The sequence below is a fragment of the Triturus cristatus genome, chromosome 5_2, assembly GCF_964204655.1.
Source record: "Triturus cristatus chromosome 5_2, aTriCri1.1, whole genome shotgun sequence".
In the NCBI taxonomy this organism is placed as follows: domain Eukaryota; kingdom Metazoa; phylum Chordata; class Amphibia; order Caudata; family Salamandridae; genus Triturus; species Triturus cristatus.
The window spans coordinates 5,193,376-5,265,464 of record NC_140588.1 but is presented as its reverse complement, the minus strand read 5'-3'; positions in this window follow the sequence as shown (position 1 = coordinate 5,265,464).

The following is a 72,089-nucleotide window of genomic DNA, read 5'->3' as shown; positions in this document are numbered from 1 at the left end:
CTGACTGACTGACTCACTCTCACTGACTCACTGCCTGACTCACTGTCACTGACTGACTGACTCACTCTCACTGACTGACTGACTCTCACTGACTCACTGACTGACTCACTCTCACTGACTGACTCACTCTCACTGACTGACTCATTCTCACTGACTGACTCACTCTCACTGACTGACTCACTCTCACTGAATGACTGACTCACTCACTCTCACTGACTGACTCACTCTCACTGACTGACTCACTCACTCCCTGACTGACTCACTGACTGACTGACTCACTGACTGACTCACTCTCACTGACTGACTCACCCACTCTCACTGACTGACTGACTGACTCACTGACTGACTGACTCAGTCTCACTGACTGACTCACTCTCACTGACTGACTCCTTCTCACTGACTGACTGACTCACTCTCACTGACTCATTCACTCTCACTGACTCACTCACTCTCACTGACTCACTCACTCACTAACTCTCACTGACTGACTCACTCTGACTGACTCACTCTCTGACTGACTCACTGACTGACTCCCTCACTCACTCATTCTCACTGATTGACTCAATGACTGACTGACTGACTCACACTCACTGACTGACTGACTCACTCTCACTGACTGACTCACTGACTGACTCACTCTCACTGACTGACTGACTCAGTCACTCTCACTGACTGACTGATTCTGACTGACTCAATCAGCTCTCACTGACTGACTCACTCACTCTCACTGACTGACTCACTCACTCTCACTGACTGACTCACTCCCTCTCTGACTGACTCACTGACTCAATCACTCTCACTGAATGACTGACTGACTCACTGACTGACTGACTCACTGACTGACTCTCACTGACTGATTGACAGACTCTCACTGACTGACTGACTCACTCTCACTGACTCACTGCCTGACTCACTGTCACTGACTGACTGACTCACTCTCACTGACTGACTCTCAGTCACTCTCACTGACTGACTGATTCTGACTAACTCAATCAGCTCTCACTGACTGACTCACTCACTCTCACTGACTGACTCACTCACTCTCACTGACTGACTCACTCCCTCTCTGACTTACTCACTCACTCGCACTGACCGACTGACTCACTCACTGACTGACTCACTCACTGACTGACTCTCACTGACTGATTGACAGACTCTCACTGACTGACTGACTCACTCTCACTGACTGACTGCCTGACTCACTCTCACTGACTGACTGACTCACTCTCACTGACTGACTCATTCTCACTGATTGACTCACTCTCACTGACTGACTCACTTTCACTGACTCACTCACTCTCACTGACTGCCTCACTCTTACTGACTGACTGACTCACTCTCTGGCTGACTCACTGACTTTCTCACTTTCACTGACTGACTCACTGACTGACTCACTCTCACTGATTGACTCACTCTCTATCTCTGACTGACTCACTCACTATCTCTGACTCACTCACTCTCTTACTGACTCATTGACTCACTCACTCTCACTGACTGACTCACTTACTGACTGACTGACTCAGTGTCACTGACTGACTCACTCTCACTGACTGACTCCTTCTCACTGACTGACTGACTCATTCTCACTGACTCACTCACTCTCACTGACTTACTCACTCTCACTCTCACTGACTCACTCACTCTCACTGACTCACTCACTTTCACTGACTGACTCACTCACTCATACTGACTGACACTCACTCTGACTGACTCACTCTCTGACTGACTCACTGACTCACTCACTGACTGACTCCCTCACTCACTCTCACTGACTGCCTAACTGACTGACTGACAGACTAACTCACTCACTCTCACTGACTGATTCACTGACTCACTCACTCTCACTGAATGACTTACTCTCTCTGACTGACTCACTCAATCACACTGACTGACTCACTCACTCTCTCTGACTGACTGACTCACTCACACTGACTGACTCACTCACTCACACTTACTGACTCACTCACTCACACGGACTGACTCACTCACTCTCTGACTGACTCACTGACTCACTCACTCTCACTGACTGACTCACTGACTGACTGCCTCACTCACTCTCAGTGACTGAGTGACTCACTGACTGACTCACTCACACTGACTGAGTCCCTCTCACTGACTGACTTATTCACTCTCACTGACTGACTGACTCATTCTCACTGACTGGCTCACTCTCACTGACTGACTGACTCACTCACTCTCACTGACTGACTGACTCACTCTCACTGACTGACTCACTCTCACTGACTGACTCATTCTCACTGACTGACTCACTCTCACTGACTGACTCACTCTCACTGAATGACTGACTCACTCACTCTCACTGACTGACTCACTCTCACTGACTGACTCACTCACTCCCTGACTGACTCACTGACTCACTCACTTTCACTGACTGACTCACTGACTGACTGACACACTGACTGACTCACTCTCACTGACTGACTCACTCACTCTCACTGACTGACTGACTGACTCACTGACTGACTGACTCAGTCTCACTGACTGACTCCTTCTCACTGACTGACTGACTCACTCTCACTGACTCATTCACTCTCACTGACTCACTCACTCTCACTGACTCACTCACTCTCACTGACTCACTCACTCACTAACTCTCACTGACTGACTCACTCTGGCTGACTCACTCTCTGACTGACTCACTGACTGACTCCCTCACTCACTCATTCTCACTGATTGACTCAATGACTGACTGACTCACTCACACTCACTGACTGACTGACTCACTCTCACTGACTGACTCACTGACTGACTCACTCTCACTGACTGACTGACTCAGTCAGTCTCACTGACTGACTGATTCTGACTAACTCAATCAGCTCTCACTGACTGACTGACTCACTCTCACTGACTGACTCACTCACTCTCACTGACTGACTCACTGCCTCTCTGACTGACTCACTGACTCACTCACTCTCACTATTTGACTGACTGACTCACTGACTGACTCACTCACTGACTGACTCTCACTGACTGACTGACAGACTCTCACTGATTGATTGACTCACTCTCACTGACTCACTGACTGACTCACTCTCACTGACTGACTGACTCACTCTCACTGACTGACTCATTCTCACTGATTGACTCACTCTCACTGACTGACTCACTCTCACTGACTCACTCACTCTCACTGACTGCCTCACTCTTACTGACTGACTGACTCACTCTCTGGCTGACTCACTGACTTTCTCACTTTCACTGACTGACTCACTGACTGACTGACTCTCACTGACTGACTGACAGACTCTCACTGACTGACTGACTCACTCTCACTGACTCACTGACTGACTCACTCTCACTGACTGACTGACTCACTCTCACTGACTGACTCATTCTCACTGACTGACTCACTCTCACTGACTGACTCACTCTCACTGAATGACTGACTCACTCACTCTCACTGACTGACTCACTCTCACTGACTGACTCACTCACTCCCTGACTAACTCACTGACTCACTCACTTTCACTGACTGACTCACTGACTGACTGACTGACTGACTCACTCTCACTGACTGACTGACTCACTATCTCTGACTGACTCACTCACTATCTCTGACTCACTCACTCTCTGACTGACTCATTGACTCAGTCACTCTCACTGACCGACTGACTCACTCACTGACTGACTGATTCAGTCTCACTGTCTGACTCACTCTCACTGACTGACTCCTTCTCACTGACTGACTGACTCACTCTCACTGACTCACTCACTCTCACTAACTCACTCGCTCTCACTGACTGACTCACTCACTAACTCTCACTGACTGAGTGACTCTGACTCACTCACTGTCACTGACTGACTCACTTTCACTGACTGACTCACTCACTCATACTGACTGACACTCACTCTGACTGACTCACTCTCTGACTGACTCACTGACTCACTCACTGACTGACTCCCTCACTCACTCTCACTGACTGACTCACTGACTGACTCACTCACTCACACTCACTGACTCACTCACTCTCACTGACTGACTCACTGACTGACTCACTCTCACTGACTGACTGACTCAGTCACTCTCACTGACTGACTGATTCTGACTGACTCAATCAGCTCTCACTGACTGACTCACTCACTCTCACTGACTGACTCACTCACTCTCACTGACTGACTCACTCCCTCTCTGACTGACTCACTGACTCAATCACTCTCACTGAATGACTGACTGACTCACTGACTGACTGACTCACTGACTGACTCTCACTGACTGATTGACAGACTCTCACTGACTGACTGACTCACTCTCACTGACTCACTGCCTGACTCACTGTCACTGACTGACTGACTCACTCTCACTGACTGACTCTCAGTCACTCTCACTGACTGACTGATTCTGACTAACTCAATCAGCTCTCACTGACTGACTCACTCACTCACTCTCACTGACTGACTCACTCACTCTCACTGACTGACTCACTCCCTCTCTGACTTACTCACTCACTCGCACTGACCGACTGACTCACTCACTGACTGACTCACTCACTGACTGACTCTCACTGACTGATTGACAGACTCTCACTGACTGACTGACTCACTCTCACTGACTGACTGCCTGACTCACTCTCACTGACTGACTGACTCACTCTCACTGACTGACTCATTCTCACTGATTGACTCACTCTCACTGACTGACTCACTCTCACTGACTCACTCACTCTCACTGACTGCCTCACTCTTACTGACTGACTGACTCACTCTCTGGCTGACTCACTGACTTTCTCACTTTCACTGACTGACTCACTGACTGACTGACTGACTCACTCTCACTGATTGACTCACTCTCTATCTCTGACTGACTCACTCACTATCTCTGACTCACTCACTCTCTTACTGACTCATTGACTCACTCACTCTCACTGACTGACTCACTTACTGACTGACTGACTCAGTGTCACTGACTGACTCACTCTCACTGACTGACTCCTTCTCACTGACTGACTGACTCATTCTCACTGACTCACTCACTCTCACTGACTTACTCACTCTCACTCTCACTGACTCACTCACTCTCACTGACTCACTCACTTTCACTGACTGACTCACTCACTCATACTGACTGACACTCACTCTGACTGACTCACTCTCTGACTGACTCACTGACTCACTCACTGACTGACTCCCTCACTCACTCTCACTGACTGCCTAACTGACTGACTGACAGACTAACTCACTCACTCTCACTGACTGATTCACTGACTCACTCACTCTCACTGAATGACTTACTCTCTCTGACTGACTCACTCAATCACACTGACTGACTCACTCACTCTCTCTGACTGACTGACTCACTCACACTGACTGACTCACTCACTCACACTTACTGACTCACTCACTCACACGGACTGACTCACTCACTCTCTGACTGACTCACTGACTCACTCACTCTCACTGACTGACTCACTGACTGACTGCCTCACTCACTCTCAGTGACTGAGTGACTCACTGACTGACTCACTCACACTGACTGAGTCCCTCTCACTGACTGACTTATTCACTCTCACTGACTGACTGACTCATTCTCACTGACTGGCTCACTCTCACTGACTGACTGACTCACTCACTCTCACTGACTGACTGACTCACTCTCACTGACTGACTCACTCTCACTGACTGACTCATTCTCACTGACTGACTCACTCTCACTGACTGACTCACTCTCACTGAATGACTGACTCACTCACTCTCACTGACTGACTCACTCTCACTGACTGACTCACTCACTCCCTGACTGACTCACTGACTCACTCACTTTCACTGACTGACTCACTGACTGACTGACACACTGACTGACTCACTCTCACTGACTGACTCACTCACTCTCACTGACTGACTGACTGACTCACTGACTGACTGACTCAGTCTCACTGACTGACTCCTTCTCACTGACTGACTGACTCACTCTCACTGACTCATTCACTCTCACTGACTCACTCACTCTCACTGACTCACTCACTCTCACTGACTCACTCACTCACTAACTCTCACTGACTGACTCACTCTGGCTGACTCACTCTCTGACTGACTCACTGACTGACTCCCTCACTCACTCATTCTCACTGATTGACTCAATGACTGACTGACTCACTCACACTCACTGACTGACTGACTCACTCTCACTGACTGACTCACTGACTGACTCACTCTCACTGACTGACTGACTCAGTCAGTCTCACTGACTGACTGATTCTGACTAACTCAATCAGCTCTCACTGACTGACTCACTCACTCTCACTGACTGACTCACTCACTCTCACTGACTGACTCACTGCCTCTCTGACTGACTCACTGACTCACTCACTCTCACTATTTGACTGACTGACTCACTGACTGACTCACTCACTGACTGACTCTCACTGACTGACTGACAGACTCTCACTGATTGATTGACTCACTCTCACTGACTCACTGACTGACTCACTCTCACTGACTGACTGACTCACTCTCACTGACTGACTCATTCTCACTGATTGACTCACTCTCACTGACTGACTCACTCTCACTGACTCACTCACTCTCACTGACTGCCTCACTCTTACTGACTGACTGACTCACTCTCTGGCTGACTCACTGACTTTCTCACTTTCACTGACTGACTCACTGACTGACTGACTCTCACTGACTGACTGACAGACTCTCACTGACTGACTGACTCACTCTCACTGACTCACTGACTGACTCACTCTCACTGACTGACTGACTCACTCTCACTGACTGACTCATTCTCACTGACTGACTCACTCTCACTGACTGACTCACTCTCACTGAATGACTGACTCACTCACTCTCACTGACTGACTCACTCTCACTGACTGACTCACTCACTCCCTGACTAACTCACTGACTCACTCACTTTCACTGACTGACTCACTGACTGACTGACTGACTGACTCACTCTCACTGACTGACTGACTCACTATCTCTGACTGACTCACTCACTATCTCTGACTCACTCACTCTCTGACTGACTCATTGACTCAGTCACTCTCACTGACCGACTGACTCACTCACTGACTGACTGATTCAGTCTCACTGTCTGACTCACTCTCACTGACTGACTCCTTCTCACTGACTGACTGACTCACTCTCACTGACTCACTCACTCTCACTAACTCACTCGCTCTCACTGACTGACTCACTCACTAACTCTCACTGACTGAGTGACTCTGACTCACTCACTGTCACTGACTGACTCACTTTCACTGACTGACTCACTCACTCATACTGACTGACACTCACTCTGACTGACTCACTCTCTGACTGACTCACTGACTCACTCACTGACTGACTCCCTCACTCACTCTCACTGACTGACTCACTGACTGACTCACTCACTCACACTCACTGACTCACTCACTCTCACTGACTGACTCACTGACTGACTCACTCTCACTGACTGACTGACTCAGTCACTCTCACTGACTGACTGATTCTGACTGACTCAATCAGCTCTCACTGACTGACTCACTCACTCTCACTGACTGACTCACTCACTCTCACTGACTGACTCACTCCCTCTCTGACTGACTCACTGACTCAATCACTCTCACTGAATGACTGACTGACTCACTGACTGACTGACTCACTGACTGACTCTCACTGACTGATTGACAGACTCTCACTGACTGACTGACTCACTCTCACTGACTCACTGCCTGACTCACTGTCACTGACTGACTGACTCACTCTCACTGACTGACTCTCAGTCACTCTCACTGACTGACTGATTCTGACTAACTCAATCAGCTCTCACTGACTGACTCACTCACTCACTCTCACTGACTGACTCACTCACTCTCACTGACTGACTCACTCCCTCTCTGACTTACTCACTCACTCGCACTGACCGACTGACTCACTCACTGACTGACTCACTCACTGACTGACTCTCACTGACTGATTGACAGACTCTCACTGACTGACTGACTCACTCTCACTGACTCACTGCCTGACTCACTCTCACTGACTGACTGACTCACTCTCACTGACTGACTCATTCTCACTGATTGACTCACTCTCACTGACTGACTCACTCTCACTGACTCACTCACTCTCACTGACTGCCTCACTCTTACTGACTGACTGACTCACTCTCTGGCTGACTCACTGACTTTCTCACTTTCACTGACTGACTCACTGACTGACTGACTGACTCACTCTCACTGATTGACTCACTCTCTATCTCTGACTGACTCACTCACTATCTCTGACTCACTCACTCTCTGACTGACTCATTGACTCACTCACTCTCACTGACTGACTCACTTACTGACTGACTGACTCAGTGTCACTGACTGACTCACTCTCACTGACTGACTCCTTCTCACTGACTGACTGACTCATTCTCACTGACTCACCCACTCTCACTGACTTACTCACTCTCACTCTCACTGACTCACTCACTCTCACTGACTCACTCACTAACTCTCACTGACTGACTGACTGACTCACTCACTGTCACTGACTGACTCACTTTCACTGACTGACTCACTCACTCATACTGACTGACACTCACTCTGACTGACTCACTCTCTGACTGACTCACTGACTCACTCACTGACTGACTCCCTCACTCACTCTCACTGACTGCCTAACTGACTGACTGACAGACTGACTCACTCACTCTCACTGACTGATTCACTGACTCACTCACTCTCACTGAATGACTTACTCTCTCTGACTGACTCACTCAATCACACTGACTGACTCACTCACTCTCTCTGACTGACTGACTCACTCACACTGACTGACTCACTCACTCACACTTACTGACTCACTCACTCACACGGACTGACTCACTCACTCTCTGACTGACTCACTGACTCACTCACTCTCACTGACTGACTCACTGACTGACTGCCTCACTCACTCTCAGTGACTGAGTGACTCACTGACTGACTCACTCACACTGACTGAGTCCCTCTCACTGACTTACTTATTCACTCTCACTGACTGACTGACTCATTCTCACTGACTGGCTCACTCTCACTGACTGACTGACTCACTCACTCTCACTGACTGACTGACTCACTCTCACTGACTGACTCACTCTCACTGACTGACTCATTCTCACTGACTGACTCACTCTCACTGACTGACTCACTCTCACTGAATGACTGACTCACTCACTCTCACTGACTGACTCACTCTCACTGACTGACTCACTCACTCCCTGACTGACTCACTGACTCACTCACTTTCACTGACTGACTCACTGACTGACTGACTCACTGACTGACTCACTCTCACTGACTGACTCACTCACTCTCACTGACTGACTGACTGACTCACTGACTGACTGACTCAGTCTCACTGACTGACTCCTTCTCACTGACTGACTGACTCACTCTCACTGACTCATTCACTCTCACTGACTCACTCACTCTCACTGACTCACTCACTCTCACTGACTCACTCACTCACTAACTCTCACTGACTGACTCACTCTGACTGACTCACTCTCTGACTGACTCACTGACTGACTCCCTCACTCACTCATTCTCACTGATTGACTCAATGACTGACTGATTCACTCACACTCACTGACTGACTGACTCACTCTCACTGACTGACTCACTGACTGACTCACTCTCACTGACTGACTGACTCACTCTCACTGACTCACTGACTGACTCACTCTCACTGACTGACTCACTCTCACTGACTGACTCATTCTCACTGACTGACTCACTCTCACTGACTGACTCACTCTCACTGAATGACTGACTCACTCACTCTCACTGACTGACTCACTCCCTCTCTGACTGACTCACTGACTCAATCACTCTCACTGAATGACTGACTGACTCACTGACTGACTGACTCACTGACTGACTCTCACTGACTGATTGACAGACTCTCACTGACTGACTGACTCACTCTCACTGACTCACTGCCTGACTCACTGTCACTGACTGACTGACTCACTCTCACTGACTGACTCTCAGTCACTCTCACTGACTGACTGATTCTGACTAACTCAATCAGCTCTCACTGACTGACTCACTCACTCTCACTGACTGACTCACTCACTCTCACTGACTGACTCACTCCCTCTCTGACTTACTCACTCACTCGCACTGACCGACTGACTCACTCACTGACTGACTCACTCACTGACTGACTCTCACTGACTGATTGACAGACTCTCACTGACTGACTGACTCACTCTCACTGACTCACTGCCTGACTCACTCTCACTGACTGACTGACTCACTCTCACTGACTGACTCATTCTCACTGATTGACTCACTCTCACTGACTGACTCACTCTCACTGACTCACTCACTCTCACTGACTGCCTCACTCTTACTGACTGACTGACTCACTCTCTGGCTGACTCACTGACTTTCTCACTTTCACTGACTGACTCACTGACTGACTGACTGACTCACTCTCACTGATTGACTCACTCTCTATCTCTGACTGACTCACTCACTATCTCTGACTCACTCACTCTCTGACTGACTCATTGACTCACTCACTCTCACTGACTGATTCACTTTCACTGACTGACTCACTCCCACTGTCTGACTCACTTTCACTGACTGACTCACTCACACTGACTGACTCATTGACTGACTGACTCACTCACTCACTCACTCACTCTCACTGTCTGACCGACTCACTCACTGACTGACTGACTCACTGACTGACTCACACTGACTGACTTACAGACTCTCACTGACTGACTGACTCACTCTCACTGACTCACTGACTGACTCACTCTCACTGACTGACTCACTCTCACTGACTGACTCATTCTCACTGACTGACTCACTCTCACTGACTGACTCATTCTCACTGACTGACTCACTCTCACTGACTGACTCACTCTCACTGAATGACTGACTCACTCACTCTCACTGACTGACTCACTCTCACTGACTGACTCACTCACTCCCTGACCGACTCACTGACTGACTGACTCACTGACTGACTCACTCTCACTGATTGACTCACTCTCTATCTCTGACTGACTCACTCACTATCTCTGACTCACTCACTCTCTGACTGACTCATTGACTCACTCACTCTCACTGACTGACTCACTTACTGACTGACTGACTCAGTGTCACTGACTGACTCACTCTCACTGACTGACTCCTTCTCACTGACTGACTGACTCATTCTCACTGACTCACCCACTCTCACTGACTTACTCACTCTCACTCTCACTGACTCACTCACTCTCACTGACTCACTCACTAACTCTCACTGACTGACTGACTTTGACTCACTCACTGTCACTGACTGACTCACTTTCACTGACTGACTCACTCACTCATACTGACTGACACTCACTCTGACTGACTCACTCTCTGACTGACTCACTGACTCACTCACTGACTGACTCCCTCACTCACTCTCACTGACTGCCTAACTGACTGACTGACAGACTGACTCACTCACTCTCACTGACTGATTCACTGACTCACTCACTCTCACTGAATGACTTACTCTCTCTGACTGACTCACTCAATCACACTGACTGACTCACTCACTCTCTCTGACTGACTGACTCACTCACACTGACTGACTCACTCACTCACACTTACTGACTCACTCACTCACATGGACTGACTCACTCACTCTCTGACTGACTCACTGACTAACTCACTCTCACTGACTGACTCACTGACTGACTGCCTCACTCACTCTCAGTGACTGAGTGACTCACTGACTGACTCACTCACACTGACTGAGTCCCTCTCACTGACTGACTTATTCACTCTCACTGACTGACTGACTCATTCTCACTGACTGGCTCACTCTCACTGACTGACTGACTCACTCACTCTCACTGACTGACTGACTCACTCTCACTGACTGACTCACTCTCACTGACTGACTCATTCTCACTGACTGACTCACTCTCACTGACTGACTCACTCTCACTGAATGACTGACTCACTCACTCTCACTGACTGACTCACTCACTCCCTGACTGACTCACTGACTCACTCACTTTCACTGACTGACTCACTGACTGACTGACTCACTGACTGACTCACTCTCACTGACTGACTCACTCACTCTCACTGACTGACTGACTGACTCACTGACTGACTGACTCAGTCTCACTGACTGACTCCTTCTCACTGACTGACTGACTCACTCTCACTGACTCATTCACTCTCACTGACTCACTCACTCTCACTGACTCACTCACTCTCATTGACTCACTCGCTCACTAACTCTCACTGACTGACTCACTCTGACTGACTCACTCTCTGACTGACTCACTGACTGACTCCCTCACTCACTCATTCTCACTGATTGACTCAATGACTGACTGACTCACTCACACTCACTGACTGACTGACTCACTCTCACTGACTGACTCACTGACTGACTCACTCTCACTGACTGACTGACTCACTCTCACTGACTCACTGACTGACTCACTCTCACTGACTGACTGACTCACTCTCACTGACTGACTCATTCTCACTGACTGACTCACTCTCACTGACTGACTCACTCTCACTGAATGACTGACTCACTCACTTTCACTGACTGACTCACTGACTGACTGACTCACTGACTGACTCACTCTCACTGACTGACTCACTCACTATCTCTGACTGACTCACTCACTATCTCTGACTCACTCACTCTCTGACTGACTCATTGACTCACTCACTCTCACTGACCGACTGACTCACTCACTGACTGACTGATTCAGTCTCACTGTCTGACTCACTCTCACTGACTGACTCCTTCTCACTGACTGACTGACTCACTCTCACTTACTCACTCACTCTCACTGACTCACTCGCTCTCACTGACTGACTCACTCACTAACTCTCACTGACTGAGTGACTCTGACTCACTCACTGTCACTGACTGACTCACTTTCACTGACTGACTCACTCACTCATACTGACTGACACTCACTCTGACTGACTCACTCTCTGACTGACTCACTGACTCACTCACTGACTGACTCCCTCACTCACTCTCACTGACTGACTCACTGACTGACTGACTCACTCACACTCACTGACTGACTCATTCTCACTGACTGACTCACTGACTGACTCACTCTCACTGACTGACTGACTCAGTCACTCTCACTGACTGACTGATTCTGACTGACTCAATCAGCTCTCACTGACTGACTCACTCACTCTCACTGACTGACTCACTCACTCTCACTGACTGACTCACTCCCTCTCTAACTGACTCACTGACTCAATCACTCTCACTGAATGACTGACTGACTCACTGACTGACTGACTCACTGACTGACTCTCACTGACTGATTGACAGACACTCACTGACTGACTGACTCACTCTCACTGACTCACTGCCTGACTCACTGTCACTGACTGACTGACTCACTCTCACTGACTGACTCTCAGTCACTCTCACTGACTGACTGATTCTGACTAACTCAATCAGCTCTCACTGACTGACTCACTCACTCTCACTGACTGACTCACTCACTCTCACTGACTGACTCACTCCCTCTCTGACTTACTCACTCACTCGCACTGACCGACTGACTCACTCACTGACTGACTCACTCACTGACTGACTCTCACTGACTGATTGACAGACTCTCACTGACTGACTGACTCACTCTCACTGACTCACTGCCTGACTCACTCTCACTGACTGACTGACTCACTCTCACTGACTGACTCATTCTCACTGATTGACTCGATCTCACTGACTGACTCACTTTCACTGACTCACTCACTCTCACTGACTGCCTCACTCTTACTGACTGACTGACTCACTCTCTGGCTGACTCACTGACTTTCTCACTTTCACTGACTGACTCACTGACTGACTGACTGACTCACTCTCACTGATTGACTCACTCTCTATCTCTGACTGACTCACTCACTATCTCTGACTCACTCACTCTCTGACTGACTCATTGACTCACTCACTCTCACTGACTGACTCACTTACTGACTGACTGACTCAGTGTCACTGACTGACTCACTCTTACTGACTGACTCCTTCTCACTGACTGACTGACTCATTCTCACTGACTCACCCACTCTCACTGACTTACTCACTCTCACTCTCACTGACTCACTCACTCTCACTGACTCACTCACTAACTCTCACTGACTGACTGACTGACTCACTCACTGTCACTGACTGACTCACTTTCACTGACTGACTCACTCACTCATACTGACTGACACTCACTCTGACTGACTCACTCTCTGACTGACTCACTGACTCACTCACTGACTGACTCCCTCACTCACTCTCACTGACTGCCTAACTGACTGACTGACAGACTGACTCACTCACTCTCACTGACTGATTCACTGACTCACTCACTCTCACTGAATGACTTACTCTCTCTGACTGACTCACTCAATCACACTGACTGACTCACTCACTCTCTCTGACTGACTGACTCACTCACACTGACTGACTCACTCACTCACACTTACTGACTCACTCACTCACACAGACTGACTCACTCACTCTCTGACTGACTCACTGACTCACTCACTCTCACTGACTGACTCACTGACTGACTGCCTCACTCACTCTCAGTGACTGAGTGACTCACTGACTGACTCACTCACACTGACTGAGTCCCTCTCACTGACTGACTTATTCACTCTCACTGACTGACTGACTCATTCTCACTGACTGGCTCACTCTCACTGACTGACTGACTCACTCACTCTCACTGACTGACTGACTCACTCTCACTGACTGACTCACTCTCACTGACTGACTCATTCTCACTGACTGACTCACTCTCACTGACTGACTCACTCTCACTGAATGACTGACTCACTCACTCTCACTGACTGACTCACTCTCACTGACTGACTCACTCACTCCCTGACTGACTCACTGACTCACTCACTTTCACTGACTGACTCACTGACTGACTGACTCACTGACTGACTCACTCTCACTGACTGACTCACTCACTCTCACTGACTGACTGACTGACTCACTGACTGACTGACTCAGTCTCACTGACTGACTCCTTCTCACTGACTGACTGACTCACTCTCACTGACTCATTCACTCTCACTGACTCACTCACTCTCACTGACTCACTCACTCTCACTGACTCACTCACTCACTAACTCTCACTGACTGACTCACTCTGACTGACTCACTCTCTGACTGACTCACTGACTGACTCCCTCACTCACTCATTCTCACTGATTGACTCAATGACTGACTGATTCACTCACACTCACTGACTGACTGACTCACTCTCACTGACTGACTCACTGACTGACTCACTCTCACTGACTGACTGACTCACTCTCACTGACTCACTGACTGACTCACTCTCACTGACTGACTCACTCTCACTGACTGACTCATTCTCACTGACTGACTCACTCTCACTGACTGACTCACTCTCACTGAATGACTGACTCACTCACTCTCACTGACTGACTCACTCCCTCTCTGACTGACTCACTGACTCAATCACTCTCACTGAATGACTGACTGACTCACTGACTGACTGACTCACTGACTGACTCTCACTGACTGATTGACAGACTCTCACTGACTGACTGACTCACTCTCACTGACTCACTGCCTGACTCACTGTCACTGACTGACTGACTCACTCTCACTGACTGACTCTCAGTCACTCTCACTGACTGACTGATTCTGACTAACTCAATCAGCTCTCACTGACTGACTCACTCACTCTCACTGACTGACTCACTCACTCTCACTGACTGACTCACTCCCTCTCTGACTTACTCACTCACTCGCACTGACCGACTGACTCACTCACTGACTGACTCACTCACTGACTGACTCTCACTGACTGATTGACAGACTCTCACTGACTGACTGACTCACTCTCACTGACTCACTGCCTGACTCACTCTCACTGACTGACTGACTCACTCTCACTGACTGACTCATTCTCACTGATTGACTCACTCTCACTGACTGACTCACTCTCACTGACTCACTCACTCTCACTGACTGCCTCACTCTTACTGACTAACTGACTCACTCTCTGGCTGACTCACTGACTTTCTCACTTTCACTGACTGACTCACTGACTGACTGACTGACTCACTCTCACTGATTGACTCACTCTCTATCTCTGACTGACTCACTCACTATCTCTGACTCACTCACTCTCTGACTGACTCATTGACTCACTCACTCTCACTGAATGACTCACTTACTGACTGACTGACTCAGTGTCACTGACTGACTCACTCTCACTGACTGACTCCTTCTCACTGACTGACTGACTCATTCTCACTGACTCACCCACTCTCACTGACTTACTCACTCTCACTCTCACTGACTCACTCACTCTCACTGACTCACTCACTAACTCTCACTGACTGACTGACTTTGACTCACTCACTGTCACTGACTGACTCACTTTCACTGACTGACTCACTCACTCATACTGACTGACACTCACTCTGACTGACTCACTCTCTGACTGACTCACTGACTCACTCACTGACTGACTCCCTCACTCACTCTCACTGACTGCCTAACTGACTGACTGACAGACTGACTCACTCACTCTCACTGACTGATTCACTGACTCACTCACTCTCACTGAATGACTTACTCTCTCTGACTGACTCACTCAATCACACTGACTGACTCACTCACTCTCTCTGACTGACTGACTCACTCACACTGACTGACCCACTCACTCACACTTACTGACTCACTCACTCACATGGACTGACTCACTCACTCTCTGACTGACTCACTGACTAACTCACTCTCACTGACTGACTCACTGACTGACTGCCTCACTCACTCTCAGTGACTGAGTGACTCACTGACTGACTCACTCACACTGACTGAGTCCCTCTCACTGACTGACTTATTCACTCTCACTGACTGACTGACTCATTCTCACTGACTGGCTCACTCTCACTGACTGACTGACTCACTCACTCTCACTGACTGACTGACTCACTCTCACTGACTGACTCACTCTCACTGACTGACTCATTCTCACTGACTGACTCACTCTCACTGACTGACTCACTCTCACTGAATGACTGACTCACTCACTCTCACTGACTGACTCACTCTCACTGACTGACTCACTCACTCCCTGACTGACTCACTGACTCACTCACTTTCACTGACTGACTCACTGACTGACTGACTCACTGACTGACTCACTCTCACTGACTGACTCACTCACTCTCACTGACTGACTGACTGACTCACTGACTGACTGACTCAGTCTCACTGACTGACTCCTTCTCACTGACTGACTGACTCACTCTCACTGACTCATTCACTCTCACTGACTCACTCACTCTCACTGACTCACTCACTCTCATTGACTCACTCACTCACTAACTCTCACTGACTGACTCACTCTGACTGACTCACTCTCTGACTGACTCACTGACTGACTCCCTCACTCACTCATTCTCACTGATTGACTCAATGACTGACTGACTCACTCACACTCACTGACTGACTGACTCACTCTCACTGACTGACTCACTGACTGACTCACTCTCACTGACTGACTGACTCACTCTCACTGACTCACTGACTGACTCACTCTCACTGACTGACTGACTCACTCTCACTGACTGACTCATTCTCACTGACTGACTCACTCTCACTGACTGACTCACTCTCACTGAATGACTGACTCACTCTCACTGACTGACTCACTCTCACTGACTGACTCACTCACTCCCTGACTAACTCACTGACTCACTCACTTTCACTGACTGACTCACTGACTGACTGACTGACTGACTCACTCTCACTGACTGACTCACTCACTATCTCTGACTGACTCACTCACTATCTCTGACTCACTCACTCTCTGACTGACTCATTGACTCAGTCACTCTCACTGACCGACTGACTCACTCACTGACTGACTGATTCAGTCTCACTGTCTGACTCACTCTCACTGACTGACTCCTTCTCACTGACTGACTGACTCACCCTCACTGACTCACTCACTCTCACTAACTCACTCGCTCTCACTGACTGACTCACTCACTAACTCTCACTGACTGAGTGACTCTGACTCACTCACTGTCACTGACTGACTCACTTTCACTGACTGACTCACTCACTCATACTGACTGACACTCACTCTGACTGACTCACTCTCTGACTGACTCACTGACTCACTCACTGACTGACTCCCTCACTCACTCTCACTGACTGACTCACTGACTGACTGACTCACTCACACTCACTGACTGACTCATTCTCACTGACTGACTCACTGACTGACTCACTCTCACTGACTGACTGACTCAGTCACTCTCACTGACTGACTGATTCTGACTGACTCAATCAGCTCTCACTGACTGACTCACTCACTCTCACTGACTGACTCACTCACTCTCACTGACTGACTCACTCCCTCTCTAACTGACTCACTGACTCAATCACTCTCACTGAATGACTGACTGACTCACTGACTGACTGACTCACTGACTGACTCTCACTGACTGATTGACAGACACTCACTGACTGACTGACTCACTCTCACTGACTCACTGCCTGACTCACTGTCACTGACTGACTGACTCACTCTCACTGACTGACTCTCAGTCACTCTCACTGACTGACTGATTCTGACTAACTCAATCAGCTCTCACTGACTGACTCACTCACTCTCACTGACTGACTCACTCACTCTCACTGACTGACTCACTCCCTCTCTGACTTACTCACTCACTCGCACTGACCGACTGACTCACTCACTGACTGACTCACTCACTGACTGACTCTCATTGACTGATTGACAGACTCTCACTGACTGACTGACTCACTCTCACTGACTCACTGCCTGACTCACTCTCACTGACTGACTGACTCACTCTCACTGACTGACTCATTCTCACTGATTGACTCGATCTCACTGACTGACTCACTTTCACTGACTCACTCACTCTCACTGACTGCCTCACTCTTACTGACTGACTGACTCACTCTCTGGCTGACTCACTGACTTTCTCACTTTCACTGACTGACTCACTGACTGACTGACTGACTCACTCTCACTGATTGACTCACTCTCTATCTCTGACTGACTCACTCACTATCTCTGACTCACTCACTCTCTGACTGACTCATTGACTCACTCACTCTCACTGACTGACTCACTTACTGACTGACTGACTCAGTGTCACTGACTGACTCACTCTCACTGACTGACTCCTTCTCACTGACTGACTGACTCATTCTCACTGACTCACTCACTCTCACTGACTTACTCACTCTCACTCTCACTGACTCACTCACTCTCACTGACTCACTCACTAACTCTCACTGACTGACTGACTTTGACTCACTCACTGTCACTGACTGACTCACTTTCACTGACTGACTCACTCACTCATACTGACTGACACTCACTCTGACTGACTCACTCTCTGACTGACTCACTGACTCACTCACTGACTGACTCCCTCACTCACTCTCACTGACTGCCTAACTGACTGACTGACAGACTGACTCACTCACTCTCACTGACTGATTCACTGACTCACTCACTCTCACTGAATGACTTACTCTCTCTGACTGACTCACTCAATCACACTGACTGACTCACTCACTCTCTCTGACTGACTGACTGACTCACACTGACTGACTCACTCACTCACACTTACTGACTCACTCACTCACACGGACTGACTCACTCACTCTCTGACTGACTCACTGACTCACTCACTCTCACTGACTGACTCACTGACTGACTGCCTCACTCACTCTCAGTGACTGAGTGACTCACTGACTGACTCACTCACACTGACTGAGTCCCTCTCACTGACTGACTTATTCACTCTCACTGACTGACTGACTCATTCTCACTGACTGGCTCACTCTCACTGACTGACTGACTCACTCACTCTCACTGAATGACTGACTCACTCTCACTGACTGACTCACTCTCACTGACTGACTCATTCTCACTGACTGACTCACTCTCACTGACTGACTCACTCTCACTGAATGACTGACTCACTCACTCTCACTGACTGACTCACTCTCACTGACTGACTCACTCACTCCCTGACTGACTCACTCACTTTCACTGACTGACTCGCTGACTGACTGACTCACTGACTGACTCACTCTCACTGACTGACTCACTCACTCTCACTGACTGACTGACTGACTCACTGACTGACTGACTCAGTCTCACTGACTGACTCCTTCTCACTGACTGACTGACTCACTCTTACTGACTCATTCACTCTCACTGACTCACTCACTCTCACTGACTCACTCACTCTCACTGACTCACTCACTCACTAACTCTCACTGACTGACTCACTCTGACTGACTCACTCTCTGACTGACTCACTGACTGACTCCCTCACTCACTCATTCTCACTGATTGACTCAATGACTGACTGACTCACTCACACTCACTGACTGACTGACTCACTCTCACTGACTGACTCACTGACTGACTCACTCTCACTGACTGACTGACTCAGTCAGTCTCACTGACTGACTGATTCTGACTAACTCAATCAGCTCTCACTGACTGACTCACTCACTCTCACTGACTGACTCACTCACTCTCACTGACTGACTCACTGCCTCTCTGACTGACTCACTGACTCACTCACTCTCACTATTTGACTGACTGACTCACTGACTGACTCACTCACTGACTGACTCTCACTGACTGACTGACAGACTCTCACTGACTGACTGACTCACTCTCACTGACTCACTGACTGACTCACTCTCACTGACTGACTGACTCACTCTCACTGACTGACTCATTCTCACTGATTGACTCACTCTCACTGACTGACTCACTCTCACTGACTCACTCACTCTCACTGACTGCCTCACTCTTACTGACTGACTGACTCACTCTCTGGCTGACTCACTGACTTTCTCACTTTCACTGACTGACTCACTGACTGACTGACTCTCACTGACTGACTGACAGACTCTCACTGACTGACTGACTCACTCTCACTGACTCACTGACTGACTCACTCTCACTGACTGACTGACTCACTCTCACTGACTGACTCATTCTCACTGACTGACTCACTCTCACTGACTGACTCACTCTCACTGAATGACTGACTCACTCACTCACTCTCACTGACTGACTCACTCTCACTGACTGACTCACTCACTCCCTGACTAACTCACTGACTCACTCACTTTCACTGACTGACTCACTGACTGACTGACTGACTCACTCACTCTCACTGACTGACTCACTCACTATCTCTGACTGACTCACTCACTATCTCTGACTCACTCACTCTCTGACTGACTCATTGACTCAGTCACTCTCACTGACCGACTGACTCACTCACTGACTGACTGATTCAGTCTCACTGTCTGACTCACTCTCACTGACTGACTCCTTCTCACTGACTGACTGACTCACTCTCACTGACTCACTCACTCTCACTAACTCACTCGCTCTCACTGACTGACTCACTCACTAACTCTCACTGACTGAGTGACTCTGACTGACTCACTGTCACTGACTGACTCACTTTCACTGACTGACTCACTCACTCATACTGACTGACACTCACTCTGACTGACTCACTCTCTGACTGACTCACTGACTCACTCACTGACTGACTCCCTCACTCACTCTCACTGACTGACTCACTGACTGACTGACTCACTCACACTCACTGACTCACTCACTCTCACTGACTGACTCACTGACTGACTCACTCTCACTGACTGACTGACTCAGTCACTCTCACTGACTGACTGATTCTGACTGACTCAATCAGCTCTCACTGACTGACTCACTCACTCTCACTGACTGACTCACTCACTCTCACTGACTGACTCACTCCCTCTCTGACTGACTCACTGACTCAATCACTCTCACTGAATGACTGACTGACTCACTGACTGACTGACTCACTGACTGACTCTCACTGACTGATTGACAGACTCTCACTGACTGACTGACTCACTCTCACTGACTCACTGCCTGACTCACTGTCACTGACTGACTGACTCACTCTCACTGACTGACTCTCAGTCACTCTCACTGACTGACTGATTCTGACTAACTCAATCAGCTCTCACTGACTGACTCACTCACTCTCACTGACTGACTCACTCACTCTCACTGACTGACTCACTCCCTCTCTGACTTACTCACTCACTCGCACTGACCGACTGACTCACTCACTGACTGACTCACTCACTGACTGACTCTCACTGACTGATTGACAGACTCTCACTGACTGACTGACTCACTCTCACTGACTCACTGCCTGACTCACTCTCACTGACTGACTGACTCACTCTCACTGACTGACTCATTCTCACTGATTGACTCACTCTCACTGACTGACTCACTTTCACTGACTCACTCACTCTCACTGACTGCCTCACTCTTACTGACTGACTGACTCACTCTCTGGCTGACTCACTGACTTTCTCACTTTCACTGACTGACTCACTGACTGACTGACTGACTCACTCTCACTGATTGACTCACTCTCTATCTCTGACTGACTCACTCACTATCTCTGACTCACTCACTCTCTGACTGACTCATTGACTCACTCACTCTCACTGACTGACTCACTTACTGACTGACTGACTCAGTGTCACTGACTGACTCACTCTCACTGACTGACTCCTTCTCACTGACTGACTGACTCATTCTCACTGACTCACTCACTCTCACTGACTTACTCACTCTCACTCTCACTGACTCACTCACTCTCACTGACTCACTCACTAACTCTCACTGACTGACTGACTTTGACTCACTCACTGTCACTGACTGACTCACTTTCACTGACTGACTCACTCACTCATACTGACTGACACTCACTCTGACTGACTCACTCTCTGACTGACTCACTGACTCACTCACTGACTGACTCCCTCACTCACTCTCACTGACTGCCTAACTGACTGACTGACAGACTGACTCACTCACTCTCACTGACTGATTCACTGACTCACTCACTCTCACTGAATGACTTACTCTCTCTGACTGACTCACTCAATCACACTGACTGACTCACTCACTCTCACTGACTGACTCACTCTCACTGACTGACTCACTCACTCCCTGACTAACTCACTGACTCACTCACTTTCACTGACTGACTCACTGACTGACTGACTGACTGACTCACTCTCACTGACTGACTCACTCACTATCTCTGACTGACTCACTCACTATCTCTGACTCACTCACTCTCTGACTGACTCATTGACTCAGTCACTCTCACTGACCGACTGACTCACTCACTGACTGACTGATTCAGTCTCACTGTCTGACTCACTCTCACTGACTGACTCCTTCTCACTGACTGACTGACTCACTCTCACTGACTCACTCACTCTCACTAACTCACTCGCTCTCACTGACTGACTCACTCACTAACTCTCACTGACTGAGTGACTCTGACTGACTCACTGTCACTGACTGACTCACTTTCACTGACTGACTCACTCACTCATACTGACTGACACTCACTCTGACTGACTCACTCTCTGACTGACTCACTGACTCACTCACTGACTGACTCCCTCACTCACTCTCACTGACTGACTCACTGACTGACTGACTCACTCACACTCACTGACTCACTCACTCTCACTGACTGACTCACTGACTGACTCACTCTCACTGACTGACTGACTCAGTCACTCTCACTGACTGACTGATTCTGACTGACTCAATCAGCTCTCACTGACTGACTCACTCACTCTCACTGACTGACTCACTCACTCTCACTGACTGACTCACTCCCTCTCTGACTGACTCACTGACTCAATCACTCTCACTGAATGACTGACTGACTCACTGACTGACTGACTCACTGACTGACTCTCACTGACTGATTGACAGACTCTCACTGACTGACTGACTCACTCTCACTGACTCACTGCCTGACTCACTGTCACTGACTGACTGACTCACTCTCACTGACTGACTCTCAGTCACTCTCACTGACTGACTGATTCTGACTAACTCAATCAGCTCTCACTGACTGACTCACTCACTCTCACTGACTGACTCACTCACTCTCACTGACTGACTCACTCCCTCTCTGACTTACTCACTCACTCGCACTGACCAACTGACTCACTCACTGACTGACTCACTCACTGACTGACTCTCACTAACTGATTGACAGACTCTCACTGACTGACTGACTCACTCTCACTGACTCACTGCCTGACTCACTCTCACTGACTGACTGACTCACTCTCACTGACTGACTCATTCTCACTGACTGACTCACTCTCACTGACTGACTCACTCTCACTGAATGACTGACTCACTCTCACTGACTGACTCACTCTCACTGACTGACTCACTCACTCCCTGACTAACTCACTGACTCACTCACTTTCACTGACTGACTCACTGACTGACTGACTGACTGACTCACTCTCACTGACTGACTCACTCACTATCTCTGACTGACTCACTCACTATCTCTGACTCACTCACTCTCTGACTGACTCATTGACTCAGTCACTCTCACTGACCGACTGACTCACTCACTGACTGACTGATTCAGTCTCACTGTCTGACTCACTCTCACTGACTGACTCCTTCTCACTGACTGACTGACTCACCCTCACTGACTCACTCACTCTCACTAACTCACTCGCTCTCACTGACTGACTCACTCACTAACTCTCACTGACTGAGTGACTCTGACTCACTCACTGTCACTGACTGACTCACTTTCACTGACTGACTCACTCACTCATACTGACTGACACTCACTCTGACTGACTCACTCTCTGACTGACTCACTGACTCACTCACTGACTGACTCCCTCACTCACTCTCACTGACTGACTCACTGACTGACTGACTCACTCACACTCACTGACTGACTCATTCTCACTGACTGACTCACTGACTGACTCACTCTCACTGACTGACTGACTCAGTCACTCTCACTGACTGACTGATTCTGACTGACTCAATCAGCTCTCACTGACTGACTCACTCACTCTCACTGACTGACTCACTCACTCTCACTGACTGACTCACTCCCTCTCTAACTGACTCACTGACTCAATCACTCTCACTGAATGACTGACTGACTCACTGACTGACTGACTCACTGACTGACTCTCACTGACTGATTGACAGACACTCACTGACTGACTGACTCACTCTCACTGACTCACTGCCTGACTCACTGTCACTGACTGACTGACTCACTCTCACTGACTGACTCTCAGTCACTCTCACTGACTGACTGATTCTGACTAACTCAATCAGCTCTCACTGACTGACTCACTCACTCTCACTGACTGACTCACTCACTCTCACTGACTGACTCACTCCCTCTCTGACTTACTCACTCACTCGCACTGACCGACTGACTCACTCACTGACTGACTCACTCACTGACTGACTCTCATTGACTGATTGACAGACTCTCACTGACTGACTGACTCACTCTCACTGACTCACTGCCTGACTCACTCTCACTGACTGACTGACTCACTCTCACTGACTGACTCATTCTCACTGATTGACTCGATCTCACTGACTGACTCACTTTCACTGACTCACTCACTCTCACTGACTGCCTCACTCTTACTGACTGACTGACTCACTCTCTGGCTGACTCACTGACTTTCTCACTTTCACTGACTGACTCACTGACTGACTGACTGACTCACTCTCACTGATTGACTCACTCTCTATCTCTGACTGACTCACTCACTATCTCTGACTCACTCACTCTCTGACTGACTCATTGACTCACTCACTCTCACTGACTGACTCACTTACTGACTGACTGACTCAGTGTCACTGACTGACTCACTCTCACTGACTGACTCCTTCTCACTGACTGACTGACTCATTCTCACTGACTCACTCACTCTCACTGACTTACTCACTCTCACTCTCACTGACTCACTCACTCTCACTGACTCACTCACTAACTCTCACTGACTGACTGACTTTGACTCACTCACTGTCACTGACTGACTCACTTTCACTGACTGACTCACTCACTCATACTGACTGACACTCACTCTGACTGACTCACTCTCTGACTGACTCACTGACTCACTCACTGACTGACTCCCTCACTCACTCTCACTGACTGCCTAACTGACTGACTGACAGACTGACTCACTCACTCTCACTGACTGATTCACTGACTCACTCACTCTCACTGAATGACTTACTCTCTCTGACTGACTCACTCAATCACACTGACTGACTCACTCACTCTCTCTGACTGACTGACTGACTCACACTGACTGACTCACTCACTCACACTTACTGACTCACTCACTCACACGGACTGACTCACTCACTCTCTGACTGACTCACTGACTCACTCACTCTCACTGACTGACTCACTGACTGACTGCCTCACTCACTCTCAGTGACTGAGTGACTCACTGACTGACTCACTCACACTGACTGAGTCCCTCTCACTGACTGACTTATTCACTCTCACTGACTGACTGACTCATTCTCACTGACTGGCTCACTCTCACTGACTGACTGACTCACTCACTCTCACTGAATGACTGACTCACTCTCACTGACTGACTCACTCTCACTGACTGACTCATTCTCACTGACTGACTCACTCTCACTGACTGACTCACTCTCACTGAATGACTGACTCACTCACTCTCACTGACTGACTCACTCTCACTGACTGACTCACTCACTCCCTGACTGACTCACTGACTCACTCACTTTCACTGACTGACTCGCTGACTGACTGACTCACTGACTGACTCACTCTCACTGACTGACTCACTCACTCTCACTGACTGACTGACTGACTCACTGACTGACTGACTCAGTCTCACTGACTGACTCCTTCTCACTGACTGACTGACTCACTCTTACTGACTCATTCACTCTCACTGACTCACTCACTCTCACTGACTCACTCACTCTCACTGACTCACTCACTCACTAACTCTCACTGACTGACTCACTCTGACTGACTCACTCTCTGACTGACTCACTGACTGACTCCCTCACTCACTCATTCTCACTGATTGACTCAATGACTGACTGACTCACTCACACTCACTGACTGACTGACTCACTCTCACTGACTGACTCACTGACTGACTCACTCTCACTGACTGACTGACTCAGTCAGTCTCACTGACTGACTGATTCTGACTAACTCAATCAGCTCTCACTGACTGACTCACTCACTCTCACTGACTGACTCACTCACTCTCACTGACTGACTCACTGCCTCTCTGACTGACTCACTGACTCACTCACTCTCACTATTTGACTGACTGACTCACTGACTGACTCACTCACTGACTGACTCTCACTGACTGACTGACAGACTCTCACTGACTGACTGACTCACTCTCACTGACTCACTGACTGACTCACTCTCACTGACTGACTGACTCACTCTCACTGACTGACTCATTCTCACTGATTGACTCACTCTCACTGACTGACTCACTCTCACTGACTCACTCACTCTCACTGACTGCCTCACTCTTACTGACTGACTGACTCACTCTCTGGCTGACTCACTGACTTTCTCACTTTCACTGACTGACTCACTGACTGACTGACTCTCACTGACTGACTGACAGACTCTCACTGACTGACTGACTCACTCTCACTGACTCACTGACTGACTCACTCTCACTGACTGACTGACTCACTCTCACTGACTGACTCATTCTCACTGACTGACTCACTCTCACTGACTGACTCACTCTCACTGAATGACTGACTCACTCACTCACTCTCACTGACTGACTCACTCTCACTGACTGACTCACTCACTCCCTGACTAACTCACTGACTCACTCACTTTCACTGACTGACTCACTGACTGACTGACTGACTCACTCACTCTCACTGACTGACTCACTCACTATCTCTGACTGACTCACTCACTATCTCTGACTCACTCACTCTCTGACTGACTCATTGACTCAGTCACTCTCACTGACCGACTGACTCACTCACTGACTGACTGATTCAGTCTCACTGTCTGACTCACTCTCACTGACTGACTCCTTCTCACTGACTGACTGACTCACTCTCACTGACTCACTCACTCTCACTAACTCACTCGCTCTCACTGACTGACTCACTCACTAACTCTCACTGACTGAGTGACTCTGACTGACTCACTGTCACTGACTGACTCACTTTCACTGACTGACTCACTCACTCATACTGACTGACACTCACTCTGACTGACTCACTCTCTGACTGACTCACTGACTCACTCACTGACTGACTCCCTCACTCACTCTCACTGACTGACTCACTGACTGACTGACTCACTCACACTCACTGACTCACTCACTCTCACTGACTGACTCACTGACTGACTCACTCTCACTGACTGACTGACTCAGTCACTCTCACTGACTGACTGATTCTGACTGACTCAATCAGCTCTCACTGACTGACTCACTCACTCTCACTGACTGACTCACTCACTCTCACTGACTGACTCACTCCCTCTCTGACTGACTCACTGACTCAATCACTCTCACTGAATGACTGACTGACTCACTGACTGACTGACTCACTGACTGACTCTCACTGACTGATTGACAGACTCTCACTGACTGACTGACTCACTCTCACTGACTCACTGCCTGACTCACTGTCACTGACTGACTGACTCACTCTCACTGACTGACTCTCAGTCACTCTCACTGACTGACTGATTCTGACTAACTCAATCAGCTCTCACTGACTGACTCACTCACTCTCACTGACTGACTCACTCACTCTCACTGACTGACTCACTCCCTCTCTGACTTACTCACTCACTCGCACTGACCGACTGACTCACTCACTGACTGACTCACTCACTGACTGACTCTCACTGACTGATTGACAGACTCTCACTGACTGACTGACTCACTCTCACTGACTCACTGCCTGACTCACTCTCACTGACTGACTGACTCACTCTCACTGACTGACTCATTCTCACTGATTGACTCACTCTCACTGACTGACTCACTTTCACTGACTCACTCACTCTCACTGACTGCCTCACTCTTACTGACTGACTGACTCACTCTCTGGCTGACTCACTGACTTTCTCACTTTCACTGACTGACTCACTGACTGACTGACTGACTCGCTCTCACTGATTGACTCACTCTCTATCTCTGACTGACTCACTCACTATCTCTGACTCACTCACTCTCTGACTGACTCATTGACTCACTCACTCTCACTGACTGACTCACTTACTGACTGACTGACTCAGTGTCACTGACTGACTCACTCTCACTGACTGACTCCTTCTCACTGACTGACTGACTCATTCTCACTGACTCACTCACTCTCACTGACTTACTCACTCTCACTCTCACTGACTCACTCACTCTCACTGACTCACTCACTAACTCTCACTGACTGACTGACTTTGACTCACTCACTGTCACTGACTGACTCACTTTCACTGACTGACTCACTCACTCATACTGACTGACACTCACTCTGACTGACTCACTCTCTGACTGACTCACTGACTCACTCACTGACTGACTCCCTCACTCACTCTCACTGACTGCCTAACTGACTGACTGACAGACTGACTCACTCACTCTCACTGACTGATTCACTGACTCACTCACTCTCACTGAATGACTTACTCTCTCTGACTGACTCACTCAATCACACTGACTGACTCACTCACTCTCACTGACTGACTCACTCTCACTGACTGACTCACTCACTCCCTGACTAACTCACTGACTCACTCACTTTCACTGACTGACTCACTGACTGACTGACTGACTGACTCACTCTCACTGACTGACTCACTCACTATCTCTGACTGACTCACTCACTATCTCTGACTCACTCACTCTCTGACTGACTCATTGACTCAGTCACTCTCACTGACCGACTGACTCACTCACTGACTGACTGATTCAGTCTCACTGTCTGACTCACTCTCACTGACTGACTCCTTCTCACTGACTGACTGACTCACTCTCACTGACTCACTCACTCTCACTAACTCACTCGCTCTCACTGACTGACTCACTCACTAACTCTCACTGACTGAGTGACTCTGACTGACTCACTGTCACTGACTGACTCACTTTCACTGACTGACTCACTCACTCATACTGACTGACACTCACTCTGACTGACTCACTCTCTGACTGACTCACTGACTCACTCACTGACTGACTCCCTCACTCACTCTCACTGACTGACTCACTGACTGACTGACTCACTCACACTCACTGACTCACTCACTCTCACTGACTGACTCACTGACTGACTCACTCTCACTGACTGACTGACTCAGTCACTCTCACTGACTGACTGATTCTGACTGACTCAATCAGCTCTCACTGACTGACTCACTCACTCTCACTGACTGACTCACTCACTCTCACTGACTGACTCACTCCCTCTCTGACTGACTCACTGACTCAATCACTCTCACTGAATGACTGACTGACTCACTGACTGACTGACTCACTGACTGACTCTCACTGACTGATTGACAGACTCTCACTGACTGACTGACTCACTCTCACTGACTCACTGCCTGACTCACTGTCACTGACTGACTGACTCACTCTCACTGACTGACTCTCAGTCACTCTCACTGACTGACTGATTCTGACTAACTCAATCAGCTCTCACTGACTGACTCACTCACTCTCACTGACTGACTCACTCACTCTCACTGACTGACTCACTCCCTCTCTGACTTACTCACTCACTCGCACTGACCAACTGACTCACTCACTGACTGACTCACTCACTGACTGACTCTCACTAACTGATTGACAGACTCTCACTGACTGACTGACTCACTCTCACTGACTCACTGCCTGACTCACTCTCACTGACTGACTGACTCACTCTCACTGACTGACTCATTCTCACTGATTGACTCACTCTCACTGACTGACTCACTTTCACTGACTCACTCACTCTCACTGACTGCCTCACTCTTACTGACTGACTGACTCACTCTCTGGCTGACTCACTGACTTTCTCACTTTCACTGACTGACTCACTGACTGACTGACTGACTCACTCTCACTGATTGACTCACTCTCTATCTCTGACTGACTCACTCACTATCTCTGACTCACTCACTCTCTGACTGACTCATTGACTCACTCACTCTCACTGACTGACTCACTTACTGACTGACTGACTCAGTGTCACTGACTGACTCACTCTCACTGACTGACTCCTTCTCACTGACTGACTGACTCATTCTCACTGACTCACTCACTCTCACTGACTTACTCACTCTCACTCTCACTGACTCACTCACTCTCACTGACTCACTCACTAACTCTCACTGACTGACTGACTTTGACTCACTCACTGTCACTGACTGACTCACTTTCACTGACTGACTCACTCACTCATACTGACTGATACTCACTCTGACTGACTCACTCTCTGACTGACTCACTGACTCACTCACTGACTGACTCCCTCACTCACTCTCACTGACTGCCTAACTGACTGACTGACAGACTGACTCACTCACTCTCACTGACTGATTCACTGACTCACTCACTCTCACTGAATGACTTACTCTCTCTGACTGACTCACTCAATCACACTGACTGACTCACTCACTCTCTCTGACTGACTCACTCACTCTCTCTGACTGACTGACTCACTCACACTGACTGACTCATTCACTCACACTTACTGACTCACTCACTCACACAGACTGACTCACTCACTCTCTGACTGACTCACTGACTCACTCACTCTCACTGACTGACTCACTGACTGACTGCCTCACTCACTCTCAGTGACTGAGTGACTCACTGACTGACTCACTCACACTGACTGAGTCCCTCTCACTGACTGACGTATTCACTCTCACTGACTGACTGACTCATTCTCACTGACTGGCTCACTCTCACTGACTGACTGACTCACTCACTCTCACTGACTGACTGACTCACTCTCACTGACTGACTCACTCTCACTGACTGACTCATTCTCACTGACTGACTCACTCTCACTGACTGACTCACTCTCACTGAATGACTGACTCACTCACTCTCACTGACTCACTCACTCTCACTGACTGACTCACTCACTCCCTGACTGACTCACTGACTCACTCACTTTCACTGACTGACTCACTGACTGACTGACTCACTGACTGACTCACTCTCACTGACTGACTCACTCACTCTCACTGACTGACTGACTGACTCACTGACTGACTGACTCAGTCTCACTGACTGACTCCTTCTCACTGACTGACTGACTCACTCTTACTGACTCATTCACTCTCACTGACTCACTCACTCTCACTGACTCACTCACTCTCACTGACTCACTCACTCACTAACTCTCACTGACTGACTCACTCTGACTGACTCACTCTCTGACTGACTCACTGACTGACTCCCTCACTCACTCATTCTCACTGATTGACTCAATGACTGACTGACTCACTCACACTCACTGACTGACTGACTCACTCTCACTGACTGACTCACTGACTGACTCACTCTCACTGACTGACTGACTCAGTCAGTCTCACTGACTGACTGATTCTGACTAACTCAATCAGCTCTCACTGACTGACTCACTCACTCTCACTGACTGACTCACTCACTCTCACTGACTGACTCACTGCCTCTCTGACTGACTCACTGACTCACTCACTCTCACTATTTGACTGACTGACTCACTGACTGACTCACTCACTGACTGACTCTCACTGACTGACTGACAGACTCTCACTGACTGACTGACTCACTCTCACTGACTCACTGACTGACTCACTCTCACTGACTGACTGACTCACTCTCACTGACTGACTCATTCTCACTGATTGACTCACTCTCACTGACTGACTCACTCTCACTGACTGACTCACTCTCACTGACTGCCTCACTCTTACTGACTGACTGACTCACTCTCTGGCTGACTCACTGACTTTCTCACTTTCACTGACTGACTCACTGACTGACTGACTCTCACTGACTGACTGACAGACTCTCACTGACTGACTGACTCACTCTCACTGACTCACTGACTGACTCACTCTCACTGACTGACTGACTCACTCTCACTGACTGACTCATTCTCACTGACTGACTCACTCTCACTGACTGACTCACTCTCACTGAATGACTGACTCACTCACTCACTCTCACTGACTGACTCACTCTCACTGACTGACTCACTCACTCCCTGACTAACTCACTGACTCACTCACTTTCACTGACTGACTCACTGACTGACTGACTGACTGACTCACTCTCACTGACTGACTCACTCACTATCTCTGACTGACTCACTCACTATCTCTGACTCACTCACTCTCTGACTGACTCATTGACTCAGTCACTCTCACTGACCGACTGACTCACTCACTGACTGACTGATTCAGTCTCACTGTCTGACTCACTCTCACTGACTGACTCCTTCTCACTGACTGACTGACTCACTCTCACTGACTCACTCACTCTCACTAACTCACTCGCTCTCACTGACTGACTCACTCACTAACTCTCACTGACTGAGTGACTCTGACTGACTCACTGTCACTGACTGACTCACTTTCACTGACTGACTCACTCACTCATACTGACTGACACTCACTCTGACTGACTCACTCTCTGACTGACTCACTGACTCACTCACTGACTGACTCCCTCACTCACTCTCACTGACTGACTCACTGACTGACTGACTCACTCACACTCACTGACTCACTCACTCTCACTGACTGACTCACTGACTGACTCACTCTCACTGACTGACTGACTCAGTCACTCTCACTGACTGACTGATTCTGACTGACTCAATCAGCTCTCACTGACTGACTCACTCACTCTCACTGACTGACTCACTCACTCTCACTGACTGACTCACTCCCTCTCTGACTGACTCACTGACTCAATCACTCTCTCTGAATGACTGACTGACTCACTGACTGACTGACTCACTGACTGACTCTCACTGACTGATTGACAGACTCTCACTGACTGACTGACTCACTCTCACTGACTCACTGCCTGACTCACTGTCACTGACTGACTGACTCACTCTCACTGACTGACTCTCAGTCACTCTCACTGACTGACTGATTCTGACTAACTCAATCAGCTCTCACTGACTGACTCACTCACTCTCACTGACTGACTCACTCACTCTCACTGACTGACTCACTCCCTCTCTGACTTACTCACTCACTCGCACTGACTGACTGACTCACTCACTGACTGACTCACTCACTGACTGACTCTCACTGACTGATTGACAGACTCTCACTGACTGACTGACTCACTCTCACTGACTCACTGCCTGACTCACTCTCACTGACTGACTGACTCACTCTCACTGACTGACTCATTCTCACTGATTGACTCACTCTCACTGACTGACTCACTCTCACTGACTCACTCACTCTCACTGACTGCCTCACTCTTACTGACTGACTGACTCACTCTCTGGCTGACTCACTGACTTTCTCACTTTCACTGACTGACTCACTGACTGACTGACTGACTCACTCTCACTGATTGACTCACTCTCTATCTCTGACTGACTCACTCACTATCTCTGACTCACTCACTCTCTGACTGACTCATTGACTCACTCACTCTCACTGACTGACTCACTTACTGACTTATTGACTCAGTGTCACTGACTGACTCACTCTCACTGACTGACTCCTTCTCACTGACTGACTGACTCATTCTCACTGACTCACTCACTCTCACTGACTTACTCACTCTCACGCTCACTGACTCACTCACTCTCACTGACTCACTCACTAACTCTCACTGACTGACTGACTTTGACTCACTCACTGTCACTGACTGACTCACTTTCACTGACTGACTGACTCACTCATACTGACTGACACTCACTCTGACTGACTCACTCTCTGACTGACTCACTGACTCACTCACTGACTGACTCCCTCACTCACTCTCACTGACTGCCTAACTGACTGACTGACAGACTGACTCACTCACTCTCACTGACTGATTCACTGACTCACTCACTCTCACTGAATGACTTACTCTCTCTGACTGACTCACTCAATCACACTGACTGACTCACTCACTCTCTCTGACTGACTGACTGACTCACACTGACTGACTCACTCACTCACACTTACTGACTCACTCACTCACACGGACTGACTCACTCACTCTCTGACTGACTCACTGACTCACTCACTCTCACTGACTGACTCACTGACTGACTGCCTCACTCACTCTCAGTGACTGAGTGACTCACTGACTGACTCACTCACACTGACTGAGTCCCTCTCACTGACTGACTTATTCACTCTCACTGACTGACTGACTCATTCTCACTGACTGGCTCACTCTCACTGACTGACTGACTCACTCACTCTCACTGACTGACTGACTCACTCTCACTGACTGACTCACTCTCACTGACTGACTCATTCTCACTGACTGACTCACTCTCACTGACTGACTCACTCTCACTGAATGACTGACTCACTCACTCTCACTGACTGACTCACTCTCACTGACTGACTCACTCACTCCCTGACTGACTCACTGACTCACTCACTTTCACTGACTGACTCACTGACTGACTGACTCACTGACTGACTCACTCTCACTGACTGACTCACTCACTCTCACTGACTGACTGACTGACTCATTGACTGACTGACTCAGTCTCACTGACTGACTCCTTCTCACTGACTGACTGACTCACTCTCACTGACTCATTCACTCTCACTGACTCACTCACTCTCACTGACTCACTCACTCTCACTGACTCACTCACTCACTAACTCTCACTGACTGACTCACTCTGACTGACTCACTCTCTGACTGACTCACTGACTGACTCCCTCACTCACTCATTCTCACTGATTGACTCAATGACTGACTGACTCACTCACACTCACTGACTGACTGACTCACTCACACTGACTGACTCACTGACTGACTCACTCTCACTGACTGACTGACTCAGTCAGTCTCACTGACTGACTGATTCTGACTAACTCAATCAGCTCTCACTGACTGACTCACTCACTCTCACTGACTGACTCACTCACTCTCACTGACTGACTCACTGCCTCTCTGACTGACTCACTGACTCACTCACTCTCACTATTTGACTGACTGACTCACTGACTGACTCACTCACTGACTGACTCTCACTGACTGACTGACAGACTCTCACTGACTGACTGACTCACTCTCACTGACTCACTGACTGACTCACTCTCACTGACTGACTGACTCACTCTCACTGACTGACTCATTCTCACTGACTGACTCACTCTCACTGACTGACTCACTCTCAATGAATGACTGACTCACTCACTCTCACTGACTGACTCACTCTCACTGACTGACTCACTCACTCCCTGACTGACTCACTGACTCACTCACTTTCACTGACTGACTCACTGACTGACTGACTCACTGACTGACTCACTCTCACTGACTGACTCACTCACTATCTCTGACTGACTCACTCACTATCTCTGACTCACTCACTCTCTGACTGACTCATTGACTCACTCACTCTCACTGACCGACTGACTCACTCACTGACTGACTGATTCAGTCTCACTGTCTGACTCACTCTCACTGACTGACTCCTTCTCACTGACTGACTGACTCACTCTCACTTACTCACTCACTCTCACTTACTCACTCGCTCTCACTGACTGACTCACTCACTAACTCTCACTGACTGAGTGACTCTGACTCACTCACTGTCACTGACTGACTCACTTTCACTGACTGACTCACTCACTCATACTGACTGACACTCACTCTGACTGACTCACTCTCTGACTGACTCACTGACTCACTCACTGACTGACTCCCTCACTCACTCTCACTGACTGACTCACTGACTGACTGACTCACTCACACTCACTGACTCACTCACTGACTGACTCACTCTCACTGACTGACTCACTGACTGACTCACTCTCACTGACTGACTGACTCAGTAACTCTCACTGACTGACTCACTCACTCTCACTGACTGACTCACTCACTCTCACTGACTGACTCACTCCCTCTCTGACTGACTCACTGACTCAATCACTCTCACTGAATGACTGACTGACTCACTGACTGACTGACTCACTGACTGACTCTCACTGACTGATTGACAGACTCTCACTGACTGACTGACTCACTCTCACTGACTCACTGCCTGACTCACTGTCACTGACTGACTGACTCACTCTCACTGACTGACTCTCAGTCACTCTCACTGACTGACTGATTCTGACTAACTCAATCAGCTCTCACTGACTGACTCACTCACTCTCACTGACTGACTCACTCACTCTCACTGACTGACTCACTCCCTCTCTGACTTACTCACTCACTCGCACTGACCGACTGACTCACTCACTGACTGACTCACTCACTCACTGACTCTCACTGACTGATTGACAGACTCTCACTGACTGACTGACTCACTCTCACTGACTTACTGCCTGACTCACTCTCACTGACTGACTGACTCACTCTCACTGACTGACTCATTCTCACTGATTGACTCACTCTCACTGAATGACTCACTCTCACTGACTCACTCACTCTCACTGACTGCCTCACTCTTACTGACTGACTGACTCACTCTCTGGCTGACTCACTGACTTTCTCACTTTCACTGACTGACTCACTGACTGACTGACTGACTCACTCTCACTGATTGACTCACTCTCTATCTCTGACTGACTCACTCACTATCTCTGACTCACGCACTCTCTGACTGACTCATTGACTCACTCACTCTCACTGACTGACTCACTTACTGACTGACTGACTCAGTGTCACTGACTGACTCACTCTCACTGACTGACTCCTTCTCACTGACTGACTGACTCATTCTCACTGACTCACTCACTCTCACTGACTTACTCACTCTCACTCTCACTGACTCACTCACTCTCACTGACTCACTCACTAACTCTCACTGACTGACTGACTTTGACTCACTCACTGTCACTGACTGACTCACTTTCACTGACTGACTCACTCACTCATACTGACTGACACTCACTCTGACTGACTCACTCTCTGACTGACTCACTGACTCACTCACTGACTCACTCCCTCACTCACTCTCACTGACTGCCTAACTGACTGACTGACAGACTGACTCACTCACTCTCACTGACTGATTCACTGACTCACTCACTCTCACTGAATGACTTACTCTCTCTGACTGACTCACTCAATCACACTGACTGACTCACTCACTCTCTCTGACTGACTGACTCACTCACACTGACTGACTCACTCACTCACACTTACTGACTCACTCACTCACACGGACTGACTCACTCACTCTCTGACTGACTCACTGACTCACTTACTCTCACTGACTGACTCACTGACTGACTGCCTCACTCACTCTCAGTGACTGAGTGACTCACTGACTGACTCACTCACACTGACTGAGTCCCTCTCACTGACTGACTTATTCACTCTCACTGACTGACTGACTCATTCTCACTGACTGGCTCACTCTCACTGACTGACTGACTCACTCACTCTCACTGACTGACTGACTCACTCTCACTGACTCACTCACTCTCACTGACTCACTCGCTCTCACTGACTGACTCACTCACTAACTCTCACTGACTGAGTGACTCTGACTCACTCACTGTCACTGACTGACTCACTTTCACTGACTGACTCACTCACTCATACTGACTGACACTCACTCTGACTGACTCACTCTCTGACTGACTCACTCACTCACTCACTGACTGACTCCCTCACTCACTCTCACTGACTGACTCACTGACTGACTGACTCACTCACACTCACTGACTCACTCACTGACTGACTCACTCTCACTGACTGACTCACTGACTGACTCACTCTCACTGACTGACTGACTCAGTCACTCTCACTGACTGACTGATTCTGACTGACTCAATCAGCTCTCACTGACTGACTCACTCACTCTCACTGACTGACTCACTCACTCTCACTGACTGACTCACTCCCTCTCTGACTGACTCACTGACTCAATCACTCTCATTGAATGACTGACTGACTCACTGACTGACTGACTCACTGACTGACTCTCACTGACTGATTGACAGACTCTCACTGACTGTCTGACTCACTCTCACTGACTCACTGCCTGACTCACTGTCACTGACTGACTCACTCACTCTCACTGACTGACTCTCAGTCACTCTCACTGACTGACTGATTCTGACTAACTCAATCAGCTCTCACTGACTGACTCACTCACTCTCACTGACTGACTCACTCACTCTCACTGACTGACTCACTCCCTCTCTGACTTACTCACTCACTCGCACTGACTGACTGACTCACTCACTGACTGACTCACTCACTGACTGACTCTCACTGACTGATTGACAGACTCTCACTGACTGACTGACTCACTCTCACTGACTCACTGCCTGACTCACTCTCACTGACTGACTGACTCACTCTCACTGACTGACTCTCAGTCACTCTCACTGACTGACTGATTCTGACTAACTCAATCAGCTCTCACTGACTGACTCACTCACTCTCACTGACTGACTCACTCACTCTCACTGACTGACTCACTCCCTCTCTGACTTACTCACTCACTCGCACTGACTGACTGACTCACTCACTGACTGACTCACTCACTGACTGACTCTCACTGACTGATTGACAGACTCTCACTGACTGACTGACTCACTCTCACTGACTCACTGCCTGACTCACTCTCACTGACTGACTGACTCACTCTCACTGACTGACTCTCAGTCACTCTCACTGACTGACTGATTCTGACTAACTCAATCAGCTCTCACTGACTGACTCACTCACTCTCACTGACTGACTCACTCACTCTCACAGACTGACTCACTCCCTCTCTGACTTACTCACTCACTCGCACTGACTGACTGACTCACTCACTGACTGACTCACTCACTGACTGACTCTCACTGACTGATTGACAGACTCTCACTGACTGACTGACTCACTCTCACTGACTCACTGCCTGACTCACTGTCACTGACTGACTGACTCACTCTCACTGACTGACTCTCAGTCACTCTCACTGACTGACTGATTCTGACTGACTCAATCAGCTCTCACTGACTGACTCACTCACTCTCACTGACTGACTCACTCACTCTCACTGACTGACTCACTCCCTCTCTGACTTACTCACTCACTCGCACTGACCGACTGACTCACTCACTGACTGACTCACTCTGAGGAAATATGAATTTTGTGATCAGTTATGTCCCCTATCGTAGACCCCAACGGCTCCATGTACATGCTATACGTACATGTATGTTCCCTCCTGCTCCAGTTTTGAAGACGCAAATATATGTGCGTCCACCGTCAACATGTCCTCTTTCAGATCCACCATGAATGGGTCAGATATTCCTTTTCTAAGTATGAAAGGCCACCGACTTTATGTGGTTCACTTTCCACATTTTACAGATTCAGGCGAGTAGGCCCGAATTCTGTCACCAAGCTTTTTCTTGCCTTCTGCCTCTGAAAAGCTCCAGTCTGAGCCTGCATCTGTGACCATGAACTTTGTCTTACTCCCTGCGCGGCTCACGGTGCCTGATCCAGCCCGTAGCCTGCCAGAAAACTGTATTTCACCTTCAAGATTATCTGCTCTGCTCCGCTCCTCATCCAATGCATTCCTGTCTAGTAGCTTAAGTAAACATTCTTCCAGCTACCGAGCAAAGGGCCCGGCTTCTCTGTCTTTATGCAAGTAATTCATAGCCCTGTTACCATGGAATATTCCTATCCCCTCGCATCTAGTGTAGACACTTAGACGCTTGTACACGCACTAACAGTCAGTATAGTCAGTATAGAATAAGATTCTATCCTAAGAGACCTCTCTTTTTGGATAACACAGTTCTTTAAACATAGGATATTAGATATGATTTGGGATTAGGTTGACATAACCCCAGACTTCTGTCTCCACATGTAGAGCTAAATGTCAAGTCCCATTCTCCTCCTAGTTGCACGTCAAATCACACGTCATGCTGCCGCGCGCGCATCTCTGCCAAGTATTTTTGCTGACATTGCGAAATTCTTCCATGGAACCACCCATTTGTGACATCATACCTAATGACGTTCTTTAGTTACGCCTAGTTACACCCATTTTAGTTACGCATGTATGTCTTTATCTCTGTTATCAACTGTTACGCCTCCTGCATCTGTTTCACTGTAATGCCTCTTCTATAAAAATGATTACCTGTCAATAATGTATTGTCCTTCACTTCCTGAACCTCCGTGGTGATGGAATATGAAGCCCACAATTCGAATTGTTATTGGAATAAAGCCCGTTCCGAATCTCTAATACCACGGATTCTGCCTCTTATTTTACTGAGCTATTCTTATTAATTTTCCGCATCAAATTAAGTACCGGTAATTAAATTATTTACCACAACTCACTGACTGACTCTCACTGACTGATTGACAGACTCTCACTGACTGACTGACTCACTCTCACTGACTCACTGCCTGACTCACTCTTACTGACTGACTGACTCACTCTCACTGACTGACTCATTCTCACTGATTGACTCACTCTCACTGACTGACTCACTCTCACTGACTCACTCACTCTCACTGACTGCCTCACTCTTACTGACTGACTGACTCACTCTCTGGCTGACTCACTGACTTTCTCACTTTCACTGACTGACTCACTGACTGACTGACTGACTCACTCTCACTGATTGACTCACTCTCTATCTCTGACTGACTCACTCACTATCTCTGACTCACTCACTCTCTGACTGACTCATTGACTCACTCACTCTCACTGACTGACTCACTTACTGACTGACTGACGCAGTGTCACTGACTGACTCACTCTCACTGACTGACTCCTTCTCACTGACTGACTGACTCATTCTCACTGACTCACTCACTCTCACTGACTTACTCACTCTCACTCTCACTGACTCACTCACTCTCACTGACTCACTCACTAACTCTCACTGACTGACTGACTTTGACTCACTCACTGTCACTGACTGACTCACTTTCACTGACTGACTCACTCACTCATACTGACTGACACTCACTCCGACTGACTCACTCTCTGACTGACTCACTGACTCACTCACTGACTGACTCCCTCACTCACTCTCACTGACTGCCTAACTGACTGACTGACAGACTGACTCACTCACTCTCACTGACTGATTCACTGACTCACTCACTCTCACTGAATGACTTACTCTCTCTGACTGACTCACTCAATCACACTGACTGACTCACTCACTCTCTCTGACTCACTCACACTGACTGACTCACTCACTCACACTTACTGACTCACTCACTCACACGGACTGACTCACTCACTCTCTGACTGACTCACTGACTCACTTACTCTTACTGACTGACTCACTGACTGACTGCCTCACTCACTCTCAGTGACTGAGTGACTCACTGACTGACTCACTCACACTGACTGAGTCCCTCTCACTGACTGACTTATTCACTCTCACTGACTGACTGACTCATTCTCACTGACTGGCTCACTCTCACTGACTGACTGACTCACTCACTCTCACTGACTGACTGACTCACTCTCACTGACTCACTCACTCTCACTGACTCACTCGCTCTCACTGACTGACTCACTCACTAACTCTCACTGACTGAGTGACTCTGACTCACTCACTGTCACTGACTGACTCACTTTCACTGACTGACTCACTCACTCATACTGACTGACACTCACTCTGACTGACTCACTCTCTGACTGACTGACTCACTCACTCACTGACTGACTCCCTCACTCACTCTCACTGACTGACTCACTGACTGACTGACTCACTCACACTCACTGACTCACCCACTGACTGACTCACTCTCACTGACTGACTCACTGACTGACTCACTCTCACTGACTGACTGACTCAGTCACTCTCACTGACTGACTGATTCTGACTGACTCAATCAGCTCTCACTGACTGACTCACTCACTCTCACTGACTGACTCACTCACTCTCACTGACTGACTCACTCCCTCTCTGACTGACTCACTGACTCAATCACTCTCACTGAATGACTGACTGACTCACTGACTGACTGACTCACTGACTGACTCTCACTGACTGATTGACAGACTCTCACTGACTGACTGACTCACTCTCACTGACTCACTGCCTGACTCACTGTCACTGACTGACTGACTCACTCTCACTGACTGACTCTCAGTCACTCTCACTGACTGACTGATTCTGACTAACTCAATCAGCTCTCACTGACTGACTCACTCACTCTCACTGACTGACTCACTCACTCTCACTGACTGACTCACTCCCTCTCTGACTTACTCACTCACTCGCACTGACTGACTGACTGACTCACTGACTGACTCACTCACTGACTGACTCTCACTGACTGATTGATAGACTCTCACTGACTGACTGACTCACTCTCACTGACTCACTGCCTGACTCACTCTCACTGACTGACTGACTCACTCTCACTGACTGACTCATTCTCACTGATTGACTCACTCTCACTGACTGACTCACTCTCACTGACTCACTCACTCTCACTGACTGCCTCACTCTTACTGACTGACTGACTCACTCTCTGGCTGACTCACTGACTTTCTCACTTTCACTGACTGACTCACTGACTGACTGACTGACTCACTCTCACTGATTGACTCACTCTCTATCTCTGACTGACTCACTCACTATCTCTGACTCACTCACTCTCTGACTGACTCATTGACTCACTCACTCTCACTGACTGACTCACTTACTGACTGACTGACTCAGTGTCACTAACTGACTCACTCTCACTGACTGACTCCTTCTCACTGACTGACTGACTCATTCTCACTGACTCACTCACTCTCACTGACTTACTCACTCTCACTCTCACTGACTCACTCACTCTCACTGACTCACTCACTAACTCTCACTGACTTTGACTCACTCACTGTCACTGACTGACTCACTTTCACTGACTGAATCACTCACTCATACTGACTGACACTCACTCTGACTGACTCACTCTCTGACTGACTCACTGACTCACTCACTGACTGACTCCCTCACTCACTCTCACTGACTGCCTAACTGACTGACTGACAGACTGACTCACTCACTCTCACTGACTGATTCACTGACTCACTCACTCTCACTGAGTGACTTACTCTCTCTGACTGACTCACTCAATCACACTGACTGACTCACTCACTCTCTCTGACTGACTGACTCACTCACACTGACTGACTCACTCACTCACAGTGGGGACGCTGTTTGTTGGACCTGGCCGGCGCTGCTTGTGTGTAAGGGCTGCTTAAACCCACGACTTGCGGAACCCGCTTCGCGGGTCCCGCTGCGGAATCTCCTCACCTTCACCGCCTGCTTGTGGTCTCCTGCCTGGCTGCTCTGTGGGGGCGTGTGAGGCTTCAGGGCTGCGAGCGCGAACCGGGACTCACCTTCCCAGGAGTCCCGGTCCCGGAGGCTGAGTCACCTGGCCCCGCTCTCCCTGAACGCCCCGCCCCCACCTTCTTACAACTTAAAAGGCATCTGGACCCTTTCCTCGTGGGACGCTGTTTGTTGGACCTGGCCGGTGCTGCTTGTGTGTAAGGGCTGCTTAAACCCACGACTTGCGGAACCCGCTTCGCGGGTCCCGCTGCGGAATCTCCTCACCTTCACCGCCTGCTTGTGGTCTCCTGCCTGGCTGCTCTGTGGGGGCGTGTGAGGCTTCAGGGCTGCGAGCGCGAACCGGGACTCACCTTCCCAGGAGTCCCGGTCCCGGAGGCTGAGTCACCTGGCCCCGCTCTCCCTGAACGCCCCGCCCCCACCTTCTTACAACTTAAAAGGCATCTGGACCCTTTCCTCGTGGGACGCTGTTTGTTGGACCTGGCCGGCGCTGCTTGTGTGTAAGGGCTGCTTAAACCCACGACTTGCGGAACCCGCTTCGCGGGTCCCGCTGCGGAATCTCCTCACCTTCACCGCCTGCTTGTGGTCTCCTGCCTGGCTGCTCTGTGGGGGCGTGTGAGGCTTCAGGGCTGCGAGCGCGAACCGGGACTCACCTTCCCAGGAGTCCCGGTCCCGGAGGCTGAGTCACCTGGCCCCGCTCTCCCTGAACGCCCCGCCCCCACCTTCTTACAACTTAAAAGGCATCTGGACCCTTTCCTCGTGGGACGCTGTTTGTTGGACCTGGCCGGCGCTGCTTGTGTGTAAGGGCTGCTTAAACCCACGACTTGCGGAACCCGCTTCGCGGGTCCCGCTGCGGAATCTCCTCACCTTCACCGCCTGCTTGTGGTCTCCTGCCTGGCTGCTCTGTGGGGGCGTGTGAGGCTTCAGGGCTGCGAGCGCGAACCGGGACTCACCTTCCCAGGAGTCCCGGTCCCAGAGGCTGAGTCACCTGGCCCCGCTCTCCCTGAACGCCCCGCCCCCAACTTCTTACAACACACCCCATTGGTCTTTGGCCCATAAATATCGGAGAGTGACGCTGCGCGGGAGCGCGCGGGAGCGTCCGGGGCTAAGACCGGGCAAAGAGTGGGCCGTTTGAGGCCGTTCGAGGACTGAGAGGACTGGACTGGCCCACCCCTTTTGGCTCGATATTTTTGGAAGCTAAATCAATAACTGAGGGGAAATAGACCTACCTTTGTCACAGTGCTTTAGCGCTATGGATCCAAGGGTAACCCGTAGCAAGTCTTCTAAACGTGGGTCACAAATCAGTGGCCCCATGGATGACTTTATAACCCGTACCAACATAGCCATAGACGAAGAGATATCCAAGCTCCAATCCCGGGTCTCGCTAGAACTAGATGCCGCCAGAAGAGTGTCCCAAGTAATTGCACTTTCCAAGAAATCCTCCCTAGGCCACATAGCCACCTCTGTCACCCCTGAGCGCCCAGCCCGCCCACATTGTATAGTCACTCAGGTAGATGTTCACCATTCACCGACTCTCACTCTCACTGACTCACTCACTCTCACTGACTCACTCACTAACTCTCACTGACTGACTGACTTTGACTCACTCACTGTCACTGACTGACTCACTTTCACTGACTGACTCACTCACTCATACTGACTGACACTCACTCTGACTGACTCACTCTCTGACTGACTCACTGACTCACTCACTGACTGACTCCCTCACTCACTCTCACTGACTGCCTAACTGACTGACTGACAGACTGACTCACTCACTCTCACTGACTGATTCACTGACTCACTCACTCTCACTGAATGACTTACTCTCTCTGACTGACTCACTCAATCACACTGACTGACTCACTCACTCTCTCTGACTGACTGACTCACTCACACTGACTGACTCACTCACTCACACTTACTGACTTACTCACTCACACGGACTGACTCACTCACTCTCTGACTGACTCACTGACTCACTTACTCTCACTGACTGACTCACTGACTGACTGCCTCACTCACTCTCAGTGACTGAGTGACTCACTGACTGACTCACTCACACTGACTGAGTCCCTCTCACTGACTGACTTATTCACTCTCACTGACTGACTGACTCATTCTCACTGACTGGCTCACTCTCACTGACTGACTGACTCACTCACTCTCACTGACTGACTGACTCACTCTCACTGACTCACTCACTCTCACTGACTCACTCGCTCTCACTGACTGACTCACTCACTAACTCTCACTGACTGAGTGACTCTGACTCACTCACTGTCACTGACTGACTCACTTTCACTGACTGACTCACTCACTCATACTGACTGACACTCACTCTGACTGACTCACTCTCTGACTGACTCACTCACTCACTCACTGACTGACTCCCTCACTCACTCTCACTGACTGACTCACTGACTGACTGACTCACTCACACTCACTGACTCACTCACTGACTGACTCACTCTCACTGACTGACTCACTGACTGACTCACTCTCACTGACTGACTGACTCAGTCACTCTCACTGACTGACTGATTCTGACTGACTCAATCAGCTTTCACTGACTGACTCACTCACTCTCACTGACTGACTCACTCACTCTCACTGACTGACTCACTCCCTCTCTGACTGACTCACTGACTCAATCACTCTCACTGAATGACTGACTGACTCACTGACTGACTCACTCACTGACTGACTCTCACTGACTGATTGACAGACTCTCACTGACTGTCTGACTCACTCTCACTGACTCACTGCCTGACTCACTGTCACTGACTGACTGACTCACTCTCACTGACTGACTCTCAGTCACTCTCACTGACTGACTGATTCTGACTAACTCAATCAGCTCTCACTGACTGACTCACTCACTCTCACTGACTGACTCACTCACTCTCACTGACTGACTCACTCCCTCTCTGACTTACTCACTCACTCGCACTGACTGACTGACTCACTCACTGACTGACTCACTCACTGACTGACTCTCACTGACTGATTGACAGACTCTCACTGACTGACTGACTCACTCTCACTGACTCACTGCCTGACTCACTCTCACTGACTGACTGACTCACTCTCACTGACTGACTCTCAGTCACTCTCACTGACTGACTGATTCTGACTAACTCAATCAGCTCTCACTGACTGACTCACTCACTCTCACTGACTGACTCACTCACTCTCACTGACTGACTCACTCCCTCTCTGACTTACTCACTCACTCGCACTGACTGACTGACTCACTCACTGACTGACTCACTCACTGACTGACTCTCACTGACTGATTGACAGACTCTCACTGACTGACTGACTCACTCTCACTGACTCACTGCCTGACTCACTCTCACTGACTGACTGACTCACTCTCACTGACTGACTCTCAGTCACTCTCACTGACTGACTGATTCTGACTAACTCAATCAGCTCTCACTGACTGACTCACTCACTCTCACTGACTGACTCACTCACTCTCACAGACTGACTCACTCCCTCTCTGACTTACTCACTCACTCGCACTGACTGACTGACTCACTCACTGACTGACTCACTCACTGACTGACTCTCACTGACTGATTGACAGACTCTCACTGACTGACTGACTCACTCTCACTGACTCACTGCCTGACTCACTGTCACTGACTGACTGACTCACTCTCACTGACTGACTCTCAGTCACTCTCACTGACTGACTGATTCTGACTGACTCAATCAGCTCTCACTGACTGACTCACTCACTCTCACTGACTGACTCACTCACTCTCACTGACTGACTCACTCCCTCTCTGACTTACTCACTCACTCGCACTGACCGACTGACTCACTCACTGACTGACTCACTCTGAGGAAATATGAATTTTGTGATCAGTTATGTCCCCTATCGTAGACCCCAACGGCTCCATGTACATGCTATACGTACATGTATGTTCCCTCCTGCTCCAGTTTTGAAGACGCAAATATATGTGCGTCCACCGTCAACATGTCCTCTTTCAGATCCACCATGAATGGGTCAGATATTCCTTTTCTAAGTATGAAAGGCCACCGACTTTATGTGGTTCACTTTCCACATTTTACAGATTCAGGCGAGTAGGCCCGAATTCTGTCACCAAGCTTTTTCTTGCCTTCTGCCTCTGAAAAGCTCCAGTCTGAGCCTGCATCTGTGACCATGAACTTTGTCTTACTCCCTGCGCGGCTCACGGTGCCTGATCCAGCCCGTAGCCTGCCAGAAAACTGTATTTCACCTTCAAGATTATCTGCTCTGCTCCGCTCCTCATCCAATGCATTCCTGTCTAGTAGCTTAAGTAAACATTCTTCCAGCTACCGAGCAAAGGGCCCGGCTTCTCTGTCTTTATGCAAGTAATTCATAGCCCTGTTACCATGGAATATTCCTATCCCCTCGCATCTAGTGTAGACACTTAGACGCTTGTACACGCACTAACAGTCAGTATAGTCAGTATAGAATAAGATTCTATCCTAAGAGACCTCTCTTTTTGGATAACACAGTTCTTTAAACATAGGATATTAGATATGATTTGGGATTAGGTTGACATAACCCCAGACTTCTGTCTCCACATGTAGAGCTAAATGTCAAGTCCCATTCTCCTCCTAGTTGCACGTCAAATCACACGTCATGCTGCCGCGCGCGCATCTCTGCCAAGTATTTTTGCTGACATTGCGAAATTCTTCCATGGAACCACCCATTTGTGACATCATACCTAATGACGTTCTTTAGTTACGCCTAGTTACACCCATTTTAGTTACGCATGTATGTCTTTATCTCTGTTATCAACTGTTACGCCTCCTGCATCTGTTTCACTGTAATGCCTCTTCTATAAAAATGATTACCTGTCAATAATGTATTGTCCTTCACTTCCTGAACCTCCGTGGTGATGGAATATGAAGCCCACAATTCGAATTGTTATTGGAATAAAGCCCGTTCCGAATCTCTAATACCACGGATTCTGCCTCTTATTTTACTGAGCTATTCTTATTAATTTTCCGCATCAAATTAAGTACCGGTAATTAAATTATTTACCACAACTCACTGACTGACTCTCACTGACTGATTGACAGACTCTCACTGACTGACTGACTCACTCTCACTGACTCACTGCCTGACTCACTCTCACTGACTGACTGACTCACTCTCACTGACTGACTCATTCTCACTGATTGACTCACTCTCACTGACTGACTCACTCTCACTGACTCACTCACTCTCACTGACTGCCTCACTCTTACTGACTGACTGACTCACTCTCTGGCTGACTCACTGACTTTCTCACTTTCACTGACTGACTCACTGACTGACTGACTGACTCACTCTCACTGATTGACTCACTCTCTATCTCTGACTGACTCACTCACTATCTCTGACTCACTCACTCTCTGACTGACTCATTGACTCACTCACTCTCACTGACTGACTCACTTACTGACTGACTGACTCAGTGTCACTGACTGACTCACTCTCACTGACTGACTCCTTCTCACTGACTGACTGACTCATTCTCACTGACTCACTCACTCTCACTGACTTACTCACTCTCACTCTCACTGACTCACTCACTCTCACTGACTCACTCACTAACTCTCACTGACTGACTGACTTTGACTCACTCACTGTCACTGACTGACTCACTTTCACTGACTGACTCACTCACTCATACTGACTGACACTCACTCTGACTGACTCACTCTCTGACTGACTCACTGACTCACTCACTGACTGACTCCCTCACTCACTCTCACTGACTGCCTAACTGACTGACTGACAGACTGACTCACTCACTCTCACTGACTGATTCACTGACTCACTCACTCTCACTGAATGACTTACTCTCTCTGACTGACTCACTCAATCACACTGACTGACTCACTCACTCTCTCTGACTCACTCACACTGACTGACTCACTCACTCACACTTACTGACTCACTCACTCACACGGACTGACTCACTCACTCTCTGACTGACTCACTGACTCACTTACTCTCACTGACTGACTCACTGACTGACTGCCTCACTCACTCTCAGTGACTGAGTGACTCACTGACTGACTCACTCACACTGACTGAGTCCCTCTCACTGACTGACTTATTCACTCTCACTGACTGACTGACTCATTCTCACTGACTGGCTCACTCTCACTGACTGACTGACTCACTCACTCTCACTGACTGACTGACTCACTCTCACTGACTCACTCACTCTCACTGACTCACTCGCTCTCACTGACTGACTCACTCACTAACTCTCACTGACTGAGTGACTCTGACTCACTCACTGTCACTGACTGACTCACTTTCACTGACTGACTCACTCACTCATACTGACTGACACTCACTCTGACTGACTCACTCTCTGACTGACTGACTCACTCACTCACTGACTGACTCCCTCACTCACTCTCACTGACTGACTCACTGACTGACTGACTCACTCACACTCACTGACTCACCCACTGACTGACTCACTCTCACTGACTGACTCACTGACTGACTCACTCTCACTGACTGACTGACTCAGTCACTCTCACTGACTGACTGATTCTGACTGACTCAATCAGCTCTCACTGACTGACTCACTCACTCTCACTGACTGACTCACTCACTCTCACTGACTGACTCACTCCCTCTCTGACTGACTCACTGACTCAATCACTCTCACTGAATGACTGACTGACTCACTGACTGACTGACTCACTGACTGACTCTCACTGACTGATTGACAGACTCTCACTGACTGACTGACTCACTCTCACTGACTCACTGCCTGACTCACTGTCACTGACTGACTGACTCACTCTCACTGACTGACTCTCAGTCACTCTCACTGACTGACTGATTCTGACTAACTCAATCAGCTCTCACTGACTGACTCACTCACTCTCACTGACTGACTCACTCACTCTCACTGACTGACTCACTCCCTCTCTGACTTACTCACTCACTCGCACTGACTGACTGACTCACTCACTGACTGACTCACTCACTGACTGACTCTCACTGACTGATTGATAGACTCTCACTGACTGACTGACTCACTCTCACTGACTCACTGCCTGACTCACTCTCACTGACTGACTGACTCACTCTCACTGACTGACTCATTCTCACTGATTGACTCACTCTCACTGACTGACTCACTCTCACTGACTCACTCACTCTCACTGACTGCCTCACTCTTACTGACTGACTGACTCACTCTCTGGCTGACTCACTGACTTTCTCACTTTCACTGACTGACTCACTGACTGACTGACTGACTCACTCTCACTGATTGACTCACTCTCTATCTCTGACTGACTCACTCACTATCTCTGACTCACTCACTCTCTGACTGACTCATTGACTCACTCACTCTCACTGACTGACTCACTTACTGACTGACTGACTCAGTGTCACTAACTGACTCACTCTCACTGACTGACTCCTTCTCACTGACTGACTGACTCATTCTCACTGACTCACTCACTCTCACTGACTTACTCACTCTCACTCTCACTGACTCACTCACTCTCACTGACTCACTCACTAACTCTCACTGACTTTGACTCACTCACTGTCACTGACTGACTCACTTTCACTGACTGAATCACTCACTCATACTGACTGACACTCACTCTGACTGACTCACTCTCTGACTGACTCACTGACTCACTCACTGACTGACTCCCTCACTCACTCTCACTGACTGCCTAACTGACTGACTGACAGACTGACTCACTCACTCTCACTGACTGATTCACTGACTCACTCACTCTCACTGAATGACTTACTCTCTCTGACAGACTCACTCAATCACACTGACTGACTCACTCACTCTCTCTGACTGACTGACTCACTCACACTGACTGACTCACTCACTCACAGTGGGGACGCTGTTTGTTGGACCTGGCCGGCGCTGCTTGTGTGTAAGGGCTGCTTAAACCCACGACTTGCGGAACCCGCTTCGCGGGTCCCGCTGCGGAATCTCCTCACCTTCACCGCCTGCTTGTGGTCTCCTGCCTGGCTGCTCTGTGGGGGCGTGTGAGGCTTCAGGGCTGCGAGCGCGAACCGGGACTCACCTTCCCAGGAGTCCCTGTCCCGGAGGCTGAGTCACCTGGCCCCGCTCTCCCTGAACGCCCCGCCCCCACCTTCTTACAACTTAAAAGGCATCTGGACCCTTTCCTCGTGGGACGCTGTTTGTTGGACCTGGCCGGTGCTGCTTGTGTGTAAGGGCTGCTTAAACCCACGACTTGCGGAACCCGCTTCGCGGGTCCCGCTGCGGAATCTCCTCACCTTCACCGCCTGCTTGTGGTCTCCTGCCTGGCTGCTCTGTGGGGGCGTGTGAGGCTTCAGGGCTGCGAGCGCGAACCGGGACTCACCTTCCCAGGAGTCCCGGTCCCGGAGGCTGAGTCACCTGGCCCCGCTCTCCCTGAACGCCCCGCCCCCACCTTCTTACAACTTAAAAGGCATCTGGACCCTTTCCTCGTGGGACGCTGTTTGTTGGACCTGGCCGGCGCTGCTTGTGTGTAAGGGCTGCTTAAACCCACGACTTGCGGAACCCGCTTCGCGGGTCCCGCTGCGGAATCTCCTCACCTTCACCGCCTGCTTGTGGTCTCCTGCCTGGCTGCTCTGTGGGGGCGTGTGAGGCTTCAGGGCTGCGAGCGCGAACCGGGACTCACCTTCCCAGGAGTCCCGGTCCCGGAGGCTGAGTCACCTGGCCCCGCTCTCCCTGAACGCCCCGCCCCCACCTTCTTACAACTTAAAAGGCATCTGGACCCTTTCCTCGTGGGACGCTGTTTGTTGGACCTGGCCGGCGCTGCTTGTGTGTAAGGGCTGCTTAAACCCACGACTTGCGGAACCCGCTTCGCGGGTCCCGCTGCGGAATCTCCTCACCTTCACCGCCTGCTTGTGGTCTCCTGCCTGGCTGCTCTGTGGGGGCGTGTGAGGCTTCAGGGCTGCGAGCGCGAACCGGGACTCACCTTCCCAGGAGTCCCGGTCCCGGAGGCTGAGTCACCTGGCCCCGCTCTCCCTGAACGCCCCGCCCCCAACTTCTTACAACACACCCCATTGGTCTTTGGCCCATAAATATCGGAGAGTGACGCTGCGCGGGAGCGCGCGGGAGCGTCCGGGGCTAAGACCGGGCAAAGAGTGGGCCGTTTGAGGCCGTTCGAGGACTGAGAGGACTGGACTGGCCCACCCCTTTTGGCTCGATATTTTTGGAAGCTAAATCAATAACTGAGGGGAAATAGACCTACCTTTGTCACAGTGCTTTAGCGCTATGGATCCAAGGGTAACCCGTAGCAAGTCTTCTAAACGTGGGTCACAAATCAGTGGCCCCATGGATGACTTTATAACCCGTACCAACATAGCCATAGACGAAGAGATATCCAAGCTCCAATCCCGGGTCTCGCTAGAACTAGATGCCGCCAGAAGAGTGTCCCAAGTAATTGCACTTTCCAAGAAATCCTCCCTAGGCCACATAGCCACCTCTGTCACCCCTGAGCGCCCAGCCCGCCCACATTGTATAGTCACTCAGGTAGATGTTCACCATTCACCGACTCTCACTCTCACTGACTCACTCACTCTCACTGACTCACTCACTAACTCTCACTGACTGACTGACTTTGACTCACTCACTGTCACTGACTGACTCACTTTCACTGACTGACTCACTCACTCATACTGACTGACACTCACTCTGACTGACTCACTCTCTGACTGACTCACTGACTCACTCACTGACTGACTCCCTCACTCACTCTCACTGACTGCCTAACTGACTGACTGACAGACTGACTCACTCACTCTCACTGACTGATTCACTGACTCACTCACTCTCACTATATGACTTACTCTCTCTGACTGACTCACTCAATCACACTGACTGACTCACTCACTCTCTCTGACTGACTGACTCACTCACACTGACTGACTCACTCACTCACACTTACTGACTTACTCACTCACACGGACTGACTCACTCACTCTCTGACTGACTCACTGACTCACTTACTCTCACTGACTGACTCACTGACTGACTGCCTCACTCACTCTCAGTGACTGAGTGACTCACTGACTGACTCACTCACACTGACTGAGTCCCTCTCACTGACTGACTTATTCACTCTCACTGACTGACTGACTCATTCTCACTGACTGGCTCACTCTCACTGACTGACTGACTCACTCACTCTCACTGACTGACTGACTCACTCTCACTGACTCACTCACTCTCACTGACTCACTCGCTCTCACTGACTGACTCACTCACTAACTCTCACTGACTGAGTGACTCTGACTCACTCACTGTCACTGACTGACTCACTTTCACTGACTGACTCACTCACTCATACTGACTGACACTCACTCTGACTGACTCACTCTCTGACTGACTCACTCACTCACTCACTGACTGACTCCCTCACTCACTCTCACTGACTGACTCACTGACTGACTGACTCACTCACACTCACTGACTCACTCACTGACTGACTCACTCTCACTGACTGACTCACTGACTGACTCACTCTCACTGACTGACTGACTCAGTCACTCTCACTGACTGACTGATTCTGACTGACTCAATCAGCTCTCACTGACTGACTCACTCACTCTCACTGACTGACTCACTCACTCTCACTGACTGACTCACTCCCTCTCTGACTGACTCACTGACTCAATCACTCTCACTGAATGACTGACTGACTCACTGACTGACTCACTCACTGACTGACTCTCACTGACTGATTGACAGACTCTCACTGACTGTCTGACTCACTCTCACTGACTCACTGCCTGACTCACTGTCACTGACTGACTGACTCACTCTCACTGACTGACTCTCAGTCACTCTCACTGACTGACTGATTCTGACTAACTCAATCAGCTCTCACTGACTGACTCACTCACTCTCACTGACTGACTCACTCACTCTCACTGACTGACTCACTCCCTCTCTGACTTACTCACTCACTCGCACTGACTGACTGACTCACTCACTGACTGACTCACTCACTGACTGACTCTCACTGACTGATTGACAGACTCTCACTGACTGACTGACTCACTCTCACTGACTCACTGCCTGACTCACTCTCACTGACTGACTGACTCACTCTCACTGACTGACTCTCAGTCACTCTCACTGACTGACTGATTCTGACTAACTCAATCAGCTCTCACTGACTGACTCACTCACTCTCACTGACTGACTCACTCACTCTCACTGACTGACTCACTCCCTCTCTGACTTACTCACTCACTCGCACTGACTGACTGACTCACTCACTGACTGACTCACTCACTGACTGACTCTCACTGACTGATTGACAGACTCTCACTGACTGACTGACTCACTCTCACTGACTCACTGCCTGACTCACTCTCACTGACTGACTGACTCACTCTCACTGACTGACTCTCAGTCACTCTCACTGACTGACTGATTCTGACTAACTCAATCAGCTCTCACTGACTGACTCACTCACTCTCACTGACTGACTCACTCACTCTCACAGACTGACTCACTCCCTCTCTGACTTACTCACTCACTCGCACTGACTGACTGACTCACTCACTGACTGACTCACTCACTGACTGACTCTCACTGACTGATTGACAGACTCTCACTGACTGACTGACTCACTCTCACTGACTCACTGCCTGACTCACTGTCACTGACTGACTGACTCACTCTCACTGACTGACTCTCAGTCACTCTCACTGACTGACTGATTCTGACTGACTCAATCAGCTCTCACTGACTGACTCACTCACTCTCACTGACTGACTCACTCACTCTCACTGACTGACTCACTCCCTCTCTGACTTACTCACTCACTCGCACTGACCGACTGACTCACTCACTGACTGACTCACTCTGAGGAAATATGAATTTTGTGATCAGTTATGTCCCCTATCGTAGACCCCAACGGCTCCATGTACATGCTATACGTACATGTATGTTCCCTCCTGCTCCAGTTTTGAAGACGCAAATATATGTGCGTCCACCGTCAACATGTCCTCTTTCAGATCCACCATGAATGGGTCAGATATTCCTTTTCTAAGTATGAAAGGCCACCGACTTTATGTGGTTCACTTTCCACATTTTACAGATTCAGGCGAGTAGGCCCGAATTCTGTCACCAAGCTTTTTCTTGCCTTCTGCCTCTGAAAAGCTCCAGTCTGAGCCTGCATCTGTGACCATGAACTTTGTCTTACTCCCTGCGCGGCTCACGGTGCCTGATCCAGCCCGTAGCCTGCCAGAAAACTGTATTTCACCTTCAAGATTATCTGCTCTGCTCCGCTCCTCATCCAATGCATTCCTGTCTAGTAGCTTAAGTAAACATTCTTCCAGCTACCGAGCAAAGGGCCCGGCTTCTCTGTCTTTATGCAAGTAATTCATAGCCCTGTTACCATGGAATATTCCTATCCCCTCGCATCTAGTGTAGACACTTAGACGCTTGTACACGCACTAACAGTCAGTATAGTCAGTATAGAATAAGATTCTATCCTAAGAGACCTCTCTTTTTGGATAACACAGTTCTTTAAACATAGGATATTAGATATAGACTGACTCACTGACTGACTCACTCTCACTGACTGACTGACTCAGTCACTCTCACTGACTGACTGATTCTGACTGACTCAATCAGCTCTCACTGACTGACTCACTCACTCTCACTGACTGACTCACTCACTCTCACTGACTGACTCACTCCCTCTCTGACTGACTCACTGACTCAATCACTCTCACTGAATGACTGACTGACTCACTGACTGACTGACTCACTGACTGACTCTCACTGACTGATTGACAGACTCTCACTGACTGACTGACTCACTCTCACTGACTCACTGCCTGACTCACTGTCACTGACTGACTGACTCACTCTCACTGACTGACTCTCAGTCACTCTCACTGACTGACTGATTCTGACTAACTCAATCAGCTCTCACTGACTGACTCACTCACTCTCACTGACTGACTCACTCACTCTCACTGACTGACTCACTCCCTCTCTGACTTACTCACTCACTCGCACTGACTGACTGACTCACTCACTGACTGACTCACTCACTGACTGACTCTCACTGACTGATTGATAGACTCTCACTGACTGACTGACTCACTCTCACTGACTCACTGCCTGACTCACTCTCACTGACTGACTGACTCACTCTCACTGACTGACTCATTCTCACTGATTGACTCACTCTCACTGACTGACTCACTCTCACTGACTCACTCACTCTCACTGACTGCCTCACTCTTACTGACTGACTGACTCACTCTCTGGCTGACTCACTGACTTTCTCACTTTCACTGACTGACTCACTGACTGACTGACTGACTCACTCTCACTGATTGACTCACTCTCTATCTCTGACTGACTCACTCACTATCTCTGACTCACTCACTCTCTGACTGACTCATTGACTCACTCACTCTCACTGACTGACTCACTTACTGACTGACTGACTCAGTGTCACTAACTGACTCACTCTCACTGACTGACTCCTTCTCACTGACTGACTGACTCATTCTCACTGACTCACTCACTCTCACTGACTTACTCACTCTCACTCTCACTGACTCACTCACTCTCACTGACTCACTCACTAACTCTCACTGACTTTGACTCACTCACTGTCACTGACTGACTCACTTTCACTGACTGAATCACTCACTCATACTGACTGACACTCACTCTGACTGACTCACTCTCTGACTGACTCACTGACTCACTCACTGACTGACTCCCTCACTCACTCTCACTGACTGCCTAACTGACTGACTGACAGACTGACTCACTCACTCTCACTGACTGATTCACTGACTCACTCACTCTCACTGAATGACTTACTCTCTCTGACTGACTCACTCAATCACACTGACTGACTCACTCACTCTCTCTGACTGACTGACTCACTCACACTGACTGACTCACTCACTCACAGTGGGGACGCTGTTTGTTGGACCTGGCCGGCGCTGCTTGTGTGTAAGGGCTGCTTAAACCCACGACTTGCGGAACCCGCTTCGCGGGTCCCGCTGCGGAATCTCCTCACCTTCACCGCCTGCTTGTGGTCTCCTGCCTGGCTGCTCTGTGGGGGCGTGTGAGGCTTCAGGGCTGCGAGCGCGAACCGGGACTCACCTTCCCAGGAGTCCCGGTCCCGGAGGCTGAGTCACCTGGCCCCGCTCTCCCTGAACGCCCCGCCCCCACCTTCTTACAACTTAAAAGGCATCTGGACCCTTTCCTCGTGGGACGCTGTTTGTTGGACCTGGCCGGTGCTGCTTGTGTGTAAGGGCTGCTTAAACCCACGACTTGCGGAACCCGCTTCGCGGGTCCCGCTGCGGAATCTCCTCACCTTCACCGCCTGCTTGTGGTCTCCTGCCTGGCTGCTCTGTGGGGGCGTGTGAGGCTTCAGGGCTGCGAGCGCGAACCGGGACTCACCTTCCCAGGAGTCCCGGTCCCGGAGGCTGAGTCACCTGGCCCCGCTCTCCCTGAACGCCCCGCCCCCACCTTCTTACAACTTAAAAGGCATCTGGACCCTTTCCTCGTGGGACGCTGTTTGTTGGACCTGGCCGGCGCTGCTTGTGTGTAAGGGCTGCTTAAACCCACGACTTGCGGAACCCGCTTCGCGGGTCCCGCTGCGGAATCTCCTCACCTTCACCGCCTGCTTGTGGTCTCTTGCCTGGCTGCTCTGTGGGGGCGTGTGAGGCTTCAGGGCTGCGAGCGCGAACCGGGACTCACCTTCCCAGGAGTCCCGGTCCCGGAGGCTGAGTCACCTGGCCCCGCTCTCCCTGAACGCCCCGCCCCCACCTTCTTACAACTTAAAAGGCATCTGGACCCTTTCCTCGTGGGACGCTGTTTGTTGGACCTGGCCGGCGCTGCTTGTGTGTAAGGGCTGCTTAAACCCACGACTTGCGGAACCCGCTTCGCGGGTCCCGCTGCGGAATCTCCTCACCTTCACCGCCTGCTTGTGGTCTCCTGCCTGGCTGCTCTGTGGGGGCGTGTGAGGCTTCAGGGCTGCGAGCGCGAACCGGGACTCACCTTCCCAGGAGTCCCGGTCCCGGAGGCTGAGTCACCTGGCCCCGCTCTCCCTGAACGCCCCGCCCCCAACTTCTTACAACACACCCCATTGGTCTTTGGCCCATAAATATCGGAGAGTGACGCTGCGCGGGAGCGCGCGGGAGCGTCCGGGGCTAAGACCGGGCAAAGAGTGGGCCGTTTGAGGCCGTTCGAGGACTGAGAGGACTGGACTGGCCCACCCCTTTTGGCTCGATATTTTTGGAAGCTAAATCAATAACTGAGGGGAAATAGACCTACCTTTGTCACAGTGCTTTAGCGCTATGGATCCAAGGGTAACCCGTAGCAAGTCTTCTAAACGTGGGTCACAAATCAGTGGCCCCATGGATGACTTTATAACCCGTACCAACATAGCCATAGACGAAGAGATATCCAAGCTCCAATCCCGGGTCTCGCTAGAACTAGATGCCGCCAGAAGAGTGTCCCAAGTAATTGCACTTTCCAAGAAATCCTCCCTAGGCCACATAGCCACCTCTGTCACCCCTGAGCGCCCAGCCCGCCCACATTGTATAGTCACTCAGGTAGATGTTCACCATTCACCGACCCCGGCTATTTCCCAACTTGCCTCAGGAAGTAAGGATGAGGAAACCCCATCGAAACCTCTTAGTGTGCACATCCCTGTCCCCATTGTATCTCTCCCGAACCTGTCTAATAATATCCCCAGTGGCAAACAACCGAAGAGGAAACGCAATTCTCGCTCAGCTTATTTCCGCAAGAAAGCGAAAATTGCTGTTCCAAAAGATCTGCCAATGACCAACATCACAGCATCCAATGCTGGAGTAGAGAATACCCCTAATACTCAGTCATGTAGTGAGGGGCAGGGAAAAAATCCATCTATTCCCCTCCTTAATACCCCAGCAGGTGAGGACCCCGAAGTAGACGGGTTAACCAATAATAATAAAGAATTTATAGAGGTGGTTTGGGACACACTTAAAAAACTTTTGTCACCTCTAGACCTAAGACTATCAAGGATAGAAAATAACTTGTTAGAAATGGAGAAGAGCATTATTGCTCTGGCCACTCTTGGGTTGAAAAGTCTGGAAAACCAGGGCATTATTGCAGCTGACTCAACGCCACAACCTACCGCACCCCAAACCAATCTAGCTTCCTCTTCAGTACCACCCACAATAAAACCTGTCCCCAAACCAAGGACAGTTACGGTGGAGCAAGCTCGCGTTAAACCAAAGGCTCCCCCACGAGGCCCCACACGTAACCTGCAATATCCCAAACACGAAACACTAAATAGACCGATTCCCAGTGAAACCCAGGTTCCCCCAGTCAAAGATAATTTTAGAGGTGGCTATATTGACCTTCCCCCAGAGGCAAACGACTATGTGGTTGTTTTGACGGGTGTTCCCATGATAGGTAATGGCCAATTTGAAAATCACTGGTCGCTGAAAAATAAAATAATGCACTGGTTAAATGTCAACAGACCAATCCCCAATGGTAGAAGAAGTCGCGTACTGATGGTTCGCAGAACCCCCTGGGTAGGGCCAACGCTGAAATCCAGTCCGGGGGACTGCATAGTAGTGACCTTCGAAGACCCACACACGGCGCATCACATCTGTAGTTGGCCCAGTAATGATGACTCCTTAGTCAAACCCAAACCACTATCCTTTTTTTATCCTCCCCGACCTAACTGTAACCAGGGGGATAATTGGTCATTGGTCCAACACCACCAACGGCCGAATAGGTCCCGGTGCCACCGGGAGACCCTCCTACATTGGAATGGTCTCTCTACTTATAATAGATTTGGTGGCTTAGAGGAGGTGGATTGACTCCCTGTGCAATCACCCAAACAACCCCGAAGGGAATTCTTAACTTCGCAAAGGCATCATGCCATTGATTGTCTTGCCCCTGAGCCTGTAATAAGCCGAGTAGGTCGATCCAACAATGCAAGGGTTGATGGGGTGACATTGTCATTGGACATAACAGTAAATTGTAGCAGGGAAGATTGGTCAAACTTGCTCTGCATGACCCCCCCTGCATCTACTTCTCTTGAACAGTCGGATTCTACCTGCCTTGCCCCCTATGCGACCTCCAATCTCCAGCAAATCGAGCCACTTGTGAGGTCTCCAAAACTTGTGGGTGCGACTGTTTCTCCTATGCCTATGCCTATTGACCCCATCAAGGTCTCTCCAAAAGCTGACTCTGTCTTAAAAATTCTATCTTGGAATGTGGCTGGTCTTGGTCGTAACTTTGACATCCCCGAATGGAACGACTTTCTGGAACCCTTTCACATCTGCCTCTTTCAGGAAACCTGGTGTTTGGAGCCAAGACACCGAGTGGGATTCTCCACCTTTTTTATCCCCGCAGTCCAGGAACAAGGATCCAAAGGTCGCCCATCAGGCGGCCTTATTATATGGATTAGTATTGCTCTGGGCTTCAGGGTAAAAGAAAGAAACACCCAATCATCGGATCTCCAGTGGCTAACGATAACACACAAAGGGGGAAGAAGTATGGAAGTCTTCAACATCTACCTGAGGGGTGCCAAAGGCGGTGTATCCCATCTACCTCCCACAGGCCTAAACCGCAACCTGGCTGCCTGCAATGCGGACTCCCATATAATGCTTGCAGGCGATTTCAACTGCTGTTTTGAGCCCTTGGCCAGCGAAGATATCTTGGACACTTTTGAGGAGGACACCAGGAGAGGTATTCCTATTTTGAATCTTGACCCGATTCCCAAATGGCCATATGGGTGCTCACACTTATAACAGACAAGACCATACGTCTTGGATTGATTATATCATGCTTAATTACAACCTCTGGCAACATCACCTAGATATGGAGGTTATAGTGTCGGGTGATAGCGACCACAACCCCTTATCGCTATCTATTTCATCTCCTTGGCAGGCTGGAAGTCAAGGCCCACCCGGTCATAAGTGGAAATCCTCCCACGAATTAGTCCCCGCAAACTGTAGCAGGCGCTTAAAGTGGGCAAAAGTCTTAGCCGATGACACAAGGATGGCCCAAGCCGGGACTATTTTGGAAGAGGTGGAGCCCCGGATGAACACTTTAAGTTTAACCGATAACAAGATCTTACCTCTATTCACTGAGACTGTATTGGCACTGAGTGACTTATTTATTGTTCCCCAAACCACTCGTAGGGGTCCCTCGAAAACCTTGCCTAAACAGTCAGACAAGTGGTATACTGCAAAATGTCGTGAAGCTAAGAAGGAACTTGTTGTGACATTAAAGTCCAAAGACGCAGTTGCTATTAGGGCTGCTAGAAAATTTTACAAAAAAACCATATTTGAAGCTAAACAGGTTTATGATTTCAACTTTTGGGGAGATTTAGTAGAGGCTAGCACTAGGAAGGACGCCAAGAGGTTCTGGGACCTATTAAGATCTAGGGAAAAGCCCATTGACCAGCAGCTAACTTGTAACATTACAGGGGGCGTATGGTTCGACCACTTTTCACAACTGTACTCCGCTCCTCCAGGCCCCCCCCAGCTAGCTTGCCCACCCACGGGTTTATTGCCTAATTCTACAATCAACCTCCCGTGCTATGATGGCCTATTCACCAGCTTAGAAGTAGAGAGAGCAATCCAATGTATTGTCTCGAACAAAGCAGCGGGTCCTGACGGAATCCCAGGAGACCTAATCAAGAATTACCCATCCTTTTGGAGTAGATTAATTGCCTCGCTTTTGAATGAAGTTATGTTGGGTGGAGTCTTTCCTGATTCATGGAGGGGTGCTGAGGTCGTACCTATTTTTAAAAAAGGTTCTAGGGACGACCCAGCGAACTACCGTCCAATTAGTTTATTGGACTCTTCTCAAAAGGTAGCAGGGAAGGTGGTATTGGGCAGGATCATTGAGTGGGCAGATGGAAATCACATCCTGTCAGATCTTCAAGCGGGCTTCAGAACAGGAACAGGCACAATCGAGCAGACGTTCCGCCTTCTAATGATCTATTGGAAAGTGGTGGTGCTGGGAGGGGGCAGTCTGTATTTAGTCTTCATTGACTTGCGGACTGCCTTCGACCTGGTACCACGCGCGCTTTTATGGAACGTCCTCGATGGGTTAGGCCTCCCTCCCTATTTGCTGTCGCTGCTCGTAAAATTTCACGATAGGAATTTCGCCCAAATTAGATGGGGTGCACAGGGAGAGAAAACATCTCGTATCCCCGTGGACAGAGGCGTTCGCCAGGGGTGTGTGCTTGCCCCCACTCTGTTTTCTCTTTATATTAACGGAGTGGTGGAGCATCTTTTACAACAACCATCAGATGCACCCACCCTGGCTGGAAGGAAAATCCCAACGCTCTTGTTCGCGGACGATACCCTCCTAATTTCAAAATCACCAATGGGCATCCTATTGTTGCTTTCCAGCTTTCAAACCTTCTGTGAAGGAAGGGGTTTGGCCATAAACATAGGCAAAACTAAGTTTTTAGTCCTTAACCCGCCCAAAAATTCTGTCTATCCCCCGGTCCTAGATTCTGTCCCACTTGATCGCGTCAAAGAATTTGACTACCTGGGTATACGCATCAGTGACACCATGAGCTGGAAGGCACACCACCAAAAAATCTTCCTTACTCACAAAAGGGTGGCAGGTGCGTTGCTCAAGGAACAGCGAGCCTCATCATCAAAACCTATTGGGGCTCCCTTAGATATCTATAGGGCTAGGGTTGTAAGCGCGGCACTTTACGGTGCTGAGCTGAGGGGCACTCATAGAGTTGACACTCTGGCCCACCTTGAGAACAACTTCCATAAAGACCTAATGGGTTTGCCCCTGTTGGACCCGGCCTCGTGGCGTGGTCCTTAACCCCCTGGATTGTGGCCGTTCCCCGCCCCGGCCTTCACGGGCCACCCGTCTGAACTGCACCAAGGCCCTTCACCCGGAGCTGCACGTGGTCACATACTCCTCGTGGCTCCGCCATCTTGTTGGCCTCCACGTCACACCGTGCACCAGCCGGCGCGACCCCGCTCAACCCGGCCTCGACCCCAGCGAAGCCCCGACATCGAGGCACCACGAACTAGCCAGGGGGTGCCGCAGGAACCATTCATCGCCCCCGGCGGAGGACAGTATCGATGGGACCCCCAACTGTCCTCCCCTCTCGAGGTGTGATCGCCCTGCAACTCCCATGGGCCTGGCGCCTCTCCTGCTGGGCGTCTGGCCACCTCCACCCGGCCACTCCGCCCCCTCGGGCGCATAGGTCCGGACATCAAAGGGCTCCAGACCTATATCTGGGGCGACCCCACCACAGCTCGGCAGTTGTATCCCGGAGTCGAGAGCCCTGCTGATTGAATCGCGACTGACCCTACGGAGAAGAACTCTTGTCGGAACCATCACGAGCCCTGCGGACTGCGTCGCGGCTCCTTCTTGTGAACCCTTTAAAGCCACCTGGAACATCGGAGCCCTGCTGACGCTGTCGCGGTCCAACCTCGCTGAAACCTTCCTCGGAGCCCTGCTGACGACGTCGCGGCTCGAGCCGAGCAGAAACCATCTTGAGAGCCCTGCTGATTGAATCGCGGCTCTCCACGAACTGTACGCCAGAGCCCTGCTGACGCCGTCGCGGCTCGACCCCTCCGAGATCGGAGGTCCTCCAGCTTGAGGATAAGAACTGGGCCCCAGGTACCCTCGTACCGCACTCCTGCCAAAGACTGTCCCGCTACCCCTACCCTTCCAAAGAGACACTGAGACTTTTGGTGGATCCCTCGATCCCTTCGTGTAAATATTGACCTCGTAACCTTTTTATTGCTGATAAAGAATTGCTTGTCACCAGACAATCTCCTTGAGTCCTGTGTGGTGGTGTTACTGTGCTAGTACGTGATAGGAGAAGGATCTCACAGGGGACTTCTCGGCAGCGCTCGGCTACTTCGTGCAGTGAGAGGGCCCCCCCCTTGGTGGTCTCACCGACTCCTCGGGGTCCGCCCTCCAACATTTGGTGGCAGCGGCGGGATCCGAGCCGAACGCAGTACGTACCAGCCAGTACCCCCTAGCTACCCATCCAAACGAATAGCATCATGAGCAGCCAGGAAAACAACGCGACAATGGAGTTCCAGCCCGAACGGCTGGAAGAATATACGCACAAAGAACTAAAACAGTTCTGCAAAGACAAAGGCATTGCAACCACCAGCCTAGGTACCAAAGAAGAGATGCAGAAAGCTCTGAGGGCATGGTTGGAGGCCGGGGCAGGCCCCTCCCAGGAAGAAGGGCCCTTGCCCCTGACGGAGACCGCAGCAACCGCACTGACTCCGGCAACCGGAGGAAGAAAGAGCCTAGAAACCGGCCTCTACGAAGAAGAAATACGAGAGCGGGAAAAGGTCCGGAGCCACGAGCTAGAACTCGCCCGACTGCGGCTGGACGGCGAACTCCAGCTGGCAGAAAAGAAACTGGCCCTCGAGCAGCTACGCCTTCAAGAAGAGATAGAAGAGAAGAGACGACACCGGGAGTTGGAGGAAAAAAAACTAACTCTTGAGCACGAGCGCAGTCTCAAGGAACTCGAGATCAAGGCCAAGAACGGAGGGACCGACACCCCCAGTACTAGAGACACTCTACTGCCTTCCGAGGCCAAGGTACATATCCTGAAAGAGGTCGTCAAGGAGTATTACAAGAATGACGACATCCAACAATGGTTTAAGGCCTACGAGGTGGCCATGACCTCCCATCGGGTGCCCCGAAAAGACTGGGGCGCAGGCCTGTGGGGGCGATTCCTGAGTGAAGGACGGGACACGCTGCTCCAGCTACCGGAGGAGGTGATGACCTCCTACGATCACATGAAGGAGGCCCTGCTCACCTGCTACGGGCTAACAGCGGAAATGTACCGCCAGCGGTTCAGAGACTGCAAGAAAATCCCGGGTACCACATGGGTGGAATATGTGGACTTTTTCAGTCGGGCCCTAGAAGGGTGGATCAAAGGAAGCAAAGTAACCACCTACGGGCAGCTGGTCGACCTCATCGTGTGGGAACATCTTTCCAACAATTGCTTCGTGGAACTGAGACAGCACCTCCTCGACAGCAAAATGACCGACCCGCGAAAACTTGCTGTCGAGGCCGATCGATGGGTCAACTCCCGGGTCCCCCGGAGCTCAATGGGGGAATACCAGAGGAACCCCAACGGACCCCCACGCCAGCGCGGTGGGGGGGAGGGCCGAACAGGAACCGAGACCCTCCCGCCGGGGCCCCCAGGAGCCCCCCTCGAGGGCCACCGCAGCCACATCTCTCCCCGAGCCTAGCCCGAAGGGTGGGCCCGGCCCGACCCGGACCACGACCACCAGTGACCTGCTATGGCTGCCAACAAACCGGACACTTTGCCAGCGATCCGGCCTGCCCTCTGAACCGAAGAAACGGGGCCGGCGGGCCCCCGCCCCGGCAGCTGACAGCCGCCGCCTTGGGGGGAGGAGAAGAGGAAGAGGAGGCCCTCGACCGAGAGAACACTGAGTGGGAGCCGGCAGCCATGTCCCTGGTCTGCCTGGGTAGCCGAGAGATGGTACCCTGCGCCCCCATCCCAACCAACACCCAGAAGTACCGGCAGCAGGTCACGGTCAACGGACAACGGGCCGAAGCCCTTCGCGACACGGGCGCCAGTATCACCGCTGTCCGCTGCCACCTGGTGACCCCTGAACAGATTCTACCGAATGTGCTGTGCCCCGTACGGACGGCCGACAACAGTGAAAGCCTATGCCAGATGGCCCTGGTCCCCTTCGAGTGGGGAGGGGTGACGGGCCTGCTGAAGGTGACAGTGCGCGACGACGCCCCGGTCGACTGTCTCCTGGGGAACGACTTGGAAAGTTCCCCCTGGGCTCAAGTAGAGCGACGAGAGCACCTCCGAATGTTGGGACTGGCTGATTGGGCCTGCGCCATCACCCGGTCCATGACCGCCCAGGCCCCCCGCTCATCCTCGACCTCCGGGACCGCCCAACCCGAGGGGCTCACACCCCCTCCCACCAGCAGCGAGGAGGAGGCGGACACCGACCCTGGGCCCAGCGAATCCTCCCCCGAAGAGATGGCTTCTCCGAGCGTCCTACCAGAGCTGACGCAATGGCAACACGAAGGGGGCCCCACCCGAGAGCAGTTCCAGCAAGAGCAACAGTCCTGCCCCTCTCTCGAAGGGGTCCGACAACAGGCGACCACGCAAGCCAACGGTGACCAGACCGGCACCCACTGGATCTACTGGGCCGAGGGCCTGTTGTACAGTGAACAGAAAGTAGCAGAACTCGGGGCCAGCCGCGTGTTGGTGGTCCCCCTCCGCTTCCGGGAGTTCCTTTTCAACCTGGCCCATGATGTGCCCCTCGCCGGACACTTGGGGCAAGACAAAACGTACAGTCGTCTGGTGACCCACTTCTACTGGCCCCGGATGCGGAGAGATGTGGACAACCACTGCCGGTCCTGCCAGACCTGCCAAGCCAGCGGAAAGACGGGGGGTCGGGTCAAGGCCCCCCTCCAGCCCTTTCCCGCCGTCAGCACCCCGTTCGAACGGGTCGGAATCGATATTGTGGGACCCCTGGACCCCCAAACCGCCCTGGGCCACCGCTTCATCCTGGTCCTCGTGGACCACGCCACCAGGTACCCGGAGGCGGTCCCGCTAAGAACTATAACGGCCCCTGTGGTAGGCCGGGCCTTAATGGGGATCTTCTCCCGAGTGGGATTCCCCAGCGAAGTGGTGAGCGACCGCGGCACGAACTTTATCTCCAGGTACATGCGGTCCCTGTGGCAACAGTGCGGGGTCACATACAAGTTCACAACCCCCTATCACCCTCAGGGGAACGGACTGGTTGAGCGGTTCAACCGAACATTAAAAGGGATGATCCAGGGCCTGGAAGAACCCCTCAGGCGGAAATGGGATGTCCTGCTGCCCTGCCCCCTGTTTGCCTATCGGGAGGTCCCGCAGAAGTCCTTGGGGTTCAGCCCGTTTGAACTATTGTTTGGACACCCGGTCCGCGGACCGCTCAGCCTGGTCAAGGAGGGCTGGGAGATGAAACCCCGAGGCGCCCCTCCTGACGTCTACCGGTACCTCCTGACCCTCCGAAACCAGACCCGCAAGTTCCGAGCCATGGCCGAAGCCAACCTCGAGGCCAGCCAGGAGGACATGAAGCGGTGGTACGATCGCAACACCTCTACTGTAGAATTCGAGCCAGGTCAGAAAGTATGGGTCATGGCCCCGGTCGAACCCGGCGCTCTCCAGGACAAGTGGACCGGGCCCTTCAAGGTGGTGGAGAAGAAAAGTCCCGTCACCTATCTGGTCGATCTGGAGTCCCCCCGGAACCCCCTCCGGGTCCTACATGCTAACAGGCTAAAACCCCACTTCGCCCGGACCGAACTGAGCCTGCTGCTGGCGACCGACGAGGGGGGCGAGGACGACTCCGAGCCCTTGCCCGACCTCTTGCAATCCGACATTCACGATGGATCGATCGAAGGGGTCCAACTCGCCTCGTCCCTGACCCCGGAACAGCGCAACGACTGTCAGCAATTACTGCGGGACTACACAGCCCTCTTCTCTCTCACCCCGGGGGTGACCCACTGGTGCGTCCACGACGTCGACACCGGGGAGAGCCCCCCCATACGACACAGAGCCTACCGGGTGCCTGACCGAGTGCGGGCCTGCATCCAGGCCGAAGTAGCGAAGATGCTGGCCCTGGGGGTCATCGAGCCTTCCGACAGCCCGTGGGCCAGCCCTGTCGTCCTGGTGCCCAAGGCCGCAGCTCCCGGTCATCCCCCGGAGTTGCGATTCTGCGTGGACTACCGAGCCCTGAATGCAGTAACCAAGACAGACGCACACCCGATACCCCGGGCCGACGAACTCATCGACCGCCTAGGGGCCGCTCGCTACTTGAGCATGCTGGACCTCACCGCCGGGTACTGGCAAATCCAGCTCACCCCCGGCGCACAAGAAAGATCCGCCTTTTCGACTCCGGATGGGCATTACCACTTTCGGGTGATGCCCTTCGGAATGAAGAACGCCCCGGCCACCTTCCAGAGACTGGTGAACAAGGTTTTGGCCGGGCTTGAGGCCTTCAGCGCGGCCTACTTAGATGACATTGCCGTGTACAGCAACCACTGGGCCGAGCACCTCCGTCACCTGAAGGCCGTCCTGGCCGCCCTCCAGCAGGCCGGGCTCACAGTCAAGGCCAACAAATGTCAAATCGGCCACGGATCCGTGACCTACCTGGGCCATCAAGTGGGGAGCGGGCAGGTGGCCCCCCTCCAAGCGAAGATAGAGGCCATCAAGACCTGGGAACCCCCCACTACCCAAACCGCTGTCCGGGCCTTCCTGGGCCTCACCGGATACTACCGGCGGTTTATCCGGGACTATGGGAGCATTGTTGGCCCCCTCACGGAGTTAACGTCCAAAAAGCAGCCCAAGAAGGTACACTGGACACCCCGCTGCCAAACAGCCTTCGACACCCTAAAAACAGCCATGTGTACTGCTCCGGTGCTGCAGGCCCCGGACTACCAGAAGGAGTTCGTGGTACAGACGGACGCCTCCGAGTATGGGATCGGGGCCGTCCTATCCCAAGCCGACGAAAAGGGGCTCGACCGACCAGTGGCCTTCATCAGCCGACGACTACTGCCCCGAGAGCAACGCTGGAGCACTATTGAGCGCGAGGCCTTCGCTGTGGTGTGGGCCCTCAAGAAGCTCCGGCCCTACCTCTTTGGCGCCCACTTCCGGGTCCAGACCGACCACCGGCCCTTGCAATGGTTAATGCGAATGCGGGGCGAGAACCCCAAGCTGCTGCGATGGTCCATCTCGCTACAAGGGATGGACTTTGACGTCGACCACCGGCCCGGCAATGACCACGCCAACGCCGACGGCCTGTCCCGCTTCTTCCGCCTTGACGAGGAGAATCCCCAAGGAGATGGGTGACTCTCCATGCCTTCGGCTGGGGGGGACGCCTGTTGGACCCGGCCTCGTGGCGTGGTCCTTAACCCCCTGGATTGTGGCCGTTCCCCGCCCCGGCCTTCACGGGCCACCCGTCTGAACTGCACCAAGGCCCTTCACCCGGAGCTGCACGTGGTCGCATACTCCTCGTGGCTCCGCCATCTTGTTGGCCTCCACGTCACACCGTGCACCAGCCGGCGCGACCCCGCTCAACCCGGCCTCGACCCCAGCGAAGCCCCGACATCGAGGCACCACGAACTAGCCAGGGGGTGCCGCAGGAACCATTCATCGCCCCCGGCGGAGGACAGTATCGATGGGACCCCCAACTGTCCTCCCCTCTCGAGGTGTGATCGCCCTGCAACTCCCATGGGCCTGGCGCCTCTCCTGCTGGGCGTCTGGCCACCTCCACCCGGCCACTCCGCCCCCTCGGGCGCATAGGTCCGGACATCAAAGGGCTCCAGACCTATATCTGGGGCGACCCCACCACAGCTCGGCAGTTGTATCCCGGAGTCGAGAGCCCTGCTGATTGAATCGCGGCTGACCCTACGGAGAAGAACTCTTGTCGGAACCATCACGAGCCCTGCGGACTGCGTCGCGGCTCCTTCTTGTGAACCCTTTAAAGCCACCTGGAACATCGGAGCCCTGCTGACGCTGTCGCGGTCCAACCTCGCTGAAACCTTCCTCGGAGCCCTGCTGACGACGTCGCGGCTCGAGCCGAGCAGAAACCATCTTGAGAGCCCTGCTGATTGAATCGCGGCTCTCCACGAACTGTACGCCAGAGCCCTGCTGACGCCGTCGCGGCTCGACCCCTCCGAGATCGGAGGTCCTCCAGCTTGAGGATAAGAACTGGGCCCCAGGTACCCTCGTACCGCACTCCTGCCAAAGACTGTCCCGCTACCCCTACCCTTCCAAAGAGACACTGAGACTTTTGGTGGATCCCTCGATCCCTTCGTGTAAATATTGACCTCGTAACCTTTTTATTGCTGATAAAGAATTGCTTGTCACCAGACAATCTCCTTGAGTCCTGTGTGGTGGTGTTACTGTGCTAGTACGTGATAGGAGAAGGATCTCACAGGGGACTTCTCGGCAGCGCTCGGCTACTTCGTGCAGTGAGAGGGCCCCCCCCTTGGTGGTCTCACCGACTCCTCGGGGTCCGCCCTCCAACAGCCCCACAGCACGCCAACAATCCCATTGCTGCTAGATGCAGGTACCCGGGCAATCTGCGACCAAGCGAAACTACGCCCACTTTTGTTATGGTCCAGAATCTGGAATGTGCAGGAATTAAGAAGCTACGCAGAAGCTTTGAATGACATTTTGTCATTACCGGGTTCACATAAGATCATCTGGCTTAGGGAGGTAAAAAAGCTGCTCTACAAATTAGGCCTAGGAGAGGCTTGGGCCAATAAATCTGCACCCCCGAAACAACAGCTAAAGAAGGTTTATTGGGCATGGGTAGACAATGAGAGGGCCCGAAGTACAAATCATTGTAAATCTGTAGTTCTGTTTCTGTCGGTCAAAGAGTCACCGTTAAGGGAACCTTATCTAGACACCATTCAGAGCTCATGGGACAGAGCACTGTACATAAAGTTTAGGGTGGGGGTGCTTCCATTATGTGAGTTCATGTCCACTTGGAAACCGCCCGCTCAAACTGTACCCTATTGCCCCTTTTGTGATCTAAGGGTAGAGTCTGTGTCCCACATGTTGTTCGAATGTAGTGTCTATGTAGCCCCGAGACGTAGGTGGTTGAAGCCCCTTTGCAGGTGTCTGGGAACTCGTTCTCACTTGGAAGCCCTGCGTATTTTACGT